At 36.6% G+C, this 72,089-nt stretch overlaps 1 protein-coding gene and 1 non-coding gene across 3 annotated transcripts; one reads left to right on the top strand and one right to left on the bottom strand.

The window, feature by feature from the left end:
* The first annotated feature begins 12,346 nt into the window (after nt 1-12,346).
* On the top strand, nt 12,347-12,453 carry LOC141619239 (small nucleolar RNA R71). The gene has a single exon (XR_012531640.1). It is a non-coding gene; the product is annotated as a small nucleolar RNA R71 (small nucleolar RNA).
* A 21,172-nt stretch (nt 12,454-33,625) lies between these two features.
* LOC141614017 (uncharacterized) lies at nt 33,626-67,815 on the bottom strand. Of its 2 annotated transcripts, none has more exons than XM_074432772.1 (6): nt 67,552-67,815; nt 63,836-64,880; nt 50,172-51,071; nt 47,892-49,243; nt 35,278-35,715; nt 33,626-35,096 (listed from the first exon to the last, which is right to left on the bottom strand). In XM_074432772.1, the coding sequence occupies exons 2-6, from the start codon at nt 64,833-64,835 to the stop codon at nt 33,879-33,881; spliced, it is 4,908 nt and encodes a 1,635-aa protein (XP_074288873.1). In that variant the 5' UTR covers nt 64,836-64,880; nt 67,552-67,815; the 3' UTR covers nt 33,626-33,878. The 2 variants fall into 2 exon arrangements, with proteins under 2 accessions (XP_074288873.1, XP_074288879.1); XM_074432778.1 differs by having other exon boundaries at nt 35,278-35,580.
* Between the last annotated feature and the right edge of the window lie 4,274 nt (nt 67,816-72,089).

Genomic DNA, 72,089 nt, shown 5'->3' with positions numbered 1-72,089 from the left:
TTGATACGGGAAAACGCCATTGAGATGATTTTGAGCGATTTGCGGTGATTTATGCGAGTCTTGTGCGTTTTATTGACCATTTAAATGCTAATTTATGGTTCACTTGTGCTAGATAGATAATGGAAGGCAAAAGAAGATGGACTGCAGGACAGCCGTCGTGACGCGAGACGACGCCACCAACTTCCAGTATCAGTCATGGCAGTCACATACTGCCACAAATGGGTACCGCACTTATTCCCTATACTCCTATTCCGCCTATTGAAGGCTTGCGTGACTACCCCGAGGTAATTTTTTCTTCAATAGCGCAACAGAACCGTATTAGTGCTTTGTCGGAACACCCTATTATTCCAACCCGTTTTTTAGACCGTGACAGTCTAATGACTTTGCGAATTTATGAACCGGTTGTGGAAATTTTAAATGGAACCGGTATGTCTAGTTTGGTGAGTATGAAGGAGTATACTTACCAGACACCCACCCTTGAATTCTTTAGCATTTTTAAAATGTTTGCAGGGGACTATGAAAAAGACGCAAATTCTGCTTGCGTCTACTTCCGTCTGTTCAACCGTGACTTTAGTATGACCTTAGCTGAGTTTGGCGCTCACTTAGGCTTACACGATGAAGGACCACACACGACCCCTCAGATCTTAGTTGAACCCATGTGGGGCGCCATAGCTGACCACTTTGAGGGTAGAAAGAGGGGGAAATTCGTCCATCATCAACCTATACGTGTCTGGCTACGCCTTATACACGGTACTATATTCGCTAGGAAAGAGTCTAACAATGTGAATTCTGAAAACTTGTCTATTTTAGCAGGCTATCTAATCATTGATAGTGGAACTCATTTTGTTGATAATATTGCCTATCGTGTTGCTAAACTATTTACTAATGTCACAATCGGAGCCTTATCTTCCATTCGCTGGGGGGGGGGGGGGGTTGTTGGTTACATATATCGCCCGCCGCCTGTTTCCTGACTTTTCCCGGGGCATGAAGCCCATTGGACACGCGGATCCAGATATTGATAGTTTGTGTCTTTTTACTGTGTCATACATGAAGCAATTACAGTGGCTGACTGATGAGTGTACGTGGAAGATCTCCACATATTTGTCAGTCCCTTTACCTTGTGACACTCTCCCGCCTCTTATTCCTATGGCCCATGTTAGGAATAAAGCAGCCTGACCTCCTTGTCCCGTCTACCACATTCCTTACTCGTTGCCCGAGAAGTCCACTGCTCGCTCTGGGCAGTCTTCTCGGCCCACTAGGGAGACGAGTCAGTCTTCTAGGGCACCACATGACTCAACTCGTGCATCTCCACGCAGTGCACCCTCCACTACTCAGACTGAGACTCAGCCTAGACCTTAGCCGGTATACCCGACTCACTTTATTTGTCAACCTCCTTTTGCGCCCTCACTAGTCATGGATCAGGAGGGGCGGGATTATCTTTTACTTGACATGTGCAGGCGTACATCTAGGATGGAGCTGAACCAGGCTTTAGCCGGTTCTCTCTACACGACCGCTACACCCGTTCCAGATGGTTGCCACCAACTAGGTGGCCACAACCTTCTTACTACCACTACCCCAAGGGCGGCTACCCTGCCACTGCTGGCACGGCTACTACGAAGGACACAGCTAAGGTGGAGGAGAGATATCGTGCTAAGGTCGCTTCACGCTCCCGGGAGAGGCAGGAGGAGGACGACGACGGCGAGGAGAGCGACGACTAGTAGCAGCTGGCTAAGACCTCCCCTTGTTGTTGGCTGGTTTGGGGAGGTCTTTTGCGCGCTCTATTTTGCGAATTCTCTTTCTTCTCTGCTTTACTTGTTTTTCATCTCGTTTTGCGTACCGCTTCTCCCATATATTTTGATGCTGTTGGTATTTGCTGAACAGAATGAGGGCATTGTGTGATTTGGTTTGGGAAGGGTATGCATCTTTCTGTTTGCATCTATTTGTATTTTATTACATTTCTGTTTGCATGTTTATTGCATTTCCGTATGCATTGTTCATTCTTTTCCACTAAAAACAAAAAAAATTGAAAAAAATTACAAAAACATGTTTTATTTTGCATTTTAGGTCGAGTCGGAATGGTTATATAACACTGACGAAACCGCGTCTATGCTTTTATTATAGCTCAAGCCTTGCTTTGCCATTGCCTTTCTTGTACGATCATTGCATAATCTACGAGTTTGTGATCAACTTTTCTGAACGAATAGACTTGACTTAATATCGGCAACCTACTCAAAATTTCTGAGGTATAGAGCTAAATAAACCAATGACATTCATGGCCAGTTTCATTCTAGTATGAGAGTAGCACTCCTTATAAGACATGTAACATCAATTGCATAAACACGATTTTTGTCTTTTAGTACCTGTATGCATTCAGGTTAGTGGCGGTGTCACATGTGGAGAGGCATCCTTTTCTTCTTATTCCACCCTCGAGCCTCACATAAGCCAAATTTACTTGTTTTGACCCAATTGTTAACCACATTCCTATATAGCCTACCCAAGTCGAGTTAACCACATTCCTATATACCTTGGGTACGTGTGCTTTTGTCAATGTTGGCATTCTATTTTGTTATGGATGGGTTTGAATTGAAGAAGGAATAGAAAAAAGAAAGTGGTTGGATGAAAATGAAAAAAAAAATATGGTTTCACTCCTATGCTCTTGTTCCATATTATCTTAGGAGTAATTCTTGTTTTGGTGTGTGAGTTTATGCCAGTTTTGGCATCGTTTCATCTTATGCGGTTGGGTTGTTGAGCGGGATTTGTTTACTATTGGTTTCGTTTGGTACTAGCTTGGCTCTTACCTCCACATTTCCAAAATGTTTTACCCTTTCTTACTCAATCACCTCACTTCACCATATTTGTAAGTCCTCGGCGTGTTACTTGGTCATGTTTAGTTCAAATGTATATGCACGGTCGGTAGAGATAACTATCATGTTAGACTGCATGCATGTTCTTATAGGTCGTAGTTAAGTGAGTGGCTTTATTTCTTCCTATATTACATTATACTCACCATGTGCTTTAATTGAGTGATGAGCGAACCGCGATAGTCTGATATATACGAGTCTTGCAAGGTCAAAGGCTCGGTAGTTGTTTCATTAGTATAACTCGTTTTCAATCGATTTTGTACACACTGGTTTTGGCTGCTTGCATTAAATTGGTTTGGTCGTTGAAGCATAGTTAACTCTGAGTTTGTCTGTCGTTCCATTAGTTGTTTTTGTCCTTAGTCTTTGCTTGCTTGGGGACAGGCAAGGGTTTGTTTGGGGAGGTTTGATGCGTGCCCATTTCATACAAATATTATGTTCATTTGCATGCATTTCTAGGCTATTTTGAGTAGTGTAAGCTACTATCCTCCCAGAAATTCGCTACTTTGTGTTGTTTTGCATTTACTGCAGATTTGAACCCGAAGGAGTATATAAAAGAGCCAAAACTCGTCCATGAAGTTGCATTATGGATACTAGTGAATCTAAGCTCGGGAGAATCACGTTGGAGTGCATGAAGACATGAGGAAGCATGATAAAGTGAGGAATGGACGTTGTTATCTCTCAAGAAAAGTCGATCGATAGGAATTGGTGGTCAATCGACTGGCTTGCTCGGAGGATTAGTCGATCGACATCTTTGCTTGGCCGATCGACTGTTTTGCTTATTAGGCCGTGTTAACTTAATTGTTAATTCAGAGTCATTTAATTAATAATTCTCAGCTATTTCTATATAAAGACAAACTGAGAATAATATTAGGTTATCTTTTTCTTTTGCAAAACACTGTTACACGTTGCTTCTTTTCTGATGTGAACTTTGAACTTTCTCTTTTCATTCGGTAATTCAGGTAACCTTTGTTCTTCATTTATTTCTCTCGTATATTTTACCTTTCCTTGTTCTTCTTTTATTTTATGATTAATTGTTATTCTTTTATTTTATAATTAATTGTTATTCTTACACTTTCATCATGCTTAATTTAATTACCATTATTATTGTTGAGTTTATTATTACAGTTATGCGTAGCTAAATTTCTTATGCTGTGATTTAGGGGATCCATGGTTGTGAGACGGTTTTAATCGGGATTTTAGATCTGGAATAATTATATGTCTGATTTATTAATCGTAGTAATTAATCTTATTTAAATAGTTGAATGCATGCGACTAGTTACTTAACCTGGTAAACTCCGACCTAGATCGAGAAATTGGAGAGAGTGAGACGTGCTACGAATAATAGAATACCTTAAATAGAGCGAGAGCATATTAGAAGGTTTCTAGGGTGATTAGTGGACTGAGAGGACCTTATCACTACCCTTCAGACTGTAATTTGACCAATCTTTGACCCTACCTTTGACCGTTGTTAGACCATGGTGAACTGACTATCCTATCTATCTTCCTTTATGTTTTTAGACTAATTCACTACTCAAAAAATCTCAGGCTGGACCATACTTTAGTATCTTAAGCCACTCGAAGCTAAGCAAGATCTCCAAGACATACATGATGGATATTATGGCAACCACAAAGGAGACATGAAGTAGGGTAGATGGTTAAAGAGGTACCACTAGCCAATGGGCATATATGATAACTTCAAAAATTCTACCCTGGCGGTCAGGTTCCTTGTTCTCTGGTCTATAATTTTGAAGTAGTAATCCTTGCAGAGGTCTACATATCAACACCAAGATACGGCCCGAACACCATTAAAACAAATGACAAGCCTGACCTTGAAGGAAGAACTAAGAGATGCAGCCAGAATCAAGATAACATCCTAACATCAAACAGTAGCTAAGAGTTACAACAAGAATGTCAGGAATAAAGTTTTAAACGACAGAGCACCTAGTCCTACGAAAAGTCTTCCTAAATACTAAAGATATATATCAGGCAAAACTAGCTCTTACATTAGAAAGCTCATACCCAATTGATTCAATTATTGGACAAGGCATTTACAGGCCACAAACACTACAAGGGTACATAATTCCAACATCTTTGAATCTCACCCATCCAAATATGTTCCACGCATAAAGCATAATCATACTCGTCGTAAGTTTTATCCTGCATGTTCAAGGTAAAAACCCAAACTCACTCATCTGAATGTATCATATGCAATTCGTGAATGATCAATATGCTGTTCCTGAACATGATACGTGATAATGTGCATTCTTTTCCTTCCTACTTATCTGTAAATTCACATGCCTACTGAAAAATTGTTTCCGCTCAATATATACATTTATCAATTTTCTATAATATGCATAAATAAATGTTCAGGATTGAGGGTCACTCCCTTAACCTGTATAGCACTCAATTATGCCTGAATGTAGTTGGTTACCAACACCAAAACGACAAAATCAAAGCCCTCCCGTCAGGCCCAGGATAATAAGCCCTCCAGACAGGCAAAAATCCTTTCAAAGTACAAAAAATCTGAGCTCATTACTTATACGGGGATGAAGCTGAAAGATCCTGACAACTCGTACAAAGCCCTCCAGATTGGCATAATCAAATCCCTCTAGTCAGGCTAAGGATAATAAGTCCTCCAGCCAGGCAAAAATCCTTTTGAAAGTACAAAAAATCTAAGCTTAGTACTTATACGGGGACGAAGGTGAAAGATCCTGACAACTCGTACAAAGTCCTACAGACAGGCATAATCAAAGCCCTCCAGTCAGGCCGAGGATCATAAGCCCGACCGTACATGAGATTTCTTTTTTCTCATAAAGGACAACAACCTTCGTCATCTCAGGAGAATTATACAATATTACCTTGATATTATCCAGCCTTGCTGGAGGAAAGTCTACCATTCCGTCTGCATCAATCTCTTCAAAGCTTGGATACAACTTCTGCCTAAACTCAAATCGACTTTAGGATTCTAGGTATTCACTTTGCTTAACAAGCTGTCTACCAAGAATGTCATATGAAATGTATGGTTGACATTATAAAGTATCAAGTAGATACAAAGATTAATTGTGGAAAACCAACTATAACGAGTGCTCTAGAACTAATTCCTTCACTAAAATCAACGCCCTGAAAAGTTGTAGCACCTTTTGTCTTCATCAGCACAGAGGCACCTTACATAACATATTGCTCAAAGCTTGTCTTATACTCGTCATCATGTCCCGAAGGAGAAAACCTCGTCTCAACTTCTTCGTCAGGCTTCTAAAGTCGGGGTATATATCATTAAGCTATATCTTTCCTGACTTGACAAAAGCTTCAGGAGTAATTTCAACACACTTACAACAAGCAATATATCACCGATTGATTGATTATTGCAACCGGGTTTACTCTTTCATATACTTAATTTCACTCTCTTATTTGTTTTCTTTTATAATCTTCACCTATCAAGAGTCGCCATTCACGTACAAGTAGAGCGCATGACTAATCTAAATTTTGTTTACGACTATCTGAATGTTAGTACAAAAAGTGTTGCAATGATATTGATTCATATAGACTTGGTGAACACACTTGATAAACATACAAACATTGTCAATCTACACTTTACTTCAATTTTTTCTATCATATAGTGGGGCAAAAACAAGCTCTACCAATTGTATGCAGGTTATAAATAATCCTTAGATGCGCAAGAAAGCTGTTATTTTTTTACATATCTGGCCTAACCCAGGGCAGTGAAGAAATAATAAGCCAGGAATATGTACAACTGCATGATCGATCTTTGTCTATGATTGGAATAAGTTATCTCCTCATTATTGGCTTGAATCACAAATAATAAGGAGATAAGGGGCAATTGTTGAGCCTGATATTTTACACTACCGTCAGGCTAAAACTTAGCCTCAGCAGTACCGTTCAGGCTAGTTCAACGTAACAGTCCAGGCAAGGAGACATGCTAGATGATAGGCTTATCGCGTACCTATGGAAAAACAATATTTATACCCTAGACACACATTAATGTAGTAATAGGGGTCGAACACAAGGAAACGGGAATCACGTCGTGAATTGCTATGGGTAGACTTTTATCTAGGTCGATTACGATTTGGATTTGGTTTGTTTGTTTGATGATTAATAAAAATTATGATATAAAAATAAAAGGGAGTCTAAGGGGTTCGGGTCACACATGCAAAGGTAAACATATGATTATGATAAATTCGGTACAAATAACATTGTCAATTGCTTAGGCTTAAAGATACCCACCTTGCGGCATTAGCATCAACCATAGACCGGGTCCTAGAGAAACTCTCGTCCGTGACTAGGTCGTCCTACTACACATGCTTTGTCTAATTCGGTTCCATGCCTCTCGACTTTTAGAACGAATGTACACACTTAATCTATGAAGAAGGCCTTAAACAAGGATTAAACATTATGGTGCAAACATGTGATAGAAACAATATGAACAATATTATTATTAACCTATTTTATCATGTTACATATTTGATTTATGCATGGCTCCCCTAGCCCTTAGACTAAGAGATTTAGCTACTCATATTAAGATGTAAATTGTAAACTATATTGTAAGAAATTCTAAACATAATTGTATGATTTATATAAACTAGGTGATATAACATGTAAAGGAAATTATGCTAATGAAATATGAATAAAGTATCTAATTATAAACTATGTGTAAACTAAAATAGAAATGTAAAATTGCAAACTAGAATTAGAAATACCTTAATAGAAGATAACTTGTATGGAAAAGACAAATAAAACCAAATGCTTGAATTGTATTAAGAACAAAATGTTTAAGAACCAAATGCTTAACAATATTGAAAACTAATGAGAGAAATATAATGCTTAAGGCTTATTGTAAAGTAAAATGAGACGTAAAAATTGGATGCCTAAAGCGTTGGAATACCTCTCCTATTTATAGGAGAGTAAGAAGAAACATAAAAATCCAAATAGCATGCAACCCCGATCGGGGTCGTAGTCCTCCGGGTAATTTCTCTTAATTCCTCACTTAATTGCTTGAGGAATCCAAAGTATATGCTTTAATGCTCCTTAATCACCCGGGTAAATGCTTCATCTATCATCTTTAGAGCCTCCAAAAAGTATCCCATGCATGTTGGAATCCTATGCTTTCCACCTTGACTTGGACTTGATCATTGGGCTTGACTTTGATTGTCGGCATCATTTGCATTACACATATTGATCCATCAATTTCTCCATGCAAAACCCATTCCATTACTCCATGCTTAGTCCAATACTTGGTTTTATTTTAGCTTAGTGAACTTGGTGTATAAAATGATAGAAAAAAGCCTCTAAATGCTTAGATTCCTTCAAAAACATATCAAACACAACAATACACCTAGAACACAAGATTACCTCAAAAATATACTATTTAAAGTATGATGAACAATAGAAACCGAGCTAAAATGAGGGGTAAAAGTATATATAAAATGAACATATCAAACTCCCTCAAGCTAAACCCTTGCTTGTCCTCAAGCAAGAAACCATATCCCAACAATTGCAATATTCAAACAAGCTATGCAAAATGATTTAAAAACCCGAATCAACATGGGCAAGGAATAAAGCAAACATGGATGAGATTTACACGACGGCGTAGCATAGAAAACTTTGAATGAACCTCTAAGCTCTTGCATGATCTTTTGACTTATGGACTCTCACGGGGCACTCAAACTCTTTTATATGTGAAAGGACAATTTTGTGAATGAACACTCGACTATCCTCAACTTATAACAATGTGCCCGCAATCTAATATGGTAAACATGTCAAAACTAGCAAGCAAAGACAATCAAATGTAAGCATGATAAAGAAGCCAAATGAGTAGGAAAAAGGCAAATAAACATGGGTAAGAAAGGGGAACAAAAGAGTTATGGTAATGTGGAGCTAAGTTAAGCTAGCAACTACCAAAATGCAAGGATGCTCAATCCCAATTCTAACCAAATTTTGCAATTCAAACCATAAGAAAATTCTCCAAAATAATATGAATAATGCTTGAGAATTTCTCGTATCCTTTTCTTCTTCTTTTTTTCTTTCTTTGCATACTTTTTTTTTTTCATTTTCATGCTTTTTTTCTTTTCTTTTTCTTCATTTTTTTTCATCTTTTCATTCTCATGTTTTTCAACTTTTTCATTTTTGCTTCTTTTTCTCTTTTTTTTTTTGAGCATTAAGACCAAGCTCACATGACTTCAAACAATAAACCATATCCTAATGAGCACCCAAACACTATCCAACTAAGCTACTAGCTCAACAAGGGTAGGCAATTTCAATGATGTAGTTAGTGATGAATTTTGTGAAAGGGTCAAAAAAGGCTAAAATATCATGTGAATGGCTCCAAAATGCTACAACAAATGAATGCATGCTTACCGAGAGATGACATGAAGACCATACTTGTGCGTTTTGATGTAACACACATTATAAGGAGACATCTACACTCACCTAAGTGAGACCAAATAAAGATGAAATGGCCTTAAAGGAGGTTCTACCTTACCAATTTTGTAGCTTGCCAAAAGTCAAGATCAAGCCTATTCGGTTCATTCTTCATCTCCCACCTACTATGTCAAGACATCCTCATGTAGCTAATATCCCATCATGAAAGAATAAATCATTAGAAACAAGCCATTATTAGGATAAACAAAGAGGAAAGTAGGCTACAAGCAAGCACAAAGCAAAAATTTCTCTAAAAAATTTTCAAATTTTCTACACTACATGCAAACTACACTATATGCAAATGCAATCTCTCCCCAAGCTAAACATAACATTGTCCTGAATGTGCTACAATTAAACTACCCAACGAAACCATAAAAATGACTCAAAGCACAAATCAAGAAAGACCAGAGGTCATGTCTAATGGGTTGCGAGAAATTAAACTAAAATGCAAAGCAATTAAAACTTACTCGACTTGCTAACCTCCCCCCAAGCTAGCATGAATTCGGGGGACTCTTCCTTGCATCAAAAATTCAATAAAAGGGCGAAAAACTGAAAATCTGAAGAAGGAATAATGTTTGCAAGTGATAAGGTAATTTTTAAAAAAAATTATTTTTTTTTTCTGAAAAAAGCTGCGTCCCCGATCGGGGCCACCAACCCCGATCGGGGTTGACTACATTTTACCAGATTTGACCTTTTCCGCATTTCTTTTGGCTTCCCCGTTTGTTGAAAGTTACGACCCCGATCGGGGTCTCATGCTTGGGGAAGTGTACAATCACTTTTTCTTCATTGTTTACTTATAAATCACAAAGCAAACATCGTCAAGTCTATTATTTTATTACTAATCTACGAAAAACTGTAAATTGCGGAAAATTAAAAACAAGAAAATAAATAAAAATAATTAAAAAGCTTGGGTTGCCTCCAAAGAAGCGCTGGTTTAACGTCCCGCACGACGTAAGAAGCTATTTGATCAAATTTCGTCCTTGAGCTTGCCACCAACCAAGCTCCATTTCATAGGTCCTTTTGTATTCCGCAACCATTTGAAATTTTTCAAATAAAATTTCCCTTTCTTCTTGGCACTCTTAGCCATAGTGCCCTTAGCATCATCACCTACAAAGCAAACAACACCCATATCGTCCTCCAACGGATCCATTAGTAAGGAGCCAAGTGTAGCAGAGGCATGAGAAGAGTCCACGGTGCTAAATAAATAACAAGACTCTTGTAACATTGGGCTTCTAATGGTGTTGTTTTTGCTAAAGGAAACCCGGTCATCACCCACTTCCAATGTCAACCTCCCATTTTTAATATCAATTAGCGCACCCGCGGTGCGTAAAAATGGCCTACCCAATATAATTGGGGTTTCTGAGTCCTCGGCCATATCAAGTATGAGGAAGTCAACGCGTATGAAAAACTTGCCAACTTTGACGGGTACATCTTCTAAGACACCTAAGGGTCGCTTAAAAGAACGGTCCACCATTTGCAATGTTGTACTTGTGCATTTTAGAGCACCCATGTTAAGCTTCTCACAAAGGGAATAGGGCATGACACTCACACTAGCACCTAGGTCGCAAAGGGCCTTATAAATGGTATATGTGCCTATAGTGCAAGGAATAGAATAGCTACCGGGGTCTTTAAGTTTCGAGGGACACTTATTTTGTAAGAATGCACTACACTCTTCGGTGAAAGCAATAGTCTCAATCTCATTGAAGGATCGCTTCGTTGAGAGGATTTCCTTCATAAACTTTGCGTAAGAGGGGACTTGGGTAAGCAATTCTAAAAATGGGACGGTGACTTGCAAATTCTTACAAACTTCCAAAAATTTAGCAAACTTACCTTCCTCCTTGTGCTTTGCTAGATGACGGGGAAATGGTACTTGAACAACTTCCTTTGGAGGAGCATCCTCCACATCTCTCTCATTCTCATTGGGAATACTCACCGTCTTTGAAGCGGCATCACTCTCTTTAGCATTAGGAGAGACTTCTTCAACAATCATCTTGTCATTATCTTCGGGCAATGGGGGGCTCAACATTCTTGGCATCAAGCTTGTTCTTCCTCTTTAGCATCAACAATCGATGAGGAAATGGCACACGATCCTTAATAAGAGGCTCTTCACTAGCCTTATTTTCGTCATTTCCCCCAAGCTTGGCCTTTTAAAAATCACCTCATCATCCAAAGTCATGGATGGCCCATCATAGCTTGTACCACTTCTTAAGGAAATAGAATTAACAGTTTCAAGTGGTTGCTCACCTTGGGGAGGTAGTTGACCGTTCTTCCTTTGAGAATTAGAAGTGGCTAGTTGAGCCACTTGTTGTTCCAACATCTTGACCGCGGAACTATGAGCTTGATCATTCTTTTGAATTTGAGCCAATAATTCCCTTTGCATTTGGATTATCATGCCCTCTAGCTTACCACCTCCTTGATTGTTTTGTTGGACATTTTGTGGTGGATTTTGTTGGTAATTGTTTTGTGGGGGCCTTTGTTGATTTTGATAACCCGGTGGAGGGATATACTTTTGTTGTTGAGGAACATAGGCATTTTGTTGTGGTGGGGGTTGAGGGTTAAGCACATTGTTGCTAGTGTAAGACAAGTTCGGATGAAATTTTGTATTCGGGTTATAAGTGTTGGAAAATGTACTCGGTGGATATGAACTTTGTCTTAAAGCTTGAAAAGCATTTACCTCTTCAATATGAGCTCGGCAATGAGCGGCATAATGACCCGCACCTCCACAACCATCACACACAACAATTTGGCTTGTTGAAGACATATCATTGACTTGTTGAACGGAATCCCTAGCATCTCTTTCCGCCAATTGTTGTTGGAGTAAGGCAATTTGAGCTAGCAAGACGGAGTTGTTGGAGGATTCTTCTTTACCTTTGGATGGCACAACTCGGGAATTGACATATTGGGCATCATGGACCGCCATAGATTCGATCGTGGCATGAGCAAGGTCGGTGTCAATTTGATCAAACCGCCCATTGTTGGCAGAATCAAGAATCCTTCGGGACTCGGCACAACATCCATTGTAGAATGTTATTGCTAGAAACCAATCATATAGCCCATGATGTGGGCATTGTCTTTGAAGCTCTTTGTACCTCTCCCAAGCCTCATATAAGCTCTCAAGAGCTTGTTGACGGAATCCGGTAATTTGGCTCCTCAAAGTTTGAGTTTTCTCCGGTGGAAAAAACTTTTGATAAAAAGCAAGAGCCAAAGTCTCCCAATTGGTGATTCCCATGGTGGTGCGGTCAAGGCTATTGGTCCAAAGCTTGGCCTTGTCCTTCAAAGAGAAAGGGAAAAGTATTTCCCTTATTTGGGCTTGAGTGACGCCCGTTTGACGGATCATGGAGCAATAGTCACAAAACGTTTGCACATGCAAATTGGGATCCTCCAAAGGACTTCCCCCAAATTGCTTCCTCTTCACAAGGCTAATGAAAGCCGGCCGGCGCGGTAATTTGAGTGGTTGTGATTCCGGCCGGAAGCATGGCCGCGATGGGCTTTGAGTGATCGGAAAGTTTCACAATCTTTTTGGTAGTAGATGGTGGTGGTGCTGGAGATGATGAACAAGAAACTTCCTCCTCTTCAAGAACCTCTAGATCGTCTAAGTAAGACTTTCTAGCACTTTCAATTTGGATGGGAGAAGTAGCTTCTTTCACTTCCTTCTAAAATCGTCGTCTTTTCTTAAAGGTTTTCTCGGGGTCGGAATCCGGTGTAAGCAATTCTCCACTACGAGAGGACCTGGGCATAAGACAACAATTTCTAGGAAAATGATAAGTAACGGTCTCAAGGAACAAGTGTTCCCCAAGACAAAAGAAAACAAGATAAAAATCGACAATTCAAAACGTAATAAAACCGTTTCCCCGGCAACGGCGCCAAAATTTGATAGGCTTATCACGTACCTATGCAAAAATAATATTTATACCCTGGACACAAATTAATGTAGTAATAGGGGTCGAACACAAAGAAACGGGAATCACGTCGTGAATTGCTATGGGTAGACTTTTATCTAGGTCGATTACGATTTGGATTTGGTTTGTTTGTTTGATGATTAATAAAAATTATGATATAAAAATAAAAGGGAGTCTAAGGGGTACGGGTCACACATGCAAAGGTAAACATATGATTATGATAAATTCGGTACAAATAACATTGTCAATTGCTTAGGCATAAAGATACCCACCTTGCGGCATTAGCATCAACTATAGACCGGGTCCTAGAGAAACTCTCGTCCGTGACTAGGTCGTCCTACTACACATGCTTTGTCTAATTCGCTTCCATGCCTCTCGACTTTTAGAACGAATGTACACACTTAATCTATGAATAAGGCCTTAAACAAGGATTAAACATTATGGTGCAAACATGTGATAGAAACAATATGAACAATATTATTATTAACCTATTTTTTCATGTTACATATTTGATTTATGCATGGCTCCTCTAGCCCTTAGACTAAGAGATTTAGCTACTCATATTAAGATGTAAATTGTAAACTATATTGTAAGAAATTCTAAACATAATTGTATGATTTATATAAACTAGGTGATATAACATGTAAAGGAAATTATGCTAATGAAATATGAATAAAGTATCTAATTATAAACTATGTGTAAACTAAAATAGAAATGTAAAATTGCAAACTAGAATTAGAAATACCTTAATAGAAGATAACTTGTATGGAAAAGACAAATAAAACCAAATGCTTGAATTGTATTAAGAACAAAATGTTTAAGAACCAAATGCTTAACAGTATTGAAAACTAATGAGAAACTAATGAGAGAAATATAATGCTTAAGGCTTATTTTAAAGTAAAATGAGACGTAAAAATTGGATGCCTAAAGCCTTGGAATACCTCTCCTATTTATAGGAGAGGAAGAAGAAACGTAAAAATCCAAAGAGCATGCAACCCCGATCGGAGTCGTAGTCCTCCGGGTAATTTCTCTTAATTCCTCACTTAATTGCTTGAGGAATCCAAAGTATATGCTTTAATGCTCCTTAATCACCCGGGTAAATGCTTCATTTATCATCTTTAGAGGCTCCAAAAAGTATCCCATGCATGTTGGAATCCTATGCTTTCCACCTTGACTTGGACTTGATCATTGGGCTTGACTTTGATTGTCGGCATCATTTGCATTACACATATTGATCCATCAATTTCTCCATGCAAAACCCATTCCATTACTCCATGCTTAGTCTAATACTTGGTTTTATTTTAGCTTAGTGAACTTGGTGCATAAAATGATAGGAAACAGCCTCTAAATGCTTAGATTCCTACAAAAACGTAACAAACACAACAATACACCTAGAACACAAGATTACCTCAAAAATATACTTTTAAAGTATGATGAACAATAGAAACCGAGCTAAAATGAGGGGTAAAAGTATATATAAAATGAACATATCACTATAAGACTATATCAGACGGACATGACATCATACTGAAAATTCTGACCAGGGTACAACTCGGGTCAGGCCTTATTATAAGTCAGCACAGTACAACAGTACAGTAGGCATTGTCAGGGTACAGCAGACACAGTCAGGCTTGCGTACAGAGCAGTTTAGCCTGACAGGCATTGGTACAGGCCAAGAGAGGTACGCAGGGATAAAGTGGACGACTAACATACAATATGGAGAAGATATTTAACAAGCATTGGATGCTAAGCAATTGAGCACATGTCAAAAAGACTAAAGTCTTCAAGTTGTTCCTATTTTGGTGGAAGACTAAGTCCACATGTTTTACTACATGAATTAATCATCTTAAACCCTAGCTAACTAATAAGGAGGCAACAAAAGTTAGCAAGGAACGGTCAAGAGAATAAGAAGTCAACTACAGTCAAGGAAACAACCCTAGAAAAGTGGAGCTACCTCCTACTCACAATCAACCACTTTTTCTACCCATTTTACTATAAATATGAGGCAACAAAGGCTAATATCACTCACTCCATCACCATCCAACACCTCCACTACATCAAGCACTACATAACTAATTGACTTTACACAATTGTTCAACGGTTACATATAAATTATTACTGAACTCCTCTTCTGGCTTGGTGCCCGTGGTTTTTTCCCATTCAAGGGTTTTTCCACGTATAAATCATTCTGTCATGTCTCCTTTTATTATTCTTTACTTTTAATATGTCTCTTTTTACTTTATAATCAACCCTGCAAAGGTATAACCACGATACCATCATAATAGGATGACACTAGTTAACCTCACCATAATCAACCTTGGTCGGAATAGCCTGGAATAGCCTGGCCGGTTTCCAGGGTGCGTAAAAATCGGCTAAAACACACACATATGAGAAGAGACCTAAACAATCTCCCTATTTCACATGTGTGTGCTGAAACTCCCCCTCACTTGGCGCTACTCCGCACCCAACACAACCCGTGTCGGGCCGAACATGCTACTTTACATGATGATACTTCGTATCTATGGTCAACCAAGGGAGAGATTCCAACGGTGGTGCTACTCCGCAACAACGACGCTACTCCACGCCATATCGAGCACCGTCACCACATCACACCTTGCGGTCTCGAGCCGAACTGTCGGCTCTGATTCCACTTGTTAAGTCCTCCGCAACGGCCTTATAGATTTAGGTGCATGAGACTTGCCTACAAGCAAGTGAGGTTCTATTCTAAAACAATTGGTGATAGATAGGAGGAGTAGTCCACTTACTTATATGTTAGTCCCTTTACTATTATTCTACCAATGTGGGATAATGCCCCTCACACACACATATGGGAAAAGACCTCAACAATATCCCCTGATAAAGCTAAAGTCGTATCACCAAATCAAAATAAAAACTATCTCAGGACTAACAAGAATAGCTAGTGGTAAGACATGTATCGAATCCACAGGGAGGCGGTAATAGCTAAGTCTGTAAATATTTAAAATGTCTAAAAGGTAACCATTTTATGGGGTTTGTTTTGTTTGTTATCTAACCAACTAATTGCAAGTAATTAAAAGGAGTTTAAACAATAATATTAAAAGTCTAGGATTTCCGGTTCACTAGGTCAATTATATGGGGTCTATTAATCAATTGCTAGATCTACCAAGCTGTCTAAGGTCATAAGATCGGCCGACTCTATTATGCCTTTTAGATCGATTCTAACATGCGGTCGCTATAATTAGATACAATCTATTTGATTATCGCGGTCTATATTAATTCTAACCCGGTCGGTGAAAGGATTAATTCGCTACACTAATTAACAACTCAGGCCTAAGTTAATTAACTAGAATAAGAACAATAATCAAACGACAACTTTAACGATTTCACTAGCAATTAATCAATTTCCCCTTTCTAATTATTGTAGATCCCCTTCATCCTAGATGAGGAATTTTGCTACTCATACTAATTATAAGAACAACAATAATGATAATTGAAAATATGATTAAGAACATGAAATAAGAAAAATAATTGAAGAACATAAACTTGAATGATTAATTAATGAAGAAAGATTAGTACCGTCGCAACGAAAGATTAAAGCTAGCAAGATTATATAGCCGTCTGGAAGTAAAATAAAGCGTAACCTAATGATCAAGTACGAGTTTTTAATTTATAACAAAAGATAACTGTTTTAGGAAAATCCGGAAAATAATCCGCCAGAGAGGTTCCTCGATCGAGCCCAGCCTGGCTCGATTGAGGACGATTGCTCGATCGAGCCCAGCCTGGCTCGATCGAGGAACTAGCTTCACAGACGGTTTCCTCGTTTCTTTCACTTCTAGCCTTCATGCTTCCTCGTTCCTCGTGCCATGCTTCGTGTATTATACTATCCCATCTCCGCTACGCTCATCTTAGCTTGATTATCCTCATAATGCGTCATTTCTGCATTGAAACACAAAATAGCGGCAGTATCGACAATTCAATGAAATAAGGCATATAAATGATGTAAAGACACGAAAACGGTATGTAAAATGGTATGAAAGGAGCTATAAAAGTATATGTAAAAGTGATACATCAAACTCCCCCAAACCAACTCTTTGCTTGTCCTCAAGCAAAGCAATCAGACCAAACAAAAGACAACAAACAGATGGTGAATGAATAACTCAGAGCAAATGTCTAGGCACATACAAATCCCGGCTATCCATATCTATAACAAAGTAATGACCAAAAATTGTGCCAATAAAACAAATTTGAAGGCACGGGTAATAGACTAACGCAGCTCTTACTCAAGATGTTACATGATACCGAGACTCAGCCAAATGCTTTTCAACCTTGCAAGAAAATTTTGTCGGATTCTCGCGGTTTCACTCATGCACTCATAACGGGTGAGATATATGTAAGATAGAAAGAATAAAGACACTCACTCAACTTATGAAACATGCATGCAATCTAATGTGATAGAAGATTCTCCAACTAGTGCGCACTCACAAAACAGACCAAGTACATGTATCAAGGACAATATGGTGGTAAAGTGGCATGGGTATAGAAGTGGCTTGTGCAAAAGCATGTATAGGTATGTGAGGCTCAGACGGTAGTCGCAGCGCTAAACCAATAGCCAAATCTAATAATATATAAAACAATCATCCAACTGGAGAAATCATCTCAACATTGACAACATATGAGAGAATGAAAAGGCTCTCCAAATATGCATTAGACTCCAGTAATTACCACTTATGACCTCCTAACAAAACTGATGAAGCAACTTCTTTTCTCTTTTTCTCTTTTTTTTTCTTTTTCGGAATTTTCGAATTTTTTCTTCTTTTTTTTTTTTCTTTTCTTTTTCTTCCTTTTTTTTTCTTTCTTTTGCTTCATAATATTTCTCTTTTTTTTCAACATAGGAGGTCACACAATTGCTACAAAAGATAGCTACTACCCACATGACAATAAAAGTCCCAACTCAACCAAAGTAGCTATAACAATAAAGACTCAAGCAACTGCGACTGTCCCGAAAAGGTAGGCAAATTCTGGAATGTAGCTAAGAAATAGGATATAAAATGGCTACATGGTTCAAACGGGCTAACAAAAACGGGGTAATGTATGGCATATTTGAACGAAAAGAACTGCCTATCCTCTTGTACTCAATCATATGAACGCGCAAAAACTAAAAAACTAATGTCACATTTATGCAATTTGATGTTACATATTCCACAAGGAGACCACACTCTTCAGCCTAATTAACAATGAAACCGGTTTATTGATGTTCCCGGCCTAAGAAGCTCTAAAGACCTCAGAAATTTAAGTGGTTTACCAACAAAATAAAGTCAAGTTTACTCGGCATAAGGCATATTGTGACGGTCAAGACTTGAGTCGAGAGCTTTGTTCATCATAGCTAACGGGTCAAAACAATGTACATGGACAACTAGATGGGACTCAAATGCAAAGACAAAGCAAATTATCATCATTGCTACACAATTCACCAAGACTCGACTCAAAAATAAATAAAACATGTTTTTTTATTTTATAAATTTTTCAATTTTTTTTTTTTTGGATTTTTTTTTACACACAACAATAAAATAAACACACAGCAGAAATAAATACTCTCCCCCAAACCTAAATGTCACAGTGTCCTCATTGTGACGCCTACAGCATAGCAATCACACAGAAATCCAGCAACCTATGGGACACAACTAACAAAGGGAAGAGGGAAAATAAAAATGCAATAAAATAAAAACAGGAAAGAAAGTACCAGCTGTAATGCAAAAGCCTCCCCCAAACCAGCTGCAAAGTGAGGGATGTAGTGACCAGCTGTCACTACTGGGCTCCATCATCATCATCAAGGTTGGCTTCATCGAAGCCATCAATCTCAGCATACAAAGACAGCAGCTCAGGATCAGGAGCAGGGGTACCACGGCCTCTAGAACGGCCAGCTCGGCGAACACGGCCCCAAGAACGGACACCTCCTGGAAAAGCTGCTGCATCAGAAGTAGAAGCACCAAACTGACCAAATTGCCCATGCTGCGAAAGAGGAATACCCACATCGTCGGGAAAGACAGAAGAAGGCTGATGGGGACAGACTGGAGTGTAGAAAAGACGACCCAAAGCACCATAACCAGTACTAAACTGTCCAAACGCAGCAGGAGTCACCCCATAAAGGTGGAAGACACGGCTATCATCACCGGGTGTGGTGTAGTAGCTAGGAGAAGTGCCCGTGTACTGTCCACCTGCAGCAAGAGACATAGCCTCCATATGCTCCCACAAACGCCGCTTAGTCAATGCGGTGTTGATGCCCTCATGAATCCTCACCTCTCTCGCAATAACTGGGTCAAAGTGATAACCCTGGGTAGGATAAGCTGTAGGAGGTGGGGGAGTAGGAGTAGGCTAGAAAGAGCCAGATAAGTGGGTGGCAGGCAGACGGTGTCTCCGACGCCCACCAGTAGTAGTAGTAATGCTGGAACCGGGTAAAGTAACTAAGAGGTCCTGTGGAATCAAATAAGTGACGGGTGGGGGTCTCTCCCTAGCCGTACTCTCCTCAAGAGGATCCACAGCCGGCAAACGGTCACAAGGTAGGAGCATATAAGAGTGACCCCGGACTCGCCAATAATAATCCGTCCCGTTCCTAATGTCAATATAGGAAATATCAGAACGCAGGTAGTCGTCATCAACTAAGGGCTCATGGTCACCTATAGGCTCATAGGGTTCATCCCCCTGAAAATCACACACAGCCCGAACAATCTTAGTGATGAGGGCACCACAATCTAGGTCCCCATATCTCCCTAGCATACGGTCAAAGGCTGAGCACACAAGAGTAGGGGGAGAGAACTGGAATGTCCTCTCCTGAAAAGGGTTTGGGTAACTAGCAAGAATCAAGACCTCCATGGTAGAGGCCTTGCTCTTGTCATGCCTCCCGTAAAGTAAGTAGCTCAAATACCGTAGAAACATTCGAAGACAGACATGTTGGACATCCAACAAAGACATACTACTAACATCTGCATCCGCATAACCAGTAAACAAGGGAAATTATCGGATTGCAGACATCCCACTAGCATTATATAAATCCCCATCAGTGTGCTTATCAATCCCCAAGATTTCTGAAAGACGGTCAAAAGTCAAAGACCGTTCCACGTTAATCAACCTAAATCGAATAAGGTGGTCACTGGGGAAATAGGCATACGAGCTTAAAAACTCAAGGGTCAGAGCAGGGTAAGATAACTCATGAAGCAGAAAAAGACCCTGTAAACCAATCTCAACGAACATACCCAACATAATATTATCAATCTTCAAGGTTCGCAAAATTTCCCTATCCACACACCTAGTAGCACTCATGGATTTGATCATAAAAACTCGAACCTGTCCCTTTGTTCCTTGTCACGGAACTCAATAAAAGGATAGTCATCAAAAGGCTATAAGTCCTTCTCCTCGGAAGACTCCACTACATACGGTATCACCTCCGGTTGGCGAATGGGGGTGCGGCTCTCTCGTGTCCTTTTGTTTCCTTGCCTAGTAGACGACATTTTCTGCAAAATAGACAAGTATACAATCATACCCCAATCAAAAGGCAAAAACAGTCCCGTTTTTTGGCAAATATGGGTCGAAAAATCGATTTTTAAGACACAAAATCACAATTAAACCATCAAAAAAGTTAGGGGATCATGATTATATATCAAATAATGAAGATTCCAAGCATGAGAACACAATTTCTAACCAATTTAATGCATAAATTCAACCCGGATTTTGAAGAACCCTAATTCCCAAATTAGCAAATTAGGCATTTAATTCAACAAATAAAGGGCTAAAAAGCAAGGAAATAGCAATTTTATATGAGCAATGGAAGATTCAAAGCAATAAACTCAAGATTTAAGCAAGAAATTTCAGATTTTCCGGGACAAAAAGAGAACAAATCGGGACTTACCTTAGCAAATAGAGCAATGAAATTGCAAAAATAAGCACAATAGATTGATGTAAGCACTTAATAAGCAAATAAACCCAAGTTTTATGAGAGATTTGATGACGATTGATGATGAATGAAGAGAGAAAGAGTAGTAGAGGCCGAAATATGCTGTAGGAATGACGAAAAGAAGAAGAAAATTGGAAAAAGTAATAACAATTAAAGTATAAAACCGGTTTGGGAAAAACGCGGAACCGGGTTCAGCTAGAATCCTCGATCGAGCCCGGCCTGACTCGGTCGAGGAACCAAAATCAGCACATGCCAACTTTCGTTCTAACTTGATTTTAATTCACGTCTTGGTTCCTCGATCAAGCCCCGCTTGCACTCGATCGAGCATGAGGTTCCTCGATCGAGCCTAGCCTGGTTCGATCGAGGAAGTTGTTGCTGGCATCTTCTTTCGTCATTTGTTATTCTTAACTTCAAATTCCGTCAAATCCTGCACAAAATACTTGAAAGCATATCAAGTTCCCTCCTCTCATCTCTCAAAGTTCAATGAAAATAAAAGCAATACTTAAAATTTAAATCCTAATTTACAAATTAATAAATTACAATGTCCGAGCTGCCTCTCGGTAGCGCTGGTTTTTGCGGTCCCGCACGACCGTAATTCTTCATCAGCAAGAAGAATCAATGGCAAAGAGGTCAAGGGCCTCTATTACCCCAATATATGCTCCTTCATAGTAGATTTTCAATCGTTGCCCATTCACTTTGAAGGTCTTTCCTGTGTCAGATTGCAGTGTAACTGACCCAAATTTGTTCACATCAGCAATAATGAACGGTCCAGACCATCTACTCTTCAGCTTACCTGGAAACAAATGCAAACGAGAGTTAAATAATAGCACTTTCTCACCGACATGAAATTCTCTTTGCAAAATATGCTTGGCATGCCACTTCTTCGTTCGCTTCTTGTATACTTGAGCACTATCATAGGCATGCAGTCGAAATTCATCGAGCTCATTCAACTGCATCAGTCGTTTCTCACCCGCCAGTGAGCGATCCATATTCAGTTCCTTTATGGCCCACATAGCCTTGTACTCAAGCTCCACAGGTAAATGGCAAGATTTGCCATAGACTAGACGGTAAGGTGATGTTCCAATCGGCGTTTTGAATGCAGTACGGTAAGCCCACAAGGTGTCATCTAGCTTCCGACTCCAATCCTTTCTGTTCTTGCTCACTACCTTCTCTAAGATCTGTTTCAGTTCTCTGTTAGAGACCTCCACTTGTCCACTGGTTTGAGGATGATAAGCCAATCCTCTGCGGTGTGTAACGCCATATTTCTTCAGTAAAGAATTAAGATGACGCTCATTGAAATGGTTGCCTCCATCACTTATCAACGCACGAGGCACTCCAAACCATGGAAAGATAATTTTCTGAAACATCTTAACAACAGATTTAGCATCACAAGTGGGAGTGGCAATTGCCTCTACCCATTTAGAAACATAATCTACAGCTACTAGTATGTATTGATTCCCAAAAGATGTAGGGAACGGCCCTTGGTAATCAATGCCCCAAACATAAAAAATCTCCACTTCGGAGATTCCAGTTTGAGGCATCTCATGCCTTTGCGAGATATTGCCAGTTCTTTGACATGCATCACAAGAACGGACAAAAGTAGTAGCATCTTTTAAGATAGTAGGCCAATAAAAACCCGATTGCATTACCTTAGCAAATGTCCGAGAGGGACCATGATGACCACCATAAGAAGAAGAGTGACAATGAGAAAGGATGGCACGTACCTCACCCTCTGGAATACATTGTCTGTAAATACGTCTGCGCACTCCCGAAACAGATATGGATCGTCCCAGAAATACCGCTTCACATCATGCATAAATCTCTTCTTCTGCTGATAAGACAAATCAAGAGGAAGCGTACCTCCTCCCAAATAATTGGCATAGTCTGCAAACCATAGGGTATTTGCAGCTACAGCTAGAAGATGGTCGTCTGGAAAAGAGTCATCAATGGGCAAAATCTCTCTTCCTGAAAATCTCAATCTGGACAAATGATCTGCAACAACATTCTCAACACCAGACTTATCACGGATTTCTAAATCAAATTCTTGTAACAACAAAATCCATCTAATAAGTATAGGTTTAGCCTCCTGTTTGGTTAAAAGATATTTTAAAGCTGCAAGGTCAGTATGAACAATAACTTTAGAACCAACAAGATAAGCTCTAAATTTGTCTAAAGAATAGACAACTGCAAGAAGCTCCTTTTCCGTAGTAGCATAGTTGATTTGTGCATCATCAAGAGTCTTACTTGCATAGTAAATGGCATGTAACACCTTATCTTTACGCTACCCCAAAACAGCTCCAACTGCATAGTCACTGGCGTCACACATAATCTCAAAAGGAAGGCTCCAATCCGGTGATCGGATTATGGGAGCTGAGATAAGGGCTTGTTTAATCCTGTGAAAGGACTTAACACACTCGTCAGTAAACAGAAAAGGTGTATCTTTATGAAGAAGCCGAGTTAGAGGTTGAGCAATTTTAGAGAAATCCTTAATAAAGCGGCGATAGAACCCTGCATGACCAAGAAAACTACGCACACTTTTAACATTAACCGGGTACGGGAGTTGCTCAATTACCTCAACCTTAGCTTTGTCCACTTGAATACCCTTACCTGACACCAAATGACCGAGTACCACTCCTTCACTAACGATGAAGTGGCACTTCTCCCAGTTGAGAACAAGGTTGCTCTCCTCACAGCGCTGCAAAACTTTAGTCAAGTTTCTCAAGCAAACATCAAAATCAGTACCATATACACTGAAATCATCCATAAAGACTTCCATGATAGACTCTATATAATCAGAAAATATGACCATCATACAACGCTGAAAAGTAGCAGGAGCGTTACATAAACCAAAGGGCATCCTCCTATAAGCAAATACACCATATGGACATGTGAAAGTGGTCTTCTCCTGATCGTCAGGATGAATGGGTATCTGAAAGAAACCGGAGTAGCCATCTAGGTAACAGAAATAACTATGACATGCTAATCTCTCTAACATTTGGTCAATGTAAGGAAGTGGGAAGTGGTCTTTCTTAGTAGCAGTGTTCAACTTCCTATAGTCAATGCACATCCTCCACCCTGTCACAAGTCTAGTAGCAATCAATTCATTCTTATCGTTCTTTAAAACTGTAGTACCTTCCTTCTTAGGTACAACTTGGACAGGACTGGCCCATTTAGAATCGAATATAGAGAAGATAATACCAGCATCAAGTAGTTTATGTACCTCTTTTCTTACCACCTTCTGCATCGGAGGATTTAGTCATCTCTGACCCTGTGCACTAGGCTTGTGGCCTTCCTCCAAGTGAATACGGTGCATACAAAAATCAGGACTAATACCTTTCAGATCATCAATGCTATACCCAATTGCCTTTTTATGAGTTCTCAAAACAGTCAACAAAGCAGATAGTTGACCTTCAGTTAGGCTAGCATTGACAATCATGGGGTTCATTTCACAGTCATCGAGAAACTCATATTTAAGATAAGAGGGAATAGGCTTTAGTTCGGGTTTCTTTACCTCAGTTACCTTAGGTGTGGTACCCAAACTATATACCTTTTGATGGGGGCATTCCTCTCCAGTTAAAAGCCTCTCAATATGATGGACTTCTGGACTCCATGAACCCGTCTGATCAGCTGAATCTGAAACCAGGGAAATCTCCAGAGGATCCATGTCTAGGCACATAGGAAGACACTCATCAATAGTAAAATCAACATCATCTATACTATGACAAGTCTCTTCTATCATGGGATGTTTTAATGCTTTTTCCAAGTTAAAGATAATTGTATCATCCCCCACAGCTAGAGTCAATCTCCCTTGCCTAACATCTATAACCACCCCCGCAGTATGTAGGAACGGTCTGCCCAAAATGATAGGGATTTGGTTGTCCTCAGCCATGTCCATGACAACGAAATCAACGGGGATGAAAAATTTCCCGATGCGAACGGGAACATCCTCCAAAACACCCAATGGGTGTTTAACTGATCTATCGGCCATCTGCAGTGTCATATTAGTAACTGTCAACGGACCCATATTTAATTTCTTACAAATAGAATAAGGCATAATGCTGACACTAGCTCCTAAATCACAAAGAGCTTTAGTAATGGCAAGATGGCCAATATGACAAGGGATAGAAAAACTTCATGGGTCCTTTAATTTTGGCGGTGAATTGATTGGCAGCATGGCACTACACTTCTGAGTGTAAGCAATAGTTTCCACCGCATCAAAGGATCTCTTTCTTGTCAAAATATCCTTCATGAACTTTGCATAAGCCGGCACTTGAGTAATCAATTCAGTGAAGGAAACACTTACCTGTAAATTCTTCACGACCTCCATAAACTTACCAAACTGCCTGTCCAGCTTAGATTTTTGTTGCCGATGAGGAAAAGGTAGTGCAATAGTAATGGGCTCAGCTTGCTTGACCTTAGAATCAAGTTTTGAAACACCGTCGGCTGTCAAGGAGGTTCCTCGATCGTGCCCGGAGGTGGCTCGATCGAGCACACTGGTTCCTCGATCGAGCCTGGGTTGGCTCGATCGAGGAACCTCAGCAGGTTCAACTTTTTCGTTCTTTTTGCTTTTGGCGTCAGCTCGTGATTCAACTTCGTCAGGTTCTTTCTCATTATCACTGAGCTCCAAATTACCCAATCCTTTGGGATGCATGTAGGGTACCTCATCATCAGGAGTGGGCACATCATTATCAAGGCTTTTCAGGTCGGGATTTACATATGTTGTACCGCTCCTCAGCTGAATAACATTAGCTTGTTTGTGAGCTTGTTTACCTTGAGGAGGAACACCCCCGACCTGTTTTGATGGATTTTGAAGTGCCATCTGAGCCACCTGGTTATCTAGCATCTTATTGTGGGCAAGCAACTCGGAAATCTGAGCCGTCTGCTTCTGCTGCATTGATAGAGTTTGTTGCAAAAGATTACGCAACTCTGCCATCTCATTGTTCGGAGCTTGTTGAGGAGCTTGTTGAGGAGACTGTTGATATTGATTGTTAAACTGCTGGCCTCCTTGATTTTGCCTTTGATATCCCCCTTGTAGTTGATTACCACGATTGTTGGGAGGGACATAAGTATTCTTCTGTGGCTGCTGTGGGTTTTGCACATTCTGACTAGACCATTGAAGGAATGGATGCTCCTTCGTTCTTTCATTGTAAAAATTGGAGAAGGGTGTACCTTGTGCACCTTGTCTGTAGGCCTGAAAGGCATTAACCTGCTCCAATGTACTCAAGCAATCAGCTGCACTATGGCCGTCTAAACCACATCTAGCACAAGACTCCTCTACTTGCTGACTCATAGCATGAACTCTCTCCTTACCACCCAATGATTGGGTAGTCTTTATCTCTACAATATGGGCAGAAATAGTCTCTAACTGTGCTGCAAGAGCACTATCAACACCAGTTCCTCGCGTGCTTCCCCTAGGATTTCCATACCTGGCAGTACGGGTGGTAATCTGATCAATCAACTTTCACGCGTTATCATCATTGGTGTTGTATTGAAACATCCCATTAGCAGAAGAATTCAAAAGGGCACGATGATCGTCGTACAACCCGTTATAAAACTAGTTGCAAAGAAACCACTTAGGGAAACCATGATGGGGAACTGATCGAACCAAACGTTTGAAGCGAATCCAAGCTTCATTCAAATCTTCATTAGCTCCTTGCTTGAAACTGATAATTTGACTTCGCAGTGCATTAGTCTTTTAAGGTGGGAAGTACCTCTTGTAGAAAGCAAGAGCTAAGGAATTCCAGTCTGTAATTCCTTCATTCTCCATATCCAGATCTCTCAACCACTCAGCAGCTCCATCTTTCAGAGAGAAAGAAAAGAGCACCTAATTTACCTGATCTTGTGTCACTCCAGCTGTTAAAGGAATAGAACAAAGAAGAGGTGACAAATTTCTCCATATGTGTCGCAGGATCCTCAGCAGCTGCCCCTCCAAACAAATTTCGTTCCACCAAATTGATGTAAGGTGGCCGAATCTCAAAAGTTCCATTGTCAGTAGTAGGCAGCTTAAATCCTTGGGGGATAGAAGCTAAGGTTGGCTCGGAGTGACTGGCTAGAGTAGGCATGATGGTAGCCTCGGGAATAGGGGTTTCGACTGGGATCTCGGGAATAGGGATGTCGTCCTCTTCGTAGGACTGATCGGCTGACTGCGCTGAGCTTGCCGTCTCGACGTCAAGTATACTCAAGTCTTCTACTTGACCCACTTCTTGATTAAATTTCCGTCTATAGCGAAAAGTCTTCTCTGGTTCAGGATCAAAAGGAATAATCTCGGACCTATTAGATCTGGGCATACACGGAACTAACAAGAAAAGTGTGAGAACGGTTTCAAGGAACCAGGTTCCCTAAGATAACGAAACAAAATAAACAGAAACAAACTTAAACAATTGTTGCCTCGTCGGCAACGGCGCCAAATTTGATAAGGCTAAAGTCGTATCACCAAATCAAAATAAAAACTATCTCAGGACTAACAAGAATAGCTAGTGGTAAGACAGGTATCGAATCCACAGGGAGGCGGTAATAGCTAAGTCTGTAAATATTTAAAATGTCAAAAGGTAACCGTTTTCTGGGGTTTGTTTTGTTTGTTATCTAACTAACTAATTGCAAGTAATTAAAAGGAGTTTAAACAATAATATTAAAAGTCTAGGATTTCCGGTTCACTAGGTCAATTACATGGGGTCTATTAATCAATTGCTAGATCTACCAAGCTATCTAAGGTCATAAGATCGGTCGACTCTATTATGCCCTTTAGATCGATTCTAACATGCGGTCGCTATAATTAGATACAATCTATTTGATTATCGCAGCCTATATTAATTCTAACCCGGTCGGTGAAAGGATTAATTCGCTACACTAATTAACAACTCAGGCCTAAGTTAATTAACTAGAATAAGAACAATAATCAAACGACAACTTTAACGATTTCACTAGCAATTAATCAATTTCCCCTTTCTAATTAACCTAGATCCCCTTTATCCTAGATGAGAAATTTAGCTACTCATACTAATTATAATAACAACAATAATGATAATTGAAAACATGATTAAGAACATGAAATAAGAATAATAATTGAAGAACATAAACTTGAATGATTAATTAATGAAGAAAGATTAGTACCGTCGCAAGGAAAGATTAAAGCTAGCAAGAGTATACAGCCGTCTGGAAGTAAAATAAAGCGTAACCTAATGATCAAGTACGAGTTTTTAATTTATAACAAAAGATAACTGTTTTAGGAAAATCCGGAAAATAATCCGCTAGAGAGGTTCCTCGATCGAGCCCAGCCTGGCTCGATCGAGGACGATTGCTCGATCGAGCCAAGCCTGGCTCGATCGAGGAACTAGCTTCACAAACGGTTTTCTCGTTTCTTTCACTTCTAGCCTTCATGCTTCCTCGTTCCACGTGCCATGCTTCGTGTATTCTACTATGCCATCTCCGCTACGCTCATCTTAGCTTGATTATCCTCATAATGCGTCATTTCTGCATTGAAACACAAAATAGCGGCAATATCCACAATTCAATGAAATAAGGCATATAAATGATATAAAGGCACGAAAACGGTATGTAAAATGGTATGAAAGGAGCTATAAAAGTATATGTAAAGTGATACATCATCCCCCTTTCACATGTGTTGATGATGACATGCCAATTTTAATTGTGTTTTCAAGTTTGCCATTTCAAGAATAATATTACTTTGATATCATACTCCTTTGAGCAAAAGTTAATCAATGCTCAAAGTCAAGGATTGTTGAAAGAATGTTGCTAAAGATTAAGTGTTATAATTGTGTCACCAATGTAAGGATAGGGGAATATAGTACAAGCAACGGTCCTAGCAACGGTCTGTTTATCTGTGCAACAATGAACAACACTGTTGCTCAAGTGTGCGTCACTTGAAGAAATAAGGTTTTCAGTTTCAAAATACCCGAAGCTTTCAAACATTATCTTTTATTCGAAAGTTTGCCCCTCTGATTATTTTGAAAATGTTAAAAGGTGATTTAAGAAAAGAATATATACCAATGGCATCTTCTAAAAAGGTTTTACTCAAAATGGCAAAATAGTCTCTCGTGCTTTTTGGAAAGAAATGTTTGTTTCTTTCCAAATTGCTCTTTCAAAAGGTTGTATTCTTTTAATTGTCAAAACTTGTTTTGTTTCTGAAATTCAAAACCTTTTAGAATACTTACAAAGCTTCTTTTCCTCTTTTACCTTTTGGAAAAGTGTTCTTTTGTGTGCAAACTTAGGAAGGTCAAACCCTTTGTCATATACCAAAAGACGTGACCTCCAAACCCTAGTTGATGCCCTCTCAAATTGTTCCTCTATAAAAGGAATACTTCTCCTCATTCTAAAGCCAAGACTTCTTCTATGAAATTTAATTGTGTTTGCAAAAAAGTTTCAAAAGTTTAAAGCTTTTCATTTGTTTGCAAAATCTTCTAAATCTTCAAGTGATACAGTCATTACTACTATTGCTTTAAATATTTTACTCTCTAATCTAGAATTGTTTGATCTCGTAAGTTGTCTTCTTCAATTCTTTTAGAATAAGTTAGAGGAAACTTGATCTTGTAAATATTCCAAGATAGAGTGTCGAGTTTCTTAAACGAAGTAGTTTTTGAACTCAAGTCACAACCGAAGTAGGTTGTTGGTCCTTTTTATTATCATTATTTTGCATTAGACATGGCGACATCAAGCATTCCACCATCTATAAATATACAATGGACCAAGCATCCTTTTATCGATACACTATCGACTCACTTCCGCTTAACATTCCACCAAATTGGGGCACCGCGTCCGGTAGATCGCGGTGCAACTAGTTTAAAAAAAAGGACTAAAGTTACTCAAATTTGGACTAAATTATCACTCAAAGTACTAAAAGTTTCACCTATGAAACACTAAAGTTACACATATTTGGACTAAAGTTATAGTCGACAATCTTTAAAGTTACATCAATTTGACTTAAAATTTTATAATTTCAAATTTACATATTCAAAATCAATTTAATTATTGGATATATTAATTGAATTCATGTAACTTTAATGCATGAAGGGTGTGACTTTAGTCATTAATACTATAACTTGAGTCGTATAGTCCATTTTATATATTATATTGAGTTTATGTAACTCTAGTTTTTTCTTAGTGTAACTTTAGTCCACTAACAGCGTAACTTTAGTCCATAATAGATTAACTTTAGTCCTTTTTGATAAATTAATTGGAATTTATGTAATTTATATATTCAAAAGCATGGTAGTCATTCGATGTATTAATTTGAATTTATGTAATACCAAAAGACTTGACCTCTAAACCCTAGTTGATGCCCTCTCAAATTGTTCCTCTATAAAGGAACACTTCTCCTCATTCTAAAGCCAAGACTTGTTCTGTGAAATTTAATTGTGTTTGCAAAAACGTTTGAAAAGTTTAAAGCTTTTCATTTGTTTGCAAAATCTTCTAAGCCTTCAAGTGATACAGTCATTACTACTGTTGCTTTAAGTATTGTACTCTCTTATCTAGAATATTTTAATCTCGTAAGTTGTCCTCTTCAATTCCTTTATAATAAGTTAGAGGAAACTTGATCTTGTAAACATTCCAAGATAGAGTGTCGAGTTTCTTAGACGAAGTAGTCTTTGAACTCAAGTCAAAACCGGAGTAGGTTGTTGATCCTTTTTATTGTAAGGGTTTTAAGTAGTCGGAGTAGATCACTTAATTAATCAATAAAAAGAAGATTGGGCGTAAGCCTCTAGAGTGTTGGCCAAACCAATTCAAAAATCGTTTTGTTGATCTCTCGCTATTTTAATTTCTGCTGCAATTCATTTTTTTGCTCTTTCATTTGCAACAGTTCTGAATACTGTCACATTCGTACTATAGCCTTTACTCCATCTGTTAAGACGAATAAGTAACAATCAGAACAATTGTACGTATCATTTAGATTTCAGCAACCTCTTTAAACGACGAGATAGACTTCTAATTATTCAATTTACTTGATGTCTCCATTTGTTTCTCATATTTACAATCAACTAATTTAAGCAATAAAGATTAAGTTGAAAATTTTAAAATAGTATCTAATTCATCTTCTCCCCCTCTTAGGTACTTGGAATTCAAACTCTTCATAGGTATAACGGTGGTTCGGGGTTTTGATGTGTGGTGGTGGTTGTAGTGGATTAGAGTTGGGGGGTTGGGGGTGTTTGGGAGGGGGGGAGGGGGTGATGCTACTGGTTATGCAGGCTAAAATGAGGCTGTTGGTGGTGAGTATTCGCGTCTGGAATGATGGTGATGACAGGCAGATTTATGGTGTTTGTAGGGGGAGAATAGGCTATCGAGACATGCGGATTTAGAGTTAGATGAGGGAGAAGAGAGGTTGAAAATGGAGAGAGTGGTTAAGGATTCGAAAAGTAAATATTAGTTTTTGAAGTTAAAAAGGGTAAAAGAAAAAGGAAGTACGGGATTATTTAAGTTGTATTTTAACCCTGACACGACTTTATTCTAAATCGAACAGTTAAATAAGTCTAAGCAAAATCTTTGTTATTGTTAATAGGGTTTTTCTATCCTATGCCCACTAGGCATAGGATAATAAACCAAAAATAGAAAGTATTAAATGATATTTTCATGGAAAATTGTAATATCTCATCACTTTTAATTTTCTTGACAAAAAATACATTTAATACTTTCCTATTTTAGCTTCTTATCCTATGCCTAGTGGACATAGGATAGAAAAACCGTTGTTAATAATACCGCTTTGGAACTAACCGATACCTTTCTTAGTGAACTCTTAACACCACATTCTCCCTTCGGGGGTCTTGATAAAAAAACTTGGAGAACAAAGTGTGTTCTTGAGAGTAGATCTTTTATAAAATTGGTTATCATGAAAAATAGTGGTAGGTGAAAATTATTCTAGATGGATTATTTAGGTAAAATATCACTTGATTTTTATAATCATTAATTAAAACGCTTTTTACAAGAAATAATGCTTTTAAAATTGTATTCCGTAAAATTACACACGATATAACCTGATCTTACAACAATTTGTACTTCGGATGTATAACAAGGACTACAAGGTGATACGATATTCCTTCCCGACTTTATTCATGCCAACTTTCCTATATTTTCTAGACTTTCTTCCCCCCTGTGAAGTGTGAACTATGAGTTTCCATTCATCCTTTGATCTTTATCATTCCTTTTAGTGTGAATGAGTTTCCTAAAGTTTCTCCATTTTATATATGGATGAGTTCCTCCGATTCTTCAACCCCTTCCGTGATTTGTTCCTCTTGAGAACGGTCACTGTCTTTCAGTTCTTCATCCCTTATATCTCTTTCCCCTTCCGTGATTTGTTCTTCTTGGAACCTGTCTTCGGTGCGTAGTTCCTCCCGTTTTTCATCCCCCTTCGTGATTTATTCTTTTTGGGATCCGTCACTGAATTCACTACGCGACTCTGCCATTTCTTCATCTTCATCTTCATCTTCATCTTCATCTCCATCCATATTTTGTTCATCTCCATCACCACTGTTATTCAAATCTTCTTCTTCTTCTTCTTCTTCTTCTTCTTTTTCTCTATTTACAACATGAGAGTTCGATCATAAATAAACATAGTTTTAAGAATGATTAAAAAATGCTCAAAATGAGCTTTCTTCCAACTTGGAAATGGTAGTACAACCACCAAAAAAAAGGAAACAGAAAATAAAGAAATTGACCCCCTAGAATGAACTCATAAAGTGTAAAAACAAAGAAATTAGACGGCTAAAGTGAAATGGAGCCATGGAGATGGACAAGGAGCAAATTTCAACCCAATTTATACATCGTCGAAGCTAGATGTGAATCCAACAGTGGGAATGGCGTTAAACACCACCTAAACGGGTACCACTAAGAAACAAAATATTGTGAATTCGTAGAGTAATCCCCTAGTTTAGGCCCGTGCACGACTTATATAATGGTTTGCACTTGTTACTCCGTACTATTGAGGAATCATGATGGCATTTCAGAATAACTTGCTAGTTTACGTTACAAAAATAAAAATTAATAGTCATTTGAGAGTATGGAACAAGGAAGAAGACGAAGCTTGGACAACACCTGATACTCGGTCATAGCAGCTTCCAGATGCTTCTAGAAGCATCTTCATACAACCATTGTACAGCTAGCATAGTTGACTAAGTGTAACTAACTTTGACTGAGTTTGTTAGGCTTAGGATTGTATATAAACTAATCATGTAACAGAATTCATTAAGTTAATACATTTTAAACACAATTTTAATTTATCTTTCTTTCTCATAATTCTCTCTAAATCACTTTAGATATTTTTGCATTCTCAAGCTTTACAATCGTCACCAATGGCGTCTGCTAGCTCCATTAATGGCAGCTTATCAGAGAGAGAGAGAGAGACTCCTCTGGGCCGTTTAATATTTTACACTTCTCATTTACGCGTTTTATATCAACGGATAAAAATATTTAATTATGCGCTTGTTACTCGCTTGACTCGGTGAATAAGGGTGAGCATAAAACAAGTATTAGATGGATGAGGACGGAGGTATGAGTACTGATCGTAAATATAATGCATATGGATATGCATTCACCCTATCGATATCTCATTCGTTGCCATTCCTAATCACGACCGACCGCTTCTAATTTAATTTAGTTATCCTTAATTTATTGTCCATTTCATAGATAAGTGCTAAATTTTGTGAAAATGGGCATGATCATAGCTGAGTTCATTGCCGAAAACTGTAAAATCAAATGACTCACTCATTTGATTTACAGTCATTTGTAACTTTTACTATCTGAAATTTGGTTTTAGACAAAGCGGTAAGAAGTCAATAACAGTGAAGATATCCTTCTGTGGTAGTCCTGCAGGTTCTCCAACACATATTGCAGCTGCTCAGTTGTACACTTAGAAAAGTCCCGCACGTCAACCTTCATTTGACATAGATAGGGGGCATTTAATCCTCCAGATGAAAACGATTGCATGCCCCAACACTTTTCAATTATTACTCGCTCCAAAGACGGTAACTCCAAAATATCACCACAATTTGGATCTCCGGGTGAAAACCACCTCATTTTACCACTTTTTTTAAGAATCACGGAATGTAATTTGGGTGCTTTTAGAGGCTTGGATGAAAATGACAACATTTTCGGGCACTCTTTAATTTCGACGTTTGTCAAAGACGGCAATTCTCGTACTTCATTCATTTCATCAGACAGAAAATACTCCATACTTTCACAATTCCATAGCTCCACTTCTTTTAGTTTTGGAGCTCTGAAAGGTCCTGAGCAAAATGAATGCACTTTATCACAGCCTGTAAATTCAATGCTTTGAAGTGATTGAAAGTGCAACCCACTGTTTGGCTTGGAGACAAACTTGGTGATATTCACATCGTCCAACTCCAATTTCTTAAGGCGAGGGAAACAATAAACCGTGTCTTCTCCATCCCCATCTAGTTCATCCATGATTATTACTTCCATGTCTTTGCAACGACAAATCATGAGATATTCCAGCTGCTGGAGTTGCTCTTTACCCTTGGTGAATAGATCAGCTGAGAATAGATACTTCCATTTTAAATGAGAAACATAGAGGGTGCGAATATTTTTAAGTAGATGCCAGGGCAAAATCTTCATTATCGGCATCATTACCAAACTTATTTTGATTAGACGTTCACATAGCATTACAACAGCAGTATCGTCTTCGTTTTCGAACAATTGTTCCACATAATGATAGCCCCCAACAGAAAGGTCTGCCAAATTCAAAAATTGGGAATATGACCAGAAGACGTCTCTATTTAACGGTGAAACTGAGACATCAAGATGGGTCAATTTATGAGAGACGAAGTGTGGAATAGACATCAACCCCTGCATGAGTTTAAGTTCTAACTTTTGCAAGCTTGGAACCGGGTCTGATGGATGGCTACCACTTTCGGTCTCTCCTTCCACACCCGATGAAGACCAATTCCATAGCCTCACAACTTCGCTTGACAAATTCACTACTTGCAAGTCCTCTAGGCATGGGAATTCAATCTACACATTAATAACCATTAATTAACCGCTATATCATCACTCACAAAAACTTCGGAGCACTTAGCTGAAGAAGATTAACTAAACGTAACTTTTGGTCACATTGCAACTATGGAAATAGGTGAATAGTTGCAATTTCAGTGAATAAAGGCTAATAATTTAGCATTACAGATGAGAATCTTACCTTGACAGAGAATAAAGTGTTGGAAATTTCTGCACCGTCAAAATTAGTCATTTTAGTGCACCGTGAAAATTTCAGTGATTTCAGTTTAGGGAACTCAAGTTTATAACTTCCTCCATAAAACTTCTCAAGAATATCCAACTTTTCCAAGCAAAGATGTTTCAACTGCGGAAAAGCGATAACACCTTCACGAATTCCGTTCCTTTCTGTCTCTTTGGTTATGACTTCTTCCATATTTTTACAATAACTTATCGACAAATGTTCAAGTTGAACAAGTGCTGCAAATATAGATGGAGGGCCCAGGCTCTGCAATTTTGAACAGCTTATTATGCTCATATTCTTCAAATTCTGAAAACTTGAAATGTCGGATGCCGTGCTCCACAGTGTCACAATTGTTTCATTATAACTCATGGTCAAAATCTCAAGAGATTGAAATTTGATCTGTCACAGTCACAAGTTAGATAACAAGTATGGCCTAAACTAAATAAAATTTAACAGATCAAACTACACATTCTGTAGTTTTTAAAGACAATTGGAATTTAGCAAGTACATTTTGATTTTCTTAACGTGTGCTTTTAAGACTTAAAATCTATTATCAGGAAGGAAACGTAATCAAGAACTAATTTGATATACATCACGCCGGTGGATGATGTATATTATTAGCCCGTTGGCTAGACAACGGAAATTTAATTAGGCCTCAACAACCGTGAAGTACTAATATAGGGGAAAAATTCATAAGGGTTTTTATTTAGGGGCGGAACTAGGAATTCAATCTATCTAGGGGTAAATTTTAAAATATACAAAATGCATTTTTTTTCTCGAGATTTGTAATAGAAGCCTACAATATAAGCTTAATATAAGCTTGGTAAGTCGATACTTATAAATGGTTTTATGGATATTACATTTTGCATATCAGCTTTGTAGTTTTTGAGCTAAATATAAACGATTACTAACAAATACAGCTGTACAAGTTATTAATTATTATCGATATTATAATATTTATGTCGAGTGAAACTGATTTATATTCTATCAATTTTGATGGTGAACTATCTAAATTGAGCTCGTAAAATTTTTTAGTGAAATTCATATTAAATGATGTACTCATTACTCCCTTCCAAAAGAATGTAAGCATTTTTTTAATTCGAATGTTAGAAGAACCCTTTTTTAAAATTATGAGGTAATTTTGAAAATTGTATATTCGGTAAAAAAATTTATAATAGAGAAATTATATAACATCATTTTTCATACCATATCCCACTCGTTAACAGTAAAATAATTAATAAGTGACGGAAAGCGGAAAAAAAAATTAAAAGAAAAAATAGTTGTACAACAATTGGAAGAAACAACAAACTTAATAAAGAAATCAATGTTATGAAATATTATGGTATAATATTATATGGATGTCCATATCTTAGAATATTTTAGAGTGTATTATTTTATGGAAACTCTACCCTCATTGTATGTGTATATATACCCCATAATGGAATAATATACAGTTCTGTCTCTCTCGATATTCTCTCTAACTTTCTCTTACAATTCTTTTGTCACGTTATCAGCACGAAATCTAACCAATCTAATTGAGCAAATAAATAAGGTCATCCAACTTACGTTGTAAAGAAAACAGAAAATGTCAAAATTGAGAGAAAATGGAACGTGGTGGACTGATGGTGCGTAAGGTATTAATTACTCGAGAAGAAGAAGGTATGTTCGTAATTGTAAAGTTACCCCAACACTAAATTGCCTGTTAAGGCCCGATCAAAAGAAATCTCACAATAACTCTGTTTAAGAATTCAAACTAAAAAAAAAAAAAAAAAATTACATACAATGTTTAATGTTTTATGTTCAGCCGCACAAGGTATTGTATGTGTGCTTATCAAGGATACAAGGACCCAATAAGTTCAACATCCCTTCTATTGCAGCAAAGATATTATCGAGACTTATTGTTTTTGGCTCTTTCTTTGAATCATGATTTAAAATTCTTTTCTTCGATTAAGGTGGTACTAAAATTGACGGCGAGTTACGCAATTATTATCATCATGATGGTGGTCCTATTTTGTTTGGAGTTCAAAAAACTTAGCGTTTTCCAAACTTTGAAATTGACGGATAATTTTCCGTTTTTCTGAGATTTATTTAGGTCCGATTAGTGTTCCTAACAAATTATTTGAAGAAAAGCTTAACGTTCTTGTTCGAACAAATTTTCAAACGAGTTTATACTCGTTTCTCTTGCCTACCTTGCGAAGATGGAAATGAAGATGAGAAGACGACGAAGATGATGTTTTTTTAATCTTTTTTATTTTGGAAACTCGTGGAAATTTTATCAAATTACTATGAGTTTGAGGGGGGGATGTTAGGGAATCTAGGGTTTAGTAGTGACGGCTACGTCACGAAGGCTGTCTCTAGGGTTTTGGTAATGCTTAGGTTTTCCCGTAAAGTATTATACCATATTATCAATGACAACTATCAATAATACAATTTCCTTATTATGCAATACTCTCCCCTCTATAATCTTATCAAAAGTCTCGGTGAAAATAAAACTACTCTTAGGTCAATATAGAAATAATGATATGTTTGTATCTAACTATAATGCTTTAAAAAAAAGATACATTATAAAACTACTAAATCGAAGTGGAAAAAGAAATATACTTAAACACGTGTCTCAAAATAAATATACTAAAATATGTCATTAATCTAATCATATGTATAATCACACGCAACAAATTAATTATTAACCTTATCTATTAAACAAAACTATCACCAAGCTAAATTATCGATTTTCTATACGTTTAAAGTTAGCTGATCTATCTTTAATTTTCTATGACATTATCATATACTCCCTCTTATTCACTAAGTTCTTCCACATTTATTTTGGGTAGAATTTAGTGGTATGATGACATGTGAATGTAAATGAAAGTAAGAGGGAAAATGTGGGGCCAAAAGTTATTATACCCATAAATAATAAACAAATAAGGAAAGTTGAAAAGCTTTCCGAATTTTCCGTTTTAGAAAATGTGGAAGATCTTAGAGAATAGGAGGGAGTACATAATATAATTAAGAAAAATGGCAAATTACTAGCTATTATAGTAATGAATTTTCAAAATACTACTTCCTCCATTCAACTCCAGTCTACCTATTTCACTTTTGTACACTATTCACAATTGTGTGTTCAATTTCGATTTTCTCTCGATACGTAAGTGGAAATATATTCATGTGGGATCTTGTTTGATTCGTCTTTACGAGTATATTAAAAATATCTAACTTTTATATTTTTTGCAAATACGTAGCTAACGATATTTAACGCGTAAAACACGCGTTGACAAACGTGAAAAAAGAAAGTAGTAGAGTGGAGTTGAATGGAGGAAGTACATAATATATAATTATTCAAATTACTACCTATATAATTACAACTTTTCTCAAATTGCTACGTAATAACCTAAAGTAGATCATATTGAGGTTCTATCATAACAAAAATCAGAAATTAATGTGGTATACCTATTTCGCCTATCTTTACAAACTTAAACTCACCACCATCTTCTACACTTATACTAACACCACCAAAATCAGCCCCCTAATAACAATATTACATGATTATTTCATCCTGAAATATTAGGGGCCTTAAAGATGAAGAGACTCAATTTGTTAGTAAATGTTGATGATGCCTTAAGACAAATTAATCTTATTGTTTATTTAATTGTGCGCCTCAAGTTTTAACCATGTAGCATAAAGCTTCAATTATCAATTCAAGGTTATCAAGATAGTCATCATGAAGATCAAAGATGAAGATTGTCAATTGTGTTTAAGTCATGTGTTGGAAGGAGATCTTTAATTCGAATTTACGTTTAGGTGCAAAAACAAGTCTTACTTCTGACTCGTTCTTCAAAGAATTATTTCGAAAATATTTGAACCTTTGTTAAAATGCTTTCAATGATCACAAATAGTTTTCTGAAAATGCTTTGATGTCTTTGAAGAAAACAAGAGAAGTTTTAACCATGTAGCATGAAGCTTCAATTATCAATTCAACGTTATCAAGATAGTCATCATGAAGATCAAAGATGAAGATTGTCAATTGTGTTAAAGTCATGTGTTGGAAGGAGATCTTTAACTCGAATCTACGTTTAGGTGCAAAAACAAGTCTTACTTCAGACTCGTTCTTCAAAGAATTATTTCGAAAATATTTGAACCTTTGTAAAATGCTTTCAATGTTCACAAATAGTTTTGTGAAAATGCTTTGATGTCTTTGAAGAAAACAAGAGCTTTCAATGTTCTTGCTAAATAAGTTTGCTTGTACAATAAGACACGTTCTATAAATGGGTTGTTTGCTTTTTACATTTATGGAAATGTTCACAACCATTTATGCTTGTTTCTTGATGAAAAACCCAACCCATATTTGGGTGTGCACCAACCTGATTTCTTGCTTGAGTATATACCGATTTTTGAGGAAGAATATTCGGTTTGCTTGGAGAAGAATTTCGGTTGCCTTGTGCATGTTGCCCAAGCAAACTATTTACATTATTTTTAATCACTTGTGCTTATGAGTGTGAGATATTTTAATGTGTAAAGTATACTACTTGAACATTATAAATACCTTGCTTATATCATTTTTACAAGTGTGCAACGAGTTTTAAACCAAAAAAAGACTTATGCTTTATCGAGTAAATTAACTTTGCAAAATCGTTTATCATTTCCAAATCATTGAGCCATTTTGCAAGTTTGTTTATTTATCTTTGAGTCTTTTTATTGTGTTGTTGTATTGCACCTAGTCGTTTAATTAAGTTCGAGGATCCCGTGTTTTGTACTTAAACTTTATCTCCTCCGTTCAATTGTGTGAACAACATTGAGATAAGTGGAGTCTTGTAACAACCGGATAGAACCAAACCAAAGTCTTAGGATAGAGTTATAAGCATAAAGTCTTAGAAGCGGAGTAGATTTTGAGCACGGAGTCTTTCGGCGGAGTAGCCCAAAGCAAAAGCCTTATTGCGGAGTAGCTTTAAGCACAGAGTCTTTCAGCGGAGTAGCCCAAAGCAAAAGTCTTGGAAGCGGAGTAGCTTTTAAGCATTAGCAACCGGAGTAGGCTGGGGAGTTGTTTTATTATTCGGGGTGGTCTTAATTTGTATGAGTTTACTTCTAAGACGTTTAATAAAATAGCGTTGGACGTAGGTCACGGAGTAGTGACCGAACCAGTTTTAAAAACATCGTTTGTAGTGTTTATTTCGTTTTATTTCCGCTGCCACTCTAAACTCACGTTTTTATCTTCAGAATCAACAGTTGAGTACAGTGTAACTTACTTCTGCTTGCTGAATCGTTGTTGATTACTTCTAACTCTCTAGTTCTAAGTATCAACTTCTCCTTTCATCTAAGCATTGTTTAAAGTGTTTAAGAGTTTTAAAAGAAGCTTTCACTAAGCTTAAATTTTTAAATAGACATCTAATTCACCCCCTCCGATCCCCTCTTAGGTGTTCTCGCCCTTGACTCTTCAAAAGATAATAAGGTTGATATTCTTGATTTATTAGAAACAAGAGTGAAAAAGAATAAAGCTAATATGATTTTGAAAAACAAATTCAGTAGATATAGTTCTCATTGCAACTACAGCAGTCGCTATAATGGTAGGATATGGCTCCTTTGAAATCCTTGTACCGTTAATATTTCTATTCTTCAATACCATGCTCAAGTTATTCATTGCCATGTGCACCACTTGGTTTAAAAGACCTCACTTATGGGCCGGTATGTCTAATATGTTATCACTGGTTGGACCTTGGTTTTTCATGGGTGACTTTAACATCATCAAATATGTCCATGAGAAATTAGGGGACACTCCTCCTGACCTGAATGATATAACTGATTTCAATAATTGTCTTACTGCTTGTGGTTTAGATGACATGCATAGCTCAGGACTCGTTCAATAAACAAGATCCATCCATTAGGATATACTCTACGCTTGATAGAGTCTTGGTTAACTCTGGCTAGTTGCAACTTTTCACTCAGGCCTCTGCTCAGTTGCTTAGTTTTTACCCCTTGGTATTTTTTATCACTGTCCTGCACTCCTTTCCTTCTCTGCAGGTGACCCTGCTCCTAAAAAAGCAATTTAAGTTTTTGGACTGCAGGATTGATCACCCTGGCTTCAGGCTAAGGTTGCTGAGGCTTGGGATTGTAGGGTTATAGGAAATTTTATGCATAGGTTCATGGCCAAACTTAAGAATACCAGGCTAGCTCTCAAATAGTTGCATATTATTCCAATATTCATCAAAGAATAAAGCAAAAAAGGCAAGACCATGTCCATTGCTTCAAAGACTTACAACTAGATCCTTTCTCTAGCAATCTCATTGCCAAGGAGAAAAATCTCTCCCAGGATTTTGATTTTTATATTAAAAGATGTTGAGGCCAAAATATTGGTTCAGAGAGATAAGATCCAGGGCATTAAGTATAATGGCACTAGTTCTAAATTTTTCTTTGCTAAAATAAAGGGAAGACAACAAAGTAAATTTGTATGGGAGATTCAGGGCATTTATGGTAATGGTAATATTAAAAAAGGCATTCATGAAGTTGGTGATGCATTTGTTGCCTACTATGAACAATTCTTGGGTCTTCCCAACCTGTTCAGGAACAATTCTTGCCTACACTCCTATCATGCAAAATGCCAATTTCCTGGATACTCAAGAATGTGACCTACTCGTTGCACCTGGTGGTGTCACCAGAGAAGAAAGTAAACCCTCCCTCTTCTCCATAGATTCCAATAAAAGCCCGGGGCTTAATGGTTTTTCAGCTGGCTTCTTTAAAGCTGCTTGGGTGCTTGGGATATCATAGCTGATGACTTCTGCCTTGCTGTTTCAGACTTCTTTAAAACATTTTTTATGCCCAAGCAAGCAAATGTTACAGTTATCACTCTCATTCCTAAGAAGAAAATTGTTCAAAATGTTAAGGATTTCAGGCTTATTTCCTGCTGCTCAATTGTTTACAAAACTGTGAGTAGGATCATTACCAATAGGTTACAAAGAGTTATGCCCAACCTTGTTGGGAAAGAACAGGCTGCTTTGATGAGAATGTTATGCTTACTCAAAGCCTGGTTAAGGGTTACAGCAAGAAATACCTCACCTCTAGATGTATGCTCAAAGTTGATATCAGTATAGCCTCTGATTCCATTCAAAGGTCATTTGTTCAAAACATGCTTGTTCTTCTCTACATGTTCCTCACTTTTTATCAAGTGGATTATGGGATGTGTGACAAGCTCCTAGTACACCATCAATGTCAATGGCTCAAACCATGTTCCTCTCCCCTTTGTAATGTGCATGGAAATTTTGTCGAGGTTATTTAGAGTCATGTGACATGAGAGAAATGTATCCTACCATCCTAAACGTGCTAAGATGGGGCTCACTCACTCACCTGGTGTTTGTTGATGACTTAATGGTCTTTACAAGGGGAGACCTTCCCTCTGTCAAGAAAGCTGCTGACATTCTTCAGCTATTTTCCTCCTCCTCCTGGTCTGGACTAATAGTCAATTTTGATAAATTTAAAGCCTACTTTGGTGGGGTTAGGGCTGATTAAAATAGCAAATTTAGACAGCAATTGGTTTGAATGAAGGTGAATTTCTTTTTAGATACTTGGGCTTACTCATTAATCATGTTAGGTTAACAAGCAGCATGTATGATCCTCTTATACATAAAGTTCAGCATCTTGTCCATAGCTTGTGCTTCCAAGCATCTATTCTACGTAGGCAAGACACAGGTTATTAACTCCATAATTTTTGGCCTTGGTAATTTTTGGTGTGGCTGCCTTCTCCTCCCCAAAGCCATTCACAATGCTCTATGCAAGCTTTGTAAACAATTCTTCAGGGGCTATCAAGCTGGTTAGAGCAAAATGGTTTTCAAAAACTGGCAGAGTATATGTGCCCCTTGGATTCAGGGTGATTTCCAGCTCAAAAACCTTTACATTTGGAATCAAGCTAGCATATTTAAATGGATTTGGCACCTTGATCAGGCATCTGGGTCCATATGAACTGATTGGGTTCACAACTACTTCCTTAATGGATCAGGAGTATCATTCCGAGAGCCTACAAAGTGTCCTCATAACTAGGGACCTTCTGCTCAGTCTTTGTGGCAGTTTAAGTTGTGCAAGGCTATGCTTATCAAATGTATTATCTATAAAAAAAATTCTGTCAGGAAAGCATATGAGCTTCTTAGGCCTAAAGCTCGACCTCAACAATGCTTTAAAGTCATACACAATTCCTGCCTAATTTCTCGTCACAAAATAATCCTCGGTTCAGAGAAAACTAGCTACCACTTATCACCTTATGATCACAAGGGAATTACCACTTGTTAACAGGTGTTACTTATGCGAATCTCAGGCCGAAGTAACAGAAATCTCTTTTTCCATTGCAATTATTCCAAGGAAGTGTTGCTTTCACTCCTTAGCTGGATGAAGATCCGCTCTCCCATCACTCAGCTAACAGACCTGCTCACTTGGGCTCACAAACAGTCCAAGAGGAAACATTGGAGACTTAAGTGGCTTACTTGTTGCATTATACTCCCTCCAATCCACACCAAAGGTAACATTCAATTTTTGCTTGTCAAACTTCGAAAACTTTGACCACGAATACCGTTAAAAATATGAAATTGTGAAAAATGAAACTTATATATTAAAATTTGGTATGAAAATGTCTTTCATAAAATTTTATTTTATTTTTACGAAAAAGATGATTCATGTCAGCCGACCCCAAATCATTTTGGGATTAAGGCTCTGATGTTGTTGTTATTGTATTTTTACGAAAAAGTCACGTACATGTGGAGAAAAATACGATCAAAGTCCAGCCTCGAAGACCACCCAAAAGCAAGTGTTACCTTTGGTGTGAATCGGAGTAGTTGCTACGTAGAGCCTGTGGACAGAAAGAAATAGGCGGCTATTCGACAACGAAGGAGACATGTTTCCTCTCTTGTACAAGAGATGAATTTCATCTAGTGTAATTCTTCTATATAGGACGCAGTTACGCACACTATCATACACGATGAAATGATAAGAGGCTTTAAATTTCTAGGAAATCTTTGACGCTTTTGTTGTATAGGGAATATACCTTGTAAGAAAACTCATGTATACCTTATTTTTTAGGAATATATGAGAAATATCTTTCTTGCAAAAAAAAATTATATGTAGGAAATCATTTTTTTTTAAGACATTTATGTAGAGGAAAGGAAATATACAATTTTTTAATAACCTTTCATATTGGATTATTCTATCTTTTCTAAATATATGATATAAAAGATGGAAGTTATGCATTTTTACAGTTTTATGATACAATTAGATAAAACTATGAAAGTGTGAATTTAAATAATATAAAAAAAAATATCTAAAAGTCATGTCCTATATATAAATTAAATTTAGCATTAAATACAAATTAATATTATATGTGTGAATTTGTGTAATAATTTATGACCTATTGAAATTTAAAAACAAATAAGGAATTAAAAAAAAATATATGTAGAGAATAATACGTTTACACAACATTATTTTATATAACGTGAATCCATTTTTGTTTTTTTGTTTTCATATCTGTTGTTTTGGATCACCAAGCGTTCATTAGATATATGTTGGGAATTATTTTTAAAGTAACCATAAGTAGGGAATTACTTTGTTTCATTAACGTTATGTAAGGAAATCACCCTATAAAGTACTCGTACTTAATTAGTAAGATGATATATCAAACTATCAAACCTATAAATAATAATTCATGTATCCAGTCATCCATAATAATCTTATTAATTTAATTTCACATTTTTCAAGAAGTCACTATCACTTCGTGTCTTCCAATTTATATAATTTTTCGTTAGAATTTTATCTAAGAGATATTTTTATAATTATTTATCTCAATGTACTAGTTCAAATATCACAAATTAGACCCCATATTGTTAGAAGTGGTTCTTTTTTGTTCAAATATCACAAAGTACACGCTATATTATAAGAATCTTATTTAACTTTACACATTTTTTAAGATGTTATTTAGACTCCGTGTCTTCCAATTTATATATTTTTTTCCGTTAGAATTTTATTCGAAGATATATTATTACAATTATTCATCTCAATGTCGCAGTTCAAATATCACAAATTACACCCTATATTATAAGAAGTCGTTCTTTTTTGTTATAAGGAGTTTGATATGTTTATAAGAGATTCTGACCCTCCCAACTATGTGGGTGACAGTCATATAATTGGACCTAATAAGATATGATGTTTACATTTGGGGCTTTGGGCCCAGTGATCTTCTAAGCCTAGAAATTCAAGACCTTGTTATTAATGTAGTGACTAAAATATCTTGTAAATATATCATATACTCTTTTAAAATATATCATATACTCTTCGACTTCCCGATATGGGACAACTTTAACGTCACTATCTCTTGGGTGTTATTATAACTTATAATGGTGGAAGGTGGTACACCGGTACTCCACTTTTGTACCAGCTAATAATGGCTTGTCATTTCCGTGATTTATTTCTACCTTTAAATGGTGTTAACCCTTATTTTAAATTATCGACATCATAAAGACAAGGGTAAATTGATTATTACTCCCTTATATAATTCACTTTTTGAAAGGTACTCCCTTATATAATTTTTTTAAAAACTTACTCCCATCAAATACAACTTTTATCAAATATTGCTCCTATTTAATGATTCCGACAAAAAAAAGAGAAAATATTGAGTTCAAAACTTGAGATTTGGTACTAACTTTTGTTGCTTATAACTATGAGCATGTTTGGCCTGAATTCTCAAAAATGAATTTTTGGTTTTCAAGCTTAATTTTTTAAGTGTTTTTGAAAAACAGAAGCACCAAATTGATGCTTCTGTTTTTATGGGCAAAAAATGGATTTTTAGCTTTTAGGAATTTTTTTTTAACTTTTACAAAATGATGTGTGTGGCTAAAAAAATGTTTTTAAGTCTAAAAATACTTTTACAAGGTAGGCCAAACACACACTATATTGTTTTTTGCCTTATTATATAGAAGACTTTAACTGAACGGAGGGCAAGAAAAGGATTTAACAAATTTGGGAGAAAGAAGATGAATTTAACAAATTTGGGAGGAAAAGGTGATTTAAACTGAGCGTATAATAAGGCCAAGCTAAATATAGTCATAAGCAACAAAAGTTAGTGTCAAATTTCCAATTTTTAACGGAATATTTCTCTTTTCCTTTGTGGGGATCATTAAATGAGAGCAATATTTGATAAGTGAAAATTATAAACTACCACCTAATGTTTATCGTATTTTACAAACTACCACCTAGTATTTCGTTTATTACAAACAACCACCTACTTTGCACCATATATATCCAGACTCCCACCGTATTTAATTTCCGACTATCAGTTAACTTAATTCCCGACTCATTGTTAATACTCCGTAATAAACTAGAGAAAGACCAAAATAGCCTTACTTCAACTAGCTTAAAACACATACTACCACTAAAAATAAAAGATCAACAACTACATCACCAACCCCCTAATAATTCTTCATCATCATTCATCACCATCAAATTGCCCAGTCAAAAAAAATATCCTTAATTTACCAAATTTTATTACTCCACCATCACCACCACCAACTCCGGGCTCCGTCCTTATTAACCCCTAAACAACTCCGAACAGTAGCCTCGACCACCATGGTCGACCATTGAGCCTCTTCCATTGAACCACCAGCACATAAAAAACTCAGATCGACAACCAGCTCGTCGGACCTAAAACCACATGGTACGACACCAGCAGCAATTCGGAGGCAACCAAGTCAAGAACCACACCAAATCCCGAGCCGAATCAAGTCAAATCTGGGGTCATTTTGGTTCGAGCCCTACGAGTTCGATGTATCTCAGGCGAATCCACTGACTACTGACCAGACACATCCGTGCTTACGAGCCCAGAACCACCGTGGTCGGCGTCATGTTGCTCGTCATCTTCGGCAGCAGCAGATCGAGGATGGAAAGAGGATGAGAAGGAAAGAGGCTGATATAATGGCCGACGATGGCATGATTGGCGGTGGACGGTGGTCAGGTGGATTAGAGGGGGAGAAGGGGTGGTGAAGTTGTACGCAGTATTTTGTGAAATGTTTATAGCAATTCGATGTAAATTACATACAAATTCGTTGTTGAGATTGTGTAAGACGGATCATGAATGATTGTTGCTTCTCTTGAAAAGTTTTGATTATTGGATTTTTATTCTTAAAAGATAAAATAGATTTTGATTGTACATTGGGTTTAGGTTTGATTTTGTTTGTCTTTAATTAGATGGTAATGACTAATGAGTCTTTGGAGTTAGTAAAAATAGGGGTATTTTGGTCACTTTATAGTATATTCACTTAATGAGTCGGGAATTAAGTTAAATGATAATCGGGAATGAAATACGGTGGGAGTCTGGATATATACGGTGCAAAGTAGGTGGTTGTTTGTAATAAACGAAATACTAGGGGGTACTTTGCAAAATACGATAAATAGTAGGTGGTAATTTGTAATTTTCACATTTGATAATAGTTACATTTGATGGGAGTAAGTTTCAAAAAGAATTATACAAGGGAGTACGTTTCAAAAAAGTGAATTATATAAGAGAGTAATAATCAATTTAGAAGTTTAGCGTAAATAGAGAAAAGTCAACGGCGTACCTTCTCATCAAACAAAGGACGATCTTGTGACAAATACTCACTGGTATGCATCATCTCACTTTGTGTTCGCCCCACTAAGCTTGACAGTCTTTGCACGTCCATTAGCTTAATTGATTTCAAATGAGGAAACAAGATGATTTCTGCTTCGTCTTCTGGTAAAGTCGTATCCTTATTAAAGATGAACTCCAAAGATTCACATTGTGAAACATAAACCTCATTCAAGTTTCGAACGGAAGCTAGAGGCAACCCATACTTCAATTTGGGCAACGAATAGAAAAAGAGGCGTTGTAAATTAGAAAACAGTGCTGCTGGTGCTTTTCCATCGCATATCATCTCTAAGTTGTCCATAGAATTTATGCGTAAAAGCTCCAGATTCGCAAAGACCATTGACTCATCCTGATCGCTTGAGCTGACTATGCATTTGAAATTGCAGTCTTCAACAACCAAATTTCTCAAGTCTTTAAAACCTTCTTCATCAAACAAAGGGACCAAATTCTCACTGAAACTAGGACAATCTGTTAGTAGAAAAAAATCGGCTTTCTTTAACACCGCTCTTAACCAATTGTTTTCAACTGTATTTATATCCTTTAACTCCAAAATATAACGGCACTCAGATATTTCTTCCGAACCCCATTCGTAAGAATTGCGAACACGTATTTTGAACTTGCCTAATTGCTCGACATACTGGCCATTATTTGCAGTTAACAATTGTTCAGCTTCAGATACCTCCATTTCAAGCACATTCAAGTGAGACAGTGTATCAAGCTCACTTCCACTAGCCTGGTCATCTCCCTCTTCAGGATTAACTTCAATATTTGTAGATGCCCATCCATCAAAAACATTGAGCATGTATAGTCCTTCTAAATGAGATAAACGGGATAAGATATTGGCCGGGATATTTCTCAGACCTTTGCACCCTTCTATATCAAGCAAACGCAGCTTGCACAAGTCCCCAATTTCAATAGCTAGCTCCTCCAAACTTGATCCGCGCAAGCTCAAAACAAGAAGATTCACCAACATACCAATCAATTTAACGTCTTTCAATTTGCAGTTGTGTAAATGCAATGTTTTGAGACGCTGTAAATGTCCCATTGATTCTGGTAACCCCGAACTAAAGTTTATATTTGACAAACTTAATATCTTTAAATTCTTCATTCCCACAAAGAAATCAGAAGGAAGACTTGTAGAGGATATGTCGCCTTTTAATAGCAAAATTTGAAGCATAGGAGCTTTCACTCCACTCAAACGAGAAAAATCATTGCCGGAAAGCAACGATATAGCTTTGAACTTCTTGAAAGACTGCTGAGACATCCATCTTGGAATACTTTCAACCAAAATCACATGATCGTTGCCTGCCAAAAGTGAGTAGTATCACGATAGGAAATGAAGAGGTACAAAACATGACAACATGAATTCCTTTTATATTTAGTTATACGTAAACCAATTTGAAGGAATCCTAGTATCCCTTTTTCTCGGTGATTTATGAACTGCAAGAATACCAAAGCTACTAATTAACGAAAATGAATCGGATTAAATCGTACCAAACTCGGAAATTTGGTTCACCCAAGTAACAACTGTAACACCATTCAATTTTAATGTTTTATGACTCCGACCCGAATGTTAATTAAATTAGAACAACAATTTTTTTTTGAAACCCGTCTACAAAACTATGTTTTGATGTCATTCCAATCATGTTTATTAGATATGAGTCCGTAGGGTTAATACTGTGAGATAGAATGATTTTTAAAATTTTAATAACAAAAATTTAGGAAAAAAAATCAGCAAAGAACAAAATTTTATGGGATATGAGTTCTTTGATAAAAGCTAGCAATTTGATGAATACATGGGAAGTGAAAATTCCCATGAATTACAAAAAAATGGAGTTGTTTAATTGCCCTTTTTTTTAGACAAGGGAGCTTATTTCCCATGAAATTATATTTCATGTGATGTTGTAATTCTCGTATCAACCAAACGACACCTATGTTTTGATCATTAACCCAGTTATGTTTATGGATTAACTACTAGATTCAAAATTACCAACATAACCCTTCGTATTTATAAGGTTGAAATTTGGGAGAGAATTGAAAATAATATGCAAGTGATTTATAAAAATGCTCCTGGTAGTACTCAATTTGAAATCTTTTTTTACTATTTCAAAATCTGATCACACGCTCTTGTTTGAAGGTTTGTCTAATTTTATGAACATGTGAAAAAGGAAGACAAAAAAAAACATAATTTCTTTTAAATTTAACTAGTAGTTAATGTGCAAGCGATTATTACCTTTATCAATAAATGAAATAGCAGATGCGCGAACAACATCATGTATCTTGACTTGCCCATTAGACTCATCTTTTAGTAGCAATGATGCTGAAACAAGTTCGTTAGTCCATTCACTTGCTTGTTTCAATGCTTCTGATAGGCCACTCACACGTTGAAATAAATCCAATCCAATGCCATATCTCATTAGATCCTCAACAGCTATCGATGAATCAAGGGGAGAAAGACAAGCAAGAAAGAAAAATATCCTTTTTTCTTTGTTATCCATAAGCTTGAAACTTGTTTCAAGAATTGAGTATACCTCGTGATAATCACTATTAACTTGACACAAAATAGGCTTTTCCGATGTCTCTGCAAATTGACACCACATTGGCAATTTTTTTCCCTTTACTACACTCGATGTTGCGACAATTGCGAGAGGTAAGCCTCCACACTTCTTTAATAGTCTATCTACCACTGGTTTAAATTCTTCGTTGTCAATTTTCTCTCCAGTTTGATTTTGAAATAGATCCAAAGCTTCTTTTTCATTCAACATGCCCACCTCAAATATATTAGCCTCTTTGACATTCATGTCCTTACACACCTGTTTTTCTCTGGTTGTAATCAAGAGTTTACAATAAAAATCTTCAGTACTTTCACGAGGAATCCCCACTTCACCTAACTTAAGTTTCTTCCATACATTGTCAAGTACTATAAGTATTTTCTGTGATTTCAGTGAATTATATATATTGCGGGCCCGTTGAGCTACACTATGCACATCTTCCAACGACAGGCCGATTCCTTCAGCAATTTGATCTTGAATACCTTTAATATTCGGCGCTTCCGAAACTTCTACTACCACTCTTATTTTGAATAAATCACAAACTCTTTGATTGGCGATTTCTTTTACCAAAGTTGTTTTTCCTGCATCCAAATTTAAATTGCCAAGATTTTTACATTCATTCACATAAAGCCTCCGAATGCTCTATTAAAAGACACCTAGATTTTTATATCCACATGGCTTAAAGCCGGTGGAAAATCTTTTATTTATCAAGGTTACCCAAAATACATAAACATCTAATACGAAATATGTGATACTCAACAATATAAAATCCCTTGTTCGAATAACAAATAGGAATTAAGGGATCTATTTTTTCTTGTCCAAGGTAGACCAATATTCTTTCGACATAGGAAAAACATTAGAAGCAAGTTGTATTATACGTTATTTTTCCTCGCCTTCTTTCCCCTACCTTTCCTTTTCCCTTGTCCTTTTCCCCTCCTATCTTACTATCTAAACAAGCCTTTAGATTTATAAATATAAATTTTCATTCTTAAACATAGACCAGATTTGTAGTTTGTTATGGTTGTTATGGTTGAGGAACTTATAATCTCCATTGTTGATCATTAAAAAGTTCGTTAAAGTGTGCTTAGTTTGTTATGTTTGTTATAGAGAGAGACACAAAAGCTAAATAAAATATTATTATTAAATGCAGTTCATTCCTATTTATAAGAGTTGCTTATTTTCAAGACCATCATTTATTATAAATTAAATTCACATTGGTAATCTGAAAATATTAAAAGATACTTCCTCTAGGGATGTCAGCGGGGCGGGTACAGGTGGGTACCGTCCCGCACCCGCCCCAATTGGTTGGGGCGGGGATGGGTAGAGCTTTGGCGGGGGTGGGGCGGGTGCGGGTACGAAAAGTGTACCCGCCATGGGTCATGGAGAGGGGATGGATTTTGCATCTTACCCACTTAATACCCGCCTATCCGCAAATCATTAAAAAAACTAGTAGGATTATGATAATTATATAAATCTTATTTAGTTATAATTAAGATATAATGTTAATAATAACTATTTTATAAAGTTTTTTACTAACTTATTTGGTGAAAAAATACAATTATAAAGATAAATTCAAAAAAAATGGAAATTAATAGTGATTAAACCAACTTTTACGAAAAAATTTATCAAATAAAATTATCGTGTAGCGGGTTAATGGGTAAGCGGGGCGGGTACGGTTTTATATTTTCACCCGTTGGGGCGGGGATGGTTTTGGATTCTTGTACCCGTCACGGGTGGTGGGTGGGGATGGGTGCGAGTTTTTCTTGGTTGCTACGGGTACGGGGGAGCCTATATCCACCACCGCCGCGCCCCAATGACATCCCTAACTTCCTCCTTTTAACTCCAAGTGTCTCATTTGTTTTTTTGGACACTATTCACAACTGAAGACAATCTTCCAAATTCCTTCCAATATATGTGTAATACCCGTCATTTTAATTGCTTTGTCGATAGACTAAGGTAATCGCGTATAGTATCCTGTGGGCTGAACTGACGAATAAGTCGATCAACCAAGGTGGTTAGTTAATCGACGTATCTGCTTGTTGGGAATCGTGGCAAGGTGGGAAAAGTCGTTTGACTAGTTTCTGTGGTCGATCGATACAGGGCCGTCTCTTGAGAATTCGGTGGCCCTTTTCGAAATTTGTCATACGGGCCCTATTTATTATGATTTCCTGTTATTATGTATGTCGATTTTTCATTTATAAAGATAACTAATTTTTAATTTTACGAACAATAAAGATCAATTATAGAATAAGACGGTTTTACACTTTGAAATAGGTCTATTTTTAAAAACAAAAATAACAAAAATATTTTTGATGCTAATAAATAAAAGTTGTTTTTTATATAATGGGACCGTCTCACACAATAATTACTCCAATTTATAAACTTTGGCTTATTATGTTTGTGTCACGATTTACTTTTACAAAAGAATTAGCATTACTTTATTTTTTAAAGAAACGCGGTTCAAGTAATGCATTTCTCCTATTTTATTGACATCTTTACTTTTCTTATTTGATTGACAACTTTAATGATAAGGTTAATCATGTATTTTTAAATTTAATTAACTCAAGCACATAGATAATGTGTTTTCATATTTTAACAAAAAATATACTTATATATTTATTATGAAAGTAAGTATGTATTAACTAACAAAAGAATTGAAAAACCAACAAACAAATATGAGTTCCTCCCGCGAATCGAACGCGGGTAGGCTGCTTGAGTGAGAAACAATAGACCAACTCAGCCAGCATGCATTACTGTCTATATTAGTACCATTTAATATACTTATCTCTTTTTTATTCTTCTTCCTATTTTTGTGGGGCCCCAAAATTTCCGGGGCCCTGTTCATTTGAACCGGTTGAACCGCTTGAAAGCCGGCCCTGGATCGATAAACCGCTGGTCAGGGGATTTCGTGTGTTTTAAATAGGCTTCCTAATTATGTTATAATTATTCTAAACCTATAAATACCTTTATACCATCAGCCCTAAACACTTTTACAAGGTCTAAAACACACACACACTGTAACACCTGGGAGTTTGGATTGAACACTGGACCGAGTACAGGTTGGCGGCGTTGGCACTGGACCGAGTGGATGAGTGGTGGACCGAGTACGAGGGCATGTTTGAGTCTACCTAGATTCTGGATAGGGTGCACTCGGCCGAGTGGCTGGAGCACTCAAACGAGTACACTTTAGTACTCGATCGAGTACTCCGGTATAGGATCTAAAAATCGCGGTTCAGTTTCGGGACTCTCTCTCTCTCTCTCTCTCTCTCTCTCTCTCTCTCTCTATATATATATATATATATATATATATATATATATAAATGAGATCTAATGAGTCCACCCTTTTTCATTGAGTCCATAAGTCCTCTTTAGGACCCTTAAAAAGATAGGATGGAGGGCTGAGATTGAAAGGGAAAATGGAGGGATTAGTGCTAAAATTAGGGGATCAATCCTAATTAATCACTTTCCCTCACTACTATCACTAATCAAGCCCTAATTTCACTATAAAACCCTTCTTTTTCCACTCATTTCTCTCTCATCTCACAATTATCCTCCCCATCATCTCTCTAAAAACCAAAAAAACTCAATTCCTCTCAAAAAAATCCAACAAAATTCAAAAACCAAATAATTCAAAAAAAAAATTCTTCCTCTTCCTCACCTACCTGACCCCACGACCACCGCCACCTACCCACGCCCACCAACCGCACCGACACCACCACCCAGCCAACCACCACCACGCACACACATAAACCCAGCCGCAACAACAACCCACCCTGCAACAACCACCACCCATCAAGCCACCACAACCCGCATCACCCTCCCCTTCTACTCGACCTCAACCCTCCAACCACCACAACCCGCACCACCTAGCGTCACTCCCCACCACCACAACGATAACAACACACCACCAGCCAACAATACACCCGTCCACCACCACTCAACGACAACCTGCAGCCAACAAACGCCCACCAGCCACCATTCACGGCTAAACCAAACACCGCATCAAGAACAGCCGACAACAACCACAAACCTGCCAAGAACAACCACCCTCCACCCACGGCCTTTTCCTTTTCTTCAGATCTGCCACGGAGCCCACCACCACCGCACCGCCAGTCTTCCTCTTCCATCATCCGCCGCCTCCACATCATCCCAACGCCCACAACCACCAGACCTCAGATCTCCCTACCACCCGTACAAACCACCCCACACCATCCACGTCCACAACCGTCTTTTTTGTCCACCATACCGACCCTCCTTCGTCAACATCTCGACATCACCATCATCTTGAGATCTTGCCTTAAAAACTATTTTGAAATAAAAACTAGATCTAAAAGTTTTGAAATAAGAGATTTGATGTGTTTGTTATTGTTTTTTCTTGGTTGTGTTTGTCTTAAGTCCTTCGAATGTTTGCGTTCTTTATTTTTCTCATTCCATTTTTTTTCTTTTTTTTTTTTCACGAGATTAAATATCCTATTTTAATTATTGTCTTGTTTTATATTTTTAAAAATTATCGTATGTTGAGGTCTTATTAGTGTGTTTGTTTTACAGGTACACTCTTATTATTTTATAGTTACATTCGTATTGATTTTTATTTTTATTCTTAGATCTAATAAATATATTTATTATACTCATATATCTTTACATTTACCCTCGTATTTCTTTACATTTACACTCATATTTCTTTACACTTACACGCATTTTTCAAATTTACACTCATAGTTCTTTACAGTTACACTCGTATTTCTTTACATTTATACTCATATTTTTTTACATTTACATTTGTATTTCTTTACATTTACACTCGTTAAAATTATATACATTTACACTCGTTAAAATTATATAGATTTGCAGTTATAGTTTTTTGGATATGAGTTGGTGGTGGAGGACGACGTTGGTGGTGTTTGTTGGTAGTCGGACTAAATTTTTACTCGCAAAGGACCAAAGTTAGACTTGTAAAGGACTAAAGTTACATTCAAAGGACCAAAGTTACAGTCTTAACCCTTCAAATTTACACTCGTAGACCTTCAAATTTACACTTAAAATACTACATTTACACTCGTACAACATCACATTTACACTTGTTAACATATTAAGATTATATAAATTCAAACTTTTATATAAAAAATTGCCTAAAAACTCAAATTTACACTCTTAAAATATTTACATTTACCCTCGCAAAACATCAAATTTTCACTCGTAAAATAATAAAATTATATAAATTCAAAATTTTCGTCACAAAAAATCAAATTTACACTCTTAAATGTTACATTTACACTCGTAAAACATCAAATTTACACTTGTAAAATGTTAAAATTATATAAATTCAAAATTTCCGTAAAAAAAATCAAATTTACACTCTTAAAATGTTACATTTACACTCGTAAAATGTTAGATTTACACTTGTAAAACTCATACAACATTACATTTACACTTCTGAAATCTGAAACTCAAAACTGATTAATTAGGGGCTAGAGAGAGAAAGAAAAATTAATTAGTGTATAGAAATTTGATTAGTGAAATAATTTTTTTTGTTAATTACAATCTCAACCATCCATCTCAATCCAACCATCCACATTTTTCCTCTTTTCTTTTTAATGACCCTTAATCAAATGCATCTCAACCATTCATTGAGTCCATCCAAAGACCCTTAGAGGGACTTATGGACTCAATTGGAGAGGAGGACTCATTAGAACTCCTCTCTATATATATGTGTGTGTGTATATATATATATATATATACCATAAATAGTTCATTGCCGTCATTTATCACTCTAAAACCCTTTTAAATCATTCTAGATCATTCTTAAACCGTAATTTTAGGATGGTTAAGGGAGATTTGGGGATCTTGCATCATCCCTCTTCAATGTTTACACATTTCACTTTTTAAGCCATCTTTTATACTTTCTATTCAATTTATTGTTGTTGTAATCCTAAAAATTGGAGGTTTTGATAATATATGATATAAATGAGGAATTTGGGTAATTAGATTATGGAAGTAGTGTATTATATCAATTAAAATATTGTAGAATCATATTATGATAGAAATTAAGTGATTAATCGTAGGAGGAGGCTTCATAGAGGAGAAAGTCTAAGTTGTTGCTTGTTCTTGGAGACTTGCTTGAAGATAGAGGTTTTCTACTCGTTTTTGATAGTATGTGTTCTTGCTTATGTGACTAATTATGTGGATTATTGTGTTATTTACCAGAATTTGGGATTTTATGTTGGAAATAGGTATTAGTGACTTGATATTCATGTTTATCGTTCAGGCATAAGTTGTGGCATAATTGTGGAATTATAATCCTTGTTATAATTGTGTATATGGCTTATGTGGATTATTAAATGAGGATATCATGTTAATGCATCTTATGGTTGTTGGAGGTTATGGAGATTGTAGTTAATGGATGGGTGAGTGCGACGGTTTGGGAGAATCGTACCCACGCCCGGATCGCTTCTTGAGGTCTCCCCCTCAAGGAGGAAGTGCACGTTAATGGTCTGCGGTTCACAGATCTCGTATATTATGATTACTTATCGGCAGGTGTCCCGGGTCATGACCGGACCCACACGGGCTATGTCCGGGCCTGTGTTACTCCGACACGTCTGCCAGGTGGCGTGTCGCGTGTCGCGTGTCGGACACGACTCGCCGGCCGATACAACACAAGACACGTGTCTGACACGGCCTTGCCGGAAACGACACTGACACGGCCGGTGATGAAAATGGCAGAAAAATGAAAATTGGAACTTACAAGTTAATTCTTCAAGAATGGTGAAGACCGGCGCCGAAGACTTGACATAGATGACAAACTTGACGGAGATCTGGGTTATAGTGAAGAAGAAGAAAGCCGGCGCCGGAGAGAGATCAGCGGTGGATTTGGATTTAATGACGGAAAGTCGGAAACTTGATGGATATATGGGTTATAGTGAAGAAGAAAAAGGATGAAAGTGGTAGGTGGTGGCGTTTCACTTGCACATGGAAGAAAAGTAGGAAATTGAAAAGTTGAACAAGTCATGACCTAATAGGAAGTTGACTAGTTAAAGTTTTTTTATTTTTAACTTATTTTGTTAACAAGTCTCAAGACAACTTTATGGAAACTTTATGTTATGTACAAACTGGAATTTTTAATTTAAGGAAACTTTATGTTTTTTTTTTAATTATATTTTTTGCTTATAAAATTGACGTGTCGTGTCGTGTCGGTTGGTCAAGACACGCCGTTGACCGTGTCGACGTGTCGGGGTAATTCAGAAATTTCGTGTCGGACACGCCGACACGTGTCCGACACCGACACGTGTCGGCGAGTCGGAGTAACACAGGTCCCGGCGGTACACGGGCTGCGGTCCGACTAACTTTACGGACGGGGCTCCGATGGCGATGTACATACGGTGGTTGGTGAACCGGAGGTTTGAGTAGTGATGTGTTGTGAGAATGGCTTTTCTTGCATATTGTGAGCATGTGTATTTTTGAGACTAATCTTCCATTGTTTTAATAACTACCGTGATCCATTCGATATTTTGGGCGAATGGTGAGTAGATTGTGATAGGTAGGCTTGATTGATGAGGCACTTGCGTTGGGTGGAAGCTTGGGGAGACGAGACTTTATTACACGTCATTCATGTCTTATAAGTTTTGAAAGATTTGTTGGTTTTAAGACTTGTAGTTTGACATCTAAATTTTGATACTTTAAATTGTAAACTTAATTATACTTCGTTTAACGCATTTTTTATGAAGTTAAAACTAAATATGTAAATGTTTCATTATGGTCTATTTGATGCAATCACCTCGGAAGACAGAGTTAGTAAAACCTCTGTTAGTTAGGAAGGCCTAGTCAAGGTTTCTTGGCCAATGGAAGTGTTACACGCGCATCACGCATACGGAGAGAGGGATCGAAGGGAACGTGGGGTTGAAGAACTTTTGACATTCGAATTCATTCCTAATCATCGTAAGTTGTTTAATTATCAGTTTTAATCAATTGATTATCATAGGGTGACTCATAGTTATTACAAAAATCGCGCCCTAGTCCCCTATAACCGTAACTGATGACGCCCTAAGTCGGATTTTAGGAATTTGATTAAGTAAATTATATGTATCGATCGTTTTATGCATTTGTATTGGCACGACACCGTAGAACTCTCACAGACTTCGCTAGGACCGGCTTTAAACCGTCTAAGGTACAAATTAACATATTTTATCTAAGGTAATTGTACTTATAAAGATAGGGTGAGGAGTTTGATTCGAGATACAAATTAACATATTTTATCTAAGGTAAAGCTTTTAAATATGCCTTATATATCTTGGACCCAATACGTGAAAACTTTATTTTTTTAAGTGTCTTATGAACTATGGATGGATGAAAGCCAAGTTTGAACTTTTTTAGGGTGTGTAGTTGGCAGTTAAGTTGGGAATTTATATTTATAATCTTTCTGGAAAATTTTGATCCCAAAACCACTCCTAAATTCTTTGTTACTTATCCTTTAGATTTTTAATGTTTAAAATTTGTAGAGTATACAGCAGTTAAATTTCTAAAGAATGGCTTAGAGACCTGTTGTTGTAACAGAAGGCCCGTTTGTCTCATCATGAGTTCGTTAGTCTTTTATTTATGCATTAGAAAAATATTTATTCTTCTTTTTCTAATGGGGGAAGTATGATGACCAATAATACTATTTCACAATAATGCTATGGTGATTTTGTTGTTGCACTTTTTTTTTAGAGTGTTTTCAAAAAGGCTTTAAGCATTTAGCTATGGTGATTTTGTTGTCTATATCGAGGAAGTTGATTATCACTTGAGTGAAATAGTTAGGGTTATAACCTATAAACAAGGTATTTATTTTGTGCAAGCAGATAAATGAAAAGAGGTTATATATGTATGATGAGATGCAATCGATAAGACACATAGTAAAGTTTGGTGTTAATTGTTACTCCAGTGGGTTTTGTTTTTTAATCCAGTCGGATGTAAAGTGAATCTCTAAAATAAAGTTGGATTTTGAAGGTGTTGTTAAGAAATCTAAGGAGAGATATGTGACAAAGGGTTATACTAAAAGAGAAGGTGTGAATTTTAATGAAACAGTTTCACCTATTACTTTAAAAGATTCTTAGGTCTTTCATTGTTCATGATTTAAAGTTATACTAAAATGGATATTTTCATTGTTTATTATGATCCATTGGACCTAGGTCTGTCACGGTCAGTACGGTTAAGTACATAGTGTGATGGTACTGATAAGTGTAGGCCTCTTTATTATACAGTGGGCAGACTGATGGGGGGCCCAAATACAGTTATATTATGGCTATGTCTCTCTTCCTGTCTAGAATACCTCTAACCTATATAAATAGGTTATTGGGTTGACATGCCCCATTGATTGTCATCATAAGGAAATCTAGAAAAGGGAGGAGAAAATCCTAGTATACTAATCAATCACTATTATTATTATTATTATTGTGCACTCCAGACGATCCAACAGCTGCTTCCGCTAAAGGTATGTACCCTATACAATGATCCTATTAATTTATCTTACAAATATATCATCGGAATAAAAGGGCGTGGTATAGTGAGATTGGTCAGTCATTCATTTTTCCATAGAGGTAATTGTTACATCTCACATGAAAATCTCAATCATATCATATCATATATCATCATATCATGCATAATATATTATATTAAAGCAGAAACTGCAAGCCTATCCAGTCCACACATGTCATTAACCATTAGTTTGCCACGTGTTAAATGCTGGAATTTTTTATTTATACTCCCTCCGTACCAGACCAATGGTTACACTTGCCTAATACGGCCGTACCACACCAATGGTAACATACTATAAATGGGCTGTTTTTTTACAATAATACCCTCATATTCTCCTTATATTTACACAATGACCACTTGTGGCCCACTCACCAACTCAATAATTTAATCTCTTATATTCACTTTACTTTCCATCTTTGTCCCTACTTTTACCCTCTTTTCTTAAATATCCCATTTTTTACCACGTTACCATTGGTATGGTACGGAGGGAGTATTAATTACTTAATTATTTGTTAAAACGGTCACTAGTTATCAATTTTAATTCTCTCATTAAATTGCTATATTTGAAAAATACTTTGTAAAACTGCCAAAAGAAGATGTTTATCAATGCTAAATATCAAGATTCGGAGCCGGCATAATAAAATAAAAATAAATAAAAGATTTGGATACATATACGATTGGTTTACAAAAAATCAACATTCTTTAAATTACATTAACAATCAATTAACAATCTGAGTTTGCATAATATATGATATTTACAGAATATAATCAAATCACTTTTATAAACAAATTAGGTCTGAAATATAATCAAATCATATATTCTACACAAATTAGGCCTGAAATATTCTACAGAAATCAACTAATGGCATAAAGTAGGGAAGAAATCATTGAATTAGTATTTCTTTACATATTAAATATTTGAATCTTATCATAACACTTTTTATAAATCAAGATAAGTGAACTTATATATAGGTAAAATCAAGCTATTCAAAATTATTCTCATGAACTCTCGCCCAAATTATTCATTTTTAAATTTAAATCCTCCTTTTTTAAACAATTATTCCGTTATTTCTATTCTATAAAATCTTCTAATATCCTTGTATAAACAATTGCTCCCAAGTCCTATTATTTCCGTGTACAATTCTCATGCTTTATTTAAATTTCAAAAAATTCTCTCTCAAAATCTCGGGTCTCCACGACATTTCATCGGAAAGAGAATGTGAATATGAATTGTACGTGAAAATTGTAAAATACCTACGTCGATATTGTACTTTCACAGCCGCGTCTATTTACTTCAAAACATTCGCCTAAGTGTCCGGAGCAGCCTACTTACCAACATTAAGGACATTACAATCGACACATAATACGTCAAATGCATAAATGTTTGAGGAAAGTGGACACCAAATGGTATTGTCATGGTGCAAAAATTGTTTTAACCGAGTGAGTTAAAAGAGAGGTGATATTGCGTATTGAACTACTGCAAACAAGCTACCGAGAGGAGTCCAACAAGGTAAGCTTTATGGTGATTACGAGTATTATTTGTACTAGTATTGGTGCCCGGCTTCGCCTGGGCTACCTCTACTTACTATTAATTTTTTTTCCATTAAATAAAATTACTTAAAGTTGCATAACCCATAAATTTATCATTAATATATTTTTTTATGACATATTCTAAAATTACGATGAAATAAATTTTAAGACAAATTCACTACTCCCGTTATTAATATTTTACACTTATTAATGAAACAATAGTAATAACATTTCACTACTTGCCCCTAATCATTGTTACTTTCACTACTCCCGCCGTAATTATTGTTACTATCATTACTGCCGCATTAATATTGATAATTTCACTACTCACGCTGTAATTATTGTTACTTTCACTATTGTCGCATTAATATTGATTATTTCACTACTCCCATTGTTGTTTCTACCACTTTCACTAATCTCGCTGATAATATTGTTACTTTTACTATTCAAATGAGTGATTACTATCATATAACTATATCCAATGTTACTACAATTCTTTTCTTTACTGACGAAATTACTTTTACTACTTAAGCATGCAATTTTAAGAGGATTCTATATTTATATAAATATATTACATATATACATTAAATCAAATCAAAACAATTATGCAATATTATATATTATGGAATCTAACTTGAATTATTTATAACCTACCTATATTATATTTTTGTATGTTAAATAATTAACATCTCTATACATCTAATATATAAAGTTTAATAAAATTGCATAGATTTTGAATTTAATATATAATTTTATGATGATAATAATTATTAGCATAAGTTTACATGTTTATACTAATTAATTATTTTATTTTAAGGAAATTGACCATCTTCTAGTCTTCTATAAATATTTAGGAAAATTACCAAGCATTTTCTTTCTCTTAGTCTCTTTGAAATTGACCATCTTAATTAATTATTTTATTTTAAGGAAATTGACCATCTTAATTAATTATTTTATTTTAAGGAAATTAACTATCTTAATTAATTATTTTATTTTAAGGAAATTGACCATGTTTTAGTCTCATACAAATGTTTAGGAAAATTATCAAGCTTCTATATAATTTAATTTTAACCCAAACTATATAATATTTGCATTGACATCCCTTAATCGGGTCTATCACACGGTGCTAGTGATTTAAAACTATATAGTATAATTAATTTGTATAACTTTCGTTAATTACATGAAAGTCCCTTGGTTTCTGGATTTAATATATAGTATTGATTAGAGCACGCTAAAAAGCTTAAATCTAATGTCTTTTTATGTTTTTTTTTTTTTCATATGTCTAGGTTTCTGGTGAAGCTTGTGGTGATAGCTACGGAGTATTTCAGCGGTGGTGATAGCTACGGAGTAATTTCAGCGGTCCATACATTATTTGAAAGTCATATAGCTAATAAGGAGATTGACTACATCCCCAAGAGCTCAGGGTCTTCATCATCATTGGATGTGAATTCATTTTCAAGATCAAGAAATCAATAAAGTATAATGGACAAGAGTCCATGTAAAGAGACTCGGTTTAAGTCTCCAAAAGGAGGCTTATGTGAAGTTTGGGTATAGAGCCCAAACATGTAAGGGTCATAGAAACCCGAGTGGATGCGAAAAAGAATCGCACACCAGTTTAAGGTAACTTGCTCATCAAGGAAGAAGGCAAAGATTAGAGGAGTTTCATCCTAAAGGCATGGATGAAAAATTTGGTCCGAGGAGATGGGAGCCTCATGTACTCGTTGCGGGGAAAAGATCCAAAAGACAACTATTGTTCGTCTGTCAAAAAAAATGAACACATTCAAGTCCAATAAATTTTGGATCAAAGGGGTGTGTTGAAATATGCTCCAAAATTAGTGTTAGTTATTCCTTATAATTAGGATAATGTTGTTAGTGGTTTTAATTAGTGGCATTGATGGTTAGTGGGTTATACCCCACAATGTTAGTAGTGCATTAGTAGATCATTGTATTACTTACGTTATTTCACTCGTTCATATAGTATATCATTGTAGCCTATATAAAGGCCAAGTTGTTATGTAAATTTGAGCAAGTTTACGTTAATAACTTGTCCCTTTTCTCTCCAATTACATCTCCTTAGAAATTCTACAAATCACATACCGGTGTTACAAAGTAAAGTTGGTCACATTAGGAATCTAGTACCGTTAATGTTAATTGTCTAGAGTAATTCTTATCTACATTATTGTTTTAGTTCTATTTCATGGTATTGAAAAAGCGATAAATAAATCCAAGAATGAGGAAGAAACGGATAAAAGCCAGACAATGAAGAAAGAAAAGATACGTATAAGGAAGAAAGAAAAAGAAAACATACCGCCACCTCCCATGCCAAATACACCAACGATGTTAGTTTGATCATCTTTTAAAGCTATCAATATTTTTTTCACAAGTTCTTCCCTTGATTCTAAGCCCTCCTTAAACTCGCCAGGAATATTTTCATATTCATCAGGTCTTTTACGTTTAGTCGCACGACCCAAAGGACATTCTTTGATCAGAGTCTCATTGATATCCCCGACCATAATTTTAGCTAATTCACTCATATCATGACGATGACTGTAAAATTCAAATCGAACGACACACCAGCCACAGTACCTGTGCGGCTTGCCGTTTTCTTCAACCTCTGACCCAGAATTCTTGCCCAAAACGACATCCATGACTTGCAACCCTAAATTTGCACCATCAGGCAGACCCTTCCGGAACTTCTCATTGTCCACAAAGGCCATCAAGCTTCCCATATGCTTACGCCAATTCCTAACTTTCTCTTTAATGATATTGTTACTAGCTGGTTGCACGTCCTCGTCATGTTTTGGAAGCAAGAATTCCTCTTCATCATGATCATTTTGCTCATTCTTGTTTCGAACAATAACCTCTCCTTTACTCAAAAACAAGGCAATCTCATCACCATCTTTTGTGAGCTTCTCTAGATCTTCATCGTTCAACAGGTTAACGACAGCAACAGCTGCATCATCTGTATTTAAAAACTTGAACTCCTCGGCAATATCCTTCATAACATCGCTAGCTACTTTGGCAATTTTCTTGTAGTCAGCATCCTCTGTGGCATCAGAAACTTCTCCACCACCGGCTTCTAGATTACACTTGTTCTTCACCTCATTTACCACAATGTCAAAAATCTCCCTATCTTCTTTCCATAACTTCTTCAACACACCATGTTCCATCATTTTGACCACATTTCCAGCCACCCTTTTTTCTTTCATAAGCTTCTTTAATTCTTCACTTTTGATGAAGCTAAAAAAACGTTTCCGCCAATTCATAGCTTCAATTGTCATAACCCGCAAATTCGCCTTGCCTTCCATCACTTCTGCATCAATAAGCTCTTTCTTCCCATGTAAATTTTCCAGCTGTTTCACCAAAGCATCTATGTTATCATCATAAGTTTTGATAAACATCAAATAGTCTTGTATCTTATCGACAAACAAAGTCTTAAGAGACACTCCCACAGCTTTTGCAACATCTATTATCGGGTCTGACATTGAAACTCTTCCAAACACACTCACACACAATATTTGTTTTTTTTTTTTTTTTGTTTTTTTTTATATAAATTTGAACTCTCGAGGAACTCGAAGCTAAAATTAGACAAACTGGAAAAAAGATGAGTAACAAACCGACAGATTAATGAGGCGAAAAAAAAGGCTTAATCTTGACAGATTTGGCTTATAAAAAGACAATGAAAATATGATTAATTTCTTAAACTCTCATTCAACTCTTCCATTTAGAAAGGTGTTGCTGCAAGATTTAAATAGAGTACAGAATGCCTATTTGTTAATTTTAAAATCTCAAGTGGCCGGAAATTTATAAAATATGACCCAGATTCAGTCTTATATATTTATGATTCACGATTGCTGCATTTGCGAATACCTAACGATTAAAATAGACGGCACATATATTGAATACATCTGAGTCGTCGCTTGTTTATATACTCTCTCCGATCCAGACTCATGGTAACACTTACCTAAAATGGATGAACCACACCAATGGTAACATACCATATTTGGCATTAAAAATGCCTTACCCTCACATCCACTACCTATTTACAACTTTACTATCCATTCACCCACTCACCAACTACTTACTTAATCCACCTAAACCCATGTGACCCCAATCAAACTTTCCTAATTTATGCCTCACTTTTCCACCTTTTCTCAAATAACCACTTTTTCCCCTATGTTACCATTTGTCTGGATAGGAGGGAGTGATGGGTATTAGAGAAGCAACAATCATGCTTAGTTGTCTACATGTAGCAGATGAGGAAAGGACACAAGTAGCATGCAAAAGTATGATTAAAAGAAGTTGAGTTACCTAAAATCGCAACTCTCAAGTCCCCGAAATTATAAAAATAGGCCAGATTGAGTCTAATTTGTTTTATTCACTAGAGCTGATTGTCTTGCTTGGTGACAGTTGTAGACATGTGCATTGTGAAGTATTCAATGAGACGAACAGTTAATTAATCAAATAAGTTGTTGTCATCAAAGAACCAGCTGCATCTGCATTTGCGTAGGTAATATCTAATGACTAAAAAAGACGACATTAGTTTGGTTGTCCATCATTATCTGTTCGTTGTTGCATATGAGGTCATTACAATTTGATTGAAATAGGAAACAGAAGTGAAAACGCAGTCAAAATATTGAAGTTAAAATTAGAAAGAACCGACAAAGACGGGTGATCAAATGAGAAATCACTCAATCAAATAACAAACAAAGGATTATGTTTTATAACTTTAGTTGATAAAAGACCGTGACAAAATTGCAAATCGGAGGACTAGAACAAAATTACAAAAGCAATTTCTAACTCCGTTTCAACTCCTACATTTCGGAAAGCGTACATAATGCCATAATGGTAATTTGCTAATTTAAATGAAGCTTACAGAATACCCATTTGTTGATTTAAAAGTCTCAAGTGGCTGGAAAATTTATTAAATATGACCAGATTGAGTCTTCTTTATTTTAAGATTCACAACAGCTACATGTCTTGCTATAGACATAAGACATGTCAGGCACGTGCATTTTGCAGTATTAAACGAGACGACACGGTTAAATAATCAAATGAGTTGCTGTCATCAAATACGAAGCTGGATTTGTCACTGGTAGATATTGATTATATAGTACACATTTATATGGACTAGATCCGAGTCTTCTCTTGTTTATATATTAGAGAAGCAACAATCGTGCTCAAAGTTGATGCTAGTTGGTTGACTAGTCTTAGAGCTTGCGTTGGATGGGTGGCTTATGATTTGAATGGATTGTCGTTTTATGAAGGGGGCAAGAGTTTCTGGTCTGAGTCTGCTCTTCAGTCGGAGGCTAGGGGAATTAGGGAGGTCCTCTTGTGGATTATAGTCACCATTTGACATCTCCTCTGTCTGCCTTCAAATTTTGTTACAAATCAATGGCTTGGACTATAGTCACCATTTGACACAAGGGATTCTTGACGATATTGATAACATTAGTTTACATTATCACTGTATTTGCTATAGTTTTTTTTTTATCTCGCTCCTTGAATAAGGAGGCTCATAACTCGCTATGAGCCGGTAACGTTTGACTTATTTTACGGTTGCCAAAAAAAAAAAAAAGTCTACTAAGGATTTACTACCACTATTACTAATTTTTTTCATAATCAACATTTAAAATTAAAATTCAATTAGGATTTAAATTGAATAGTGAACATAATTAGACGCAGTCTAGCCTAAAAAACCACTCTTTTTCCCTAATCATTTATTTGTCTTTAGTTAAAATATCCCTAATAAAAAAATAAACAAATGATTAAAACAGAGAATACAAGGTGGCAGCGAATATTTAATACGGAGTATGAATCGAACAAATATGTATAATAGTAGTACATTATTACGAAGAAGAGAGGAGCATTCAGATTGTTTGACTTTACCAATTCAAGCTACAGCCTACGGAGGATAAAAATAATAAGAAGTGCATATAATTGATACTGATAAGGACACAATTAGCAAGGAAATGTATAATTGTTCCAACAAAAAAAACAAATAATTAAAAGCAGTTGACTTACCTAAAAGCGACATGGTCGATGCTTAATTCCGCCATTAACGGCGTTGATTGAGAGTAGTGACGCTTCTCAATTAAAGAAGCGTATGGGAAAATTAGGGGGGGAGTATGACTGTATGAGTAATATGACATGCGTGATTCTTGAAGAAGCCATTGCTGAATGCGATCTCTCCTGCGGAACCCGATTGCGCATTGTACTTGATTTAGAGTATGCCAAACTAGGGTTGATAAAAAAAATCTCATTATCTGAACCGATTTGATATCCGGCCCAAATCCGAATTTTTGAATATTAGATCCGAAATTTTTAGTTTTTGGATATCTATAAATATATATATACAAATATATAAAACGGCTACTTGAGTAAAAATTGAGAAGCCCGTGTCAGCCTAATCTCATATGTCAAGAACATTCACTCTTAGGAATAAATCACCATTAGCGGTTACAGAAACCTAAAAGGCAACACAAAAACTCCAGAGAGACGGTCTCTCAATAGCGTTACTGAGAGATCTCTCAGATGATGTGGTGAGGGCCTCATTGAATTTCTTTTTTCTCTTTTATGTCTCCCACTAAATTAGTTAGAGACAATCTCCTATGAGACCTGCTGAACAAGCAAAGTGTTTCGGCTTTTCACATCATTTTTCTCAATAATTGGCAGTAAGTATATTTCATGTAACCGTCTAATGATAGTAACTGGCATTCTCAATAAATGGGTGCATCCTGTTAAAAAGGGTTTGGAAGGTTACATGAGACAACTTCAACATCCTTTTACATCATAAATAGGATCCTACAACCTGTTGTACAGTAGCATTGTACAACATGCCCATATATTACATACTAAACTATCTATGACCAATAAAAAAAATAAAAAATTCTACACGTCTCCTTTTTTTCCCTAATTCTGATTTCTCTACGATCGACAAACCCTCCTCTTTCTTTTCTCTAAATTTCTCTTAAACGACAGTCGACAAACCTCTCTTTTCCGCAGTTCCGATTCTAATATGGTGAAAGGGAAACAATTGACATCATAATCAAGGAGAAAAAAATGCATCTAACAATATTTTGGTGAACGAGAAGCAATTTATATCATCATCAAGAAGGAAAAATGGATTTAACAATATTTTGAAGTAAATTCTACACCAATCATACGAATTATTATTAGAAGAATACAAGCTAAAAAATACGAGCACATAAGAATACGAGCTATTAAGATAATAATACAAGCTAATTCAAAAAGAATACGAGCTTAAAAGAATCACGAACTTAAAAATACGAGCGCATAAGAATACGAGCTATTAAGATAAGAATACGAGTTAATGTAAAAAGAATACGAGTTTAAAAGGATCACGAGCATAAAAATACGGGCACATGAGAATACGAGTTATTAAGATAAGAATGCGAGCTAATATAAAAGAGTACGAGCTCAAGAGCTTTAAAATACGAGCACATAAGAATAAGAGCACATAAGAATACGAGCTATAAAGATAAGAATACGAGCTAGTGTAAAAAACATACGAGTTAATGTAAAAATAATATGAGCTTCGACTATTTTCATGCATTAGAAATTTTAGATAAAAAATTTCGTTACTCGCGAGTCACGTCATATGATTTGTTCTGTATAGTCAATTAATTATCATAATTCAAGGGAGAATATGATTCATTAACTGGATGATGAATAAAGATGGAGAGGAATTAGATAGAAAAATATGGAAGCAGTCAGAGAGAATAAGGAGATTGGATTGAAAATTGGATTAAGTTACTTTTTTTTTTTTTTTTTTTTGCAAAGGTATTTGAAAAAAGACTAAAATAACCTTGGATGTACAATGCTACTGTACATCCAGTTGTATAGTCTTGGAACTGCTTTTACATGAGACAACTTCAACATCCTTTAAGAACCAAGGTCGTTTCTTTTATCCAGTATTCGATAATTATGTTATAAGATCGTTTCTTTTATACTCCCTCCGTCTCATTTATTTGTCAAATAATTGGGATGGAGGGATCAAGTAGATTAAATATTTAATTGAGAATTTACTGATAGTAATAGATAAGGGTGTTAGTGATTACACTATTGCAGAGTTGTTTTATATTATAAGGACGGATTTATTCTATAAGTTGTTTTATCGTTTTTGCGAAAGTAATCATGTGTTTTTATTTTTATTTTGTACTTAATTGTTTTATTGTTCATGTTTGCTATGAATTTCAGGCAATTACTGCAGAGTTAACAGGAATGACAACAATTGGTGACATAGTTTCTATTATTTTGTATTTCCCTTTCAATTATTTTGTATTTCCCTTTCAATTAGAGAGAATTTGCACCTTAATAATTTTACGATTTCATAGCTTTGTTATTCTTTTAGGTTACGGGAAATTTACATATCATAAGAGATGTGGGGATGTATATTAATTTTTTGTTAATCAAATTTATTATTTAATTTTTATTTTCACAGATTATTTTATATGCTAAGTTGAACTGAGCGATTATCTATTGATAAGGCTTGCTAATTTTTATCCCCCAGATCATTTAATTTTTGTCGGAGTTGGAAGTACAATTACCCTTTTTTTGGATGATTAACTTCCTTTGAAACTTTTGATTCACAATCGTTGTTCTGAGGATTATACTATTAAGGAAACAAATCAAGTTACCCATCCTTCAAGCAATGTATAATTCATATGACCTTTTGAGATTCCATATATTGTTATTACTTGCACAAATATTGTAATTAGTTATTTACTTTCCTATTTTCTAGCATTAGGTTTAGTATATAAGCTCATGTAATACCTTTGCATAATTATTCAATATACATACAATTCATCTTCAATATAATTCCTTCTCTTATATGGTATCAATCGCCTTCGATCCTCGACATTGTATTTCTCGACCATGGCCAATCATGCACTCATCCTTCCCAATGCCACTGAACCCGTCACACCCATCATCTTCGTTAACCTATCTCAATGCAAAACCCTCACTACTACTAACTATACCCAATGGTCCTTCCAAATCCAATCTTTTCTTCAAGGCCTTGAACTCTTCCAGTATGTAGACGACTCTCTCAAATGCCCACCTGCTACTGTCAAGGTCGACAACCGCTCAACTCCTAACCCTGCTCACACGACTTGGACCCGACATGACCAACTTCTCCTCGCCTCCCTCGTTGGTACACTCGACAACACCATCACCCCACTCGTCACTCAATCCAAAACATCCCATGAAGTCTGGTCTGTCCTTGCTTCCACCTTCGCCAACTCCTCTCAGGGGCACATCTTACAAATCAAAAACCGTCTTGAAGCCATCACCAAGAAACCCGATCAAACTGTCACTGAATATATGCACCAAATTAAAACTTGCACCTTAGATGTAACACCCGCGAATTTCCCATTTTGACATTTATAATTTATTAAACCGTTTAATTATTCTATTTTATATTTTTCAATTATTCAATTTAATTAATGTTATTTCAAATACGATTTTTATAAAAGTAATATATAAAAGCTCATTTATATAAAAATACGTATTTTAGTCGGACAGTAATAATAGTGACAATACTAATATTAGTTTCCGTCTCAAGTTAATATAGACTCGAGACATTTTTCCGTCTAGCTGTAGACCGTCACATTTCCACTTGGGAGACTAATCTTTTTGTAGATACCTCATTTCTGCACCTCCCGCAAACCACCCGGTGATGATTGGGCCGCATGTTTGGTACGCGGAACGATTTGTGACAGTTCGTAAGTTTATCGTCAAGTGATCGCTCAAACACTTGTGTCTACCTCTTAATTGTCATCTACGTGCCGATACGGTCATTTTGGCAGTAATTAGAGTACATTTGGAGTCCGGGTCAAAAAACCGTCTTCATTTTCTAAAACCGAGTCAGGATGTTCTGGAATGTTCCGGATATTTCTATTCCATATTATTCAATCTTTTAATCTTTGGCAAAGAATTTCCCGTAATATTCACATAAAATATTAAGGAAAACAAGATTAATCCGTTATTCCATAACCAAAACACGGAAATTTTTCTTCCGCGGGAGGAAACCACTTGGGAAAGGACGCAGCAAGTGCTGCGCCTCTTCCAAGAGACGCAGTGCCTGCTGCGCCTCTTCCCAAGTCCTTTTCTGCGTATTTTTCGTATCTTTTCATATCTTTTCGAGATTCACTTCCAAAGTTTCTCCGAAAAACCCTACTTCCTCCGTGTGATTAGTATAAATAAAGACCTTCGGTCTCACATATTCCTCACGCGAGTGTCCGCCCTTCTCTTCTCCCTTTGCATTCTAGACCACGTTCTTACTTTTTGCCGTCTACATGCTTGAACTTTCGACCACGTAAGCTCGGATCTTTCTAAGTACCAGCCTCGTTTTGCATGACCGACCAATTTGACCAACTCCACCATAATCAACTTTAATCAATCTGTTTAATTTCCTCTTACGAGGTCACTTTCGTCTACATTCGAGTCGAGCATCACTAAACGTTAACTTAGTTCATCTCGTTTCGTCAAACATGTAAGTCTGAGGGTGTATAATCCTTATTTTATTTATTGTTCTTATT

Source organism: Silene latifolia, chromosome 1 (genome assembly GCF_048544455.1).
Source record: "Silene latifolia isolate original U9 population chromosome 1, ASM4854445v1, whole genome shotgun sequence".
Lineage (NCBI taxonomy): Eukaryota > Viridiplantae > Streptophyta > Magnoliopsida > Caryophyllales > Caryophyllaceae > Silene > Silene latifolia.
This window is presented reverse-complemented; position numbering and strand designations above follow the sequence as displayed.

What these genes read in the sequence shown, in the direction of transcription:
- LOC141614017 (XM_074432772.1), bottom strand. Translation starts at nt 64,835, where the DNA reads ATGGAAGGCAAGGCGAATTTGCGGGTTATGACAATTGAAGCTATGAAT. An exon ending in ATTTGGCATGGGAGGTGGCG is followed by an intron (nt 51,072 to 63,835) that starts GTATGTTTTCTT and finishes ATTTGGATGCAG; the next exon opens with GAAAAACAACTTTGGTAAAA. An exon ending in ACACTTTATTCTCTGTCAAG is followed by an intron (nt 35,097 to 35,277) that starts GTAAGATTCTCA and finishes ATTAATGTGTAG; the next exon opens with ATTGAATTCCCATGCCTAGA.